Genomic DNA, 71727 nt, shown 5'->3' with positions numbered 1-71727 from the left:
CCATATTTTTTTTACATTTCTTATGCATTGGATTATGCTTAGCCCAAATCGTTTGAAGCTTACAATTGTTTAGTCCAAAGCATTTGAAGCTTATTGGCAATGAAATCCCTTAAAATACAAAAAGCCTGATGGACAAGCCAATGAAGGGATCGATTGATGACCACGGTGGGAGGAGTTGATTCACGATCCACGATAAACGATCGTGGAAGATGGCTAAACTGCTATGTGGAATGAAACAAAAGCTGAAAGAAAGAATCAGAAAAGAGACTTGACAAAAATCAACAAAAAATCTACAGCAAAACCTCTTCAAATTCTCTCAGTAATTTGTCTGTGTATTTTCAATTTCGAGCTGTCTAGTTCCTTGAACTCTTTTGACGCTTACAATTGTTTAGCCCAAAGCCTTTGAAGCCCAATAGCAATGGAAGCCCTTAAAATATGAAAAACCTAATGGGCAAGCCCATGAAAGATCAGTTGATGATCATGATGGGAGGAGTTGATTCACGATCGTCGTGAAAAATATCCAAAACTGCTCGGTGGAGTGGAAGAAAAGTTGAAAGGAAGAATCAAAAAAAGGGACTCGACAAAAATCAACAAAAAATCTTCTTCAAATTCTCTCAATAATTTGTCTGTGTATTTTTAATTTCCAGCATTTTAGTTTCTTTAATTTTTGACATATTCCTTCAACTTTCTTATAAAAATGTCGTTTAAGCTCATAACAACATAATTAAATTCGATGTTATTCATGGATTCACTTTATAATTTCATCATATTCCTCAGTTTATATTTTAGATTTGAAGTCATACCGATGGAATTATAACGAACGGTCGAATCGGGACAAACAACGTTTGATAAAAAATTCAGTTCATTTCACATTTGGCACAATCACGTGCATGGCACGCCCGCAAGTTCTTGTGATAAACATATTTAAACTCATTATTAACATTTTTTATGTAATCGATTCAAATTCAAAACTCGTGACATATTCTTTCTCTATTCTTCTTCGTAAATTTCTATTACATCTTCAACATTTGTTTCAACATCTTAATATCCACCATCAATGCTTCATCCTTGTGTCATTATTGATTCACTAGCAAGTGACATATCTTTTCTTTTGTCTTCTTTTTTCTTGTTGATTTGAATTGAACACAGGCGGATTCCGAGCCGCTTAGGCGACAGCCGATTAATGCGACAACTCCAAGAGGCGTCCTTTATGTAAAAATTGGGACGGTATCAATACCTTTTTTTTCATCAACTCTATAACAGACCTACAAAATATTAATATGGCTAAATGTAAATATACAATCCATTTTTCAATCATAAGGAATATGTGGAGCATACCAGTCAGGGATTAAAATGAGGTGTTTAATCTACAGACATGGCTATTACTGGCCATCGATGCTAAAGGACTGTATAAGGTATTCAAGAGGGTGTCAACACTGCCAAAAGCATGGGAATATTCAAAGGATATAAGCTGGTGAAATGCATCCTATCATAAAGCCATGGTCATTTCAGGGGTGGTCTATGGATTTAATATGTAAAATCTATCCTCCTTCATCTAAAGGTCATTCCTTTATAATTGTGGCTACTGATTTTTTCACCAAGTGTGTTGAAGCCGTCATTATGAAAAAGGAGAGTAGAAAGATATTATTTTTTTGAAAGAGTATATTATTCACAGATTCTGAATCCCACAATCGATCACTACCGACGAGGGAACTATGTTTGTAGGTCAGAAATGAAAGATTTTGCTGAAGAATTTGGAATCCAGATTATTAATTCTTCACCACACTATTCACAATCAAATGACCAAGCTGAAGCTTCAAACCAATTGTTGATTAAAATGTTGAAAAATATGGTGGAGGATAACCCCTGAGATTGACATCGACTTCTATCATAAACCTTGTGGACTTATTGAACATCGAAGAGAGGTGGTACTGGTTTAAGTCCTTTTACCTTGACTTACAGACATGATGTAGTATTGCCTATGGAAGTGGTGATTCCTTCTTTGGGAGTAATAAAACAAAATGAGTTGGAGCTAGAGCTTTATACAGTGGCAGTGATCATGCATGCACAACCTGAAGATTTGGATGAGTTAAGAATGAAAACGTGTAATACTTTGATGCTTTAGAAAACCAAGGTGGTCAGAAGTTACAATAAGCGCATAAATAAGAAAAGATTTGAGGAGGGGGTAGTTTGGAAGGTGATTTTGCCCCTCGGGTCCAAAGACATGGAATTCAGTAAATGGTCGCCCAATTGGGAAGGACCATTCAAAGTTCATCGAGTATGAGGTGGAAACATATATTGGTTGGCAAGTCTATATGAAGAGCCAAACAAGAGATGCATTAATGTCATGTACTTGAAACATTATTATCCCAATAGTTGGGTAGAAATGCAGGAGACATGTGGTTCATGAAACTGGTATAGAAGAAAAGCACTATAATAAGTTTTTGTAAATATAGGAGGAATAGGGTTTTAATTCATTCCGTATTGAACTTATTTGTAAATAATGATGGAGCACTAGTGAATAAATAAAAAAAATTGCTCATGAATCCGATGTAGGTGATGTATTTTAAGAGGAATATTTGTTGTGTTGGTTGGTCAAACTGATGACAGAGTGAAGTTTGTTAGTTGCATATCTTGAAACATTGGGGAATATTATTAGAAAATTGTATTTTAACTATTGGTTGGTAACAAGCAAGGTTGACCTCAGCGATCAGTGTCTATTCGACCGTCTAGTGGTAACTCTTTTGTCTTTGAGGCGGCGAGAAACAAGCAAATGCCGCACATTATCTCTTGTCTATGTGCGAGGAAGCTTATTAAACTTGGATGCCAAGCTTTTCTAGCATGTGTCACTACCGCACATGTTCCGATCAGTCAAAAATTGGAAGATGTTGATATTTTTCCTAGTGTCTTTCCCAAAGACGTTTCTGGCATTCCGCCCGATCATGAGGTGGGATTTTCTATTGAGTTAATTCCGGGCACTATTTCTATATCTAAAGCACCTTATCGTTGAGCACCCGCCGAAATAAAATAACTAAAAGATCAAATCCAAGAATTGCTAGACAAGGGTTTTATTCGCCCTAGTTATTCTCCATGGGGAGCACCGGTGTTATTTGTGAAGAAGAAAGATGGTAGTATGCGACTCTGCATTGATTATCGAGAGCTGAATATGGCCACTATCAAGAATAAGTATCCACTGCCAAGAATTGAAGATTTATTTGATCAGTTACAAGGAGTATCGATAATTTCTAAGATTGACCTTCGTTCTGAATACCATCAATTGAAGGTGAAAGAGTCGGATGTTCACAAGAAAGCGTTTCGTACTAGATATGGGCACTACGAGTTTATGGTCATGCCATTTGGGTTGACCAATGCGCCAACAATCTTCATGGATCTCATGAATCGCATATTTCAGCCGTATCTGGATCAGTTATAGTCTTCAATGATGATATATTAATATATTCCAAGAGCAAAGAGGAGCATAGTCGTCATTTGAGGACAGCACTGCAAGTACTGCAAGATAGGAAGTTATATGCAAAGTTCAGCAAGTGTGAGTTTTGGCTTGATAGAGTGGCTTTCTCAAGCCACATTATCTCTAGTGATGGCGTCAAAGTTGATCCAAGTAAAGTTGAGGCAGTGAAAGAGTGGCCAGTACCGAAGAGTGTTACCGAGATTTGTAGTTTCTTGAGACTAGATGGCTTTTATCGCAAGTTTATTCAGGGATTCTCATCTATTGCGGTATCCATGACCGCCTTGACAAAGAAGAATGCAAAGTTTGTATGGGGACCCGAGTGTCAAGACAATTTTTATAAGTTAAAGCAAGCTTTGATTTCAGAATCAGTGTTATCTATGCCATCGGGGCAAGGAGAGTATGTTCTATATACCGACGCTTCTAAACTTGGTTTGGGCGCAGTTCTGATGCAAAATAACCGAGTTATAGCTTATGTGATGTGAACGTGGCCGGGCATGGTGTTCAAATGATTGATAAGCAAGGGAGAAGGGCTCGTGATGCATGGGAGCACGTTGGAAAGCCGAAGGAACATTATTCAAGCATTATTTTGAAGAACCGAGGCTGCACGGACCCAAGCACGGACCCGTACACGGGGTCCGTGTCCATTACACTTGAGGAAGAGAAATCCCGAGCCTACACGGACCCGAGCACGGACCTGTACACGGGGTCCGTGTCTACTACTTTCGAGACATGAAAATTACAGTGCCTACACGGACCCCCTTCCGGACCTCTACACGGGGTCCGTGTCCTTTACGTTTGGACGAGATTTATTTTCCTATTTTAGTGTTTTAATTATTTTAGCAAGTAGATTTGATATCTTTTATATTTAGGGTTTTGTTACCTATATATAGGCTAGAATACCACAAACAATTGATTATTATTCATCTTTTATGATATTGAGAATTCTCTCAACACAAGCTTAAGTTTCGTTATAACTTTTGCGTTGTATCAAATCAAACTTATCAAAAGATTAATCTTTTGTGGCGTTTGTCGATCGATTTTCACGAGGGTTGCCAAGGGCGGGTTCTTTGGAAGTTCTCTTGAAACGCGATTGTTTCTCTCGTGATTATTTGTTGCTAAACTCTTGCTAGTTTAGAGGTGAATATCACACCTATCCATTACTTGTTTCAAAGATCGGGAAAACACACGAGTCTTGTTATCGTAATTGAATAGAGGGTGCGATTGTTTAATCGTGTTTGCTATTTATTCGTATCGAGATTCACGTCATTTGGTATCAGAGCTCAAGGTTTTTGATTCAAGTAAGAGTATCCATTCAATTCTTCGTAGGATTTTCAATACCGATTTTCGTGTAGCGGTTTCTACGGATTTGTTGAAAAAAAAAAAAATAAAAAATAAAATCACGATTTACTATTCATCGCCGGAAGTACTGTTGACGGAGGAATTTACTGTTCACGATCGGGTACTGTTTTCGTCAAAATTTACTGTTCACGATCGGGTACTGTTCACGTCTGGTACTGTTCATCTGCCGTTTTTACTGTTCATCGACGGAACTATTCATCCGACAGGGTACTATTCATTACCGGAGTTGCTATTCATTACCGGAGTTACTATTCATGCCGGAATTACTGTTCACGGTACTATTCACCCGAAAAAAAAAAAAAAGAGAGAAAAAAAAAAAAAAAATTGGGATCGGGTGTTTGTTGGGATTTTAGCGCTTATATTTCAGCGTTAAGTTTGTCCTTGTCATTTAGTCGCATTCTAGTCAGTTTTCAAAGTTGCTTATCCTTGTGTGATCTAAGTGAGTCGAATTTCAGGCGTCACAGGATTGATCTCATAAGTTTGATACGTGGAAGCCACGAGACTTAAGCGCCCCTTGAGAATTCTCACTTGAGTGAAAATATTTGAGTGGAGTGAATTTTTCATTGGAGTGAATTGTGAGGTTTTGTGGTGATGGAAAAAGACGAGTGCGAGTGAATTTTCATTGGAGTGACTAGTGAGAATTTGTGGTGAGGAAACTTTATTCTTTATTGTTTTATACTAACCTTTTTCTTGCAGGTATAATGATTGACGGACGTCAATTTAAAACGATGTTAGGAGGGTTGGATAGAAGGTGGGAGAAGGAGTTTAAGCCTCAACAAAAAAAATATCGGAGGTGTGAAGAAGAGGAGATGTATGATGTGCATATTGATGAGAATAGGCGAGGTAGTAGAGTTGGAGGAGATACGTTGTTGAACATGGATCGTTATAGGAGATTTGATGAGGATAAGGGGTATAGAAGCCGAGAAGGGTATAGACTGAGTGGTACGAAGATGACAATTCCATTTTTCAGTGGGGAAGCCGATCCAAAGGTGTACCTTGAGTGGGAAGAGAGAATGGAGTGTGTATTTGAGAGACGGAAGGATTATATCGAAGCAATGAAGGTAAGACGAGCTTGCAGTGAGTTTACCGACTATGCTAGTACTTGGTGGGATAAGTCAGTAACACGTAGGAGACGATGTGGGGATGACCCTATAGTTACGTGGGATGAGATGAAAAGGGTGATGAGGAAATAATTTGTTCCAAATCACAATAATAGGAGAGGTGGTAGGAGAGATGAGCATGGCTTGTATGATGATTCATGGGCATCCACTTGGAGGGCGAGTTTGGAAGAGAACCACTGCGGTAGGCCAAAGAAGGAGTCAAGACGTGAAGCTAGCAAATATGAATATCAAGGTACATTTAAAAATTCAAATTCTAGTACTTGTGATATTATATGTTGTTGGTGTTTAGAGTTTGGGCATTATATCACCCAATGTCCAAAAGAGGAGATGACTGTAGTAAAACCGCCAATTGATGTCAAATCTAAAGTGGGGGTTGAGAGAATTGAGAAGGTTGGTACTCCACTAACTTCTGACTTGAGTATTGAGTGTTGTGCTGTGGAGGGTGAGTTATTAGATAATGTGCAAGTTGTTTCTTTTGCTCAACTGCCTACGAATGAAATTTGTATTGATGAATCAATTTGTCATGAGTTGAAAGAGAAAAAAAATGAAATGGCCGAAAGAATGAGTGATCAAAAGAGTGAGGTGGCCATAGAAAGAAAAGAAAAAGAAAAAGAGGCCAAAGAAAAAGAAACAGAAAAAGAAAAGAAAAATGATTTTAAGGCCCAAGAGAGTGAAAAGAGTGAGTATGAGTGTGATTTAATTTTTTATAAATCTCTTCAAGTACCTTTGTACAAAGATGAGATTTATATACCTAGTGACGATATAGCCGGTTCAATCCCGAGCATTGTTATTTCTCATTTGCAGGGTTATGATGAAGTTGTGATGAGGAGACGAGCAAATGTGGGAGGTGTAAAAATGCAATGGGATGATCCATTTGGTGTTGAGAGCAATCACCGTGAGGTAAGCATAGTTGCCAACGCAACAACCTTGAGGTATGACTTTCGTTCTTATCTTATTTCATTGTTGTGTTGTATTCAAGAGTTTGGTGAGAGAGTTGAGAGTGAGATGTCTAAATGGTCTAACGGTGAATTAACCTTTGTCCCTAGGAGTCATAGATTGGAGAATGATGAAATATTGAATAGATCAAATCTAAATGTTAGTGATTGTGATTTTTCAAAAGTTGTCAAATTGATGAGTTTTTGTTATGACAATGAATTGTATGCATTATGTTCAAATCTTTGTGATGAGTTAAATGTTTACATGGGTAGTACGCCTAGTGTGTTCTATTTGCATAATTCCTACTTGTTTGGTGAAGACTTTGGGAAGAGCATGAATGAATGTAAGAATTTTTATGTGCATAATGAGTACAATTTTAAGGAGAATAAATTCTTCATTCTATATTCATTGCATGGGTTATGTACTAGTGATGCATATAGTGGTGTTTTTATCTTTGATAAAATGCATGGTTATATGTGTTGGTTGCATATGAAGAGGTATGTTGAGTGGGATTGTGAGGCATGCATTGCATATAAGAGATTGACATTTTGCCTAGATTCTTATATCGTGCATGAACTATGTCTTATTCCTAGTGAGCTATGGTCGTACACGTGTATGGATATCATTTGTGTGTTGACTAGGTCTAAGAAGGGGAGAAATCTGATTTTTGTGATACTTAATAATATCTTGTTGATGTTATTTGGTGTCATTTGTTATTTAATGTTTGGTAAAGCTGACGAGTTTATAGGAAAGACAACGCTGATGTTGGAGTTTCCAGTGTTAATGGAGCGAGCTAACCATAGCGCCTACGAACTTAAATTGAAAGGTAAACATGTTGATAATTTGATTAATTTTATTACTAACTTGCTTCGTTTTTGTGCAGTGGGGCAAGATTTGAGGACAAATCTTTTTGAAGAAGGGGAGTATGATGTGAACGTGGCCGGGCATGGTGTTCAAATGATTGATAAGCAAGGGAGAAGGGCTCGTGATGCATGGGAGCACGTTGGAAAGCCGAAGGAACATTATTCAAGCATTATTTTGAAGAACCGAGGCTGCACGGACCCAAGCACGGACCCGTACACGGGGTCCGTGTCCATTACACTTGAGGAAGAGAAATCCCAAGCCTACACGGACCCGAGCACGGACCTGTACACGGGGTCCGTGTCTACTACTTTCGAGACATGAAAATTACAGTGCCTACACGGACCCCCTTCCGGACCTCTACACGGGGTCCGTGTCCTTTACGTTTGGACGAGATTTATTTTCCTATTTTAGTGTTTTAATTATTTTAGCAAGTAGATTTGATATCTTTTATATTTAGGGTTTTGTTACCTATATATAGGCTAGAATACCACAAACAATTGATTATTATTCATCTTTTATGATATTGAGAATTCTCTCAACACAAGCTTAAGTTTCGTTATAACTTTTGCGTTGTATCAAATCAAACTTATCAAAAGATTAATCTTTTGTGGCGTTTGTCGATCGATTTTCACGAGGGTTGCCAAGGGCGGGTTCTTTGGAGGTTCTCTTGAAACGCGATTGTTTCTCTCGTGATTATTTGTTGCTAAACTCTTGCTAGTTTAGAGGTGAATATCACACCTATCCATTACTTGTTTCAAAGATCGGGAAAACACACGAGTCTTGTTATCGTAATTGAATAGAGGGTGCGATTGTTTAATCGTGTTTGCTATTTATTCGTATCGAGATTCACGTCATTATGAGTCGAGAGAGTTGAAAATTCACGAGAAAAACTACCCTACTTATGATCTTGAGCTGGCAGCGGTAGTTTTTGCATTGAAGATTTGGAGACAGTTACCTATATGGGGAGAAGTGCAAAATTTTCACCGATCATAAAAGTTTGAAATACTTCTTCACCCAAAAGGAATTTAATATGAGACAACGAAGATTGCTTGAATTAGTGAAGGACTACCACTGTGAGATTAGCTATCATCTGGGGAAAACTAATGTTGTGGCAGACGCATTAAATCGAAAAGCAGCAGTTATCACTCAATTATCACTTCAAAGACCGTTGCAGTCTGAGATAGAACGGTTTGAGCTTACAGTTTATGCTAGGGGCGAGGCCCCTAATCTTGACACTTTATCAATACGTACAGTCGACTTTGAGAGATAGAATTCGTGATGGGCAGTCTACTGATGAGCAGTTGGAAAATTGGAGAGCAAGAGATGAAGCCAAGGGACGGAAGTTATATTCAGATTTGGATGGTATAGTTAGTTATCGAGATCGTTTATGGGTTCCTAGTGACGATTCATTGAGAGATCTCATTGTGAAGGAAGCTCATGAGACACCATATTCCATTCATTCGGGAAGCACGAAGATGTACAAATATCTGCAGTAATTATATTGGTGGCTGGGTATGAAGAGAGATATCCTGCGATTTGTGACCGAATGTTTGACATGCCAGCAAGTTAAAGCAGATCATCAGAGGCCAGCGGGAAAACTTAAGCCACTTCCTATTCCCGAGTGGAAATAGGAAAATATTACTATGAACTTTGTTATGGGATTGCCAAGAACTATCAAGGGATTTAATGTTATGTGAGTGATAGTGGATCGTCTTACGAAATCAGCGTATTTTATACCTATCAAGACGACCTTCACTATAATGCATTATGCAGAGTTATATATTCGAGAGATAGTTCGTCTGCATGGGATTCCTGTATCTATTGTTTCTGATAGAGATCCGATACTTACGTAATATTTTTGGAAGAGTCTGCATGCAGCGACGGGGACCAAGTTATTATTCAGTACAACATTCCATCTTCAAACCAATGGTCAGTTCGAAAGAGTTATACAAATTCTTGAAGATCTACTGCGAGCTTGTGTTATTGATTTCCAAGGCAGTTGGGAACAAAAATTACCTCTAATGGAGTTCACCTACAACAATAGCTATCAATCATCAATCGGGATGGCTCCTTTTGAGGCACTTTATGGAAGCAAATATAGATCTCCTATTCATTGGGACGAGGTTGGTGAAAGAAGAGAGATTGGTCTGGATGTGATTGAAGAGATTGCCGAGCTTGTAGTCAAAATTCGTGAGAGAATGAAGACTGCACAAAGCCGACAAAAGATTTATGCTGACAAGAGATGAAGAGACTTAGAGTTTGCAGTGGGAGACCATGTCTTTGTGAAAATAGCACATATGATAGGTGTTATGCGATTTGGTAAGAAAGGCAAGCTTAGTCCAAGATTTATAGGTTCGTTCGAGATTTTAGAGAGGATTGAGAAACTAGCTTATAGAGTGGCATTGCCACCGATGCTTTCTGGAGTTCACAATGTGTTCCATATTTCGATGTTGTGAAAATAGATGTCGAATCCATCATATGTGCTTAATTATAAACCTCTACAATTAATCCAAATATGACTTATGAAGAAAGACCTGTCCAAATCTTGGCAAGAAAGAAGGCTCCGAAACAAAGTCATTCCAATGGTCTTTGTCAAGTGGCTGAATCACTCGGAAGAAAAAGCTACTTGAGAATCCGAGAGTAACTTGATCGGGGGAGGGGAGATTGTAAGGTCTAAAATTAAGACGATGTAATCCAACTGCATGCAAATTTAGGAAATTTGAAAAATGAGTAATTAAATGATTTTATTTCCTTAATTGATTATGTGACATGTTTATATAATGTTTTAGTAGTTTTCGACTTACATGAAATTTAAAATATATTGTTAGGGGTTATTCGAGTTGCGATTGAAGAACAGATACCGATGAGTGAAAAATAGAAACTGTTTTTGTTAAATAATTGTTTTTAATTATTTAAAATATGATTGATGCTTTTGCATATTTTTGAAAATAGGGGTTTTTGAGGTGATTTTATACGTCGAGACATAAATTTTATCGGTATTGGTTTTTCAACAAAAAAACGAACGTTTTGGCAACCCGCCTAACAAATTCACAAACTTATTTAAAGAAAATTATTTTTAATATGTTAATTAAGCACTAATGGGCATGATTAACATGGTTAATGGGCCTAAGTTTGGTTAGTACTTTATTAACTATTTAATATGTAATTTTAACCCCATAACCTACACATCACACGCCCCACACCCCAACTCACTCAAAGTTCTCTATAAACCACACGACACACACATACTTTGAAGGAAGAAGCATCAAAATCTTCTAGTGTTCCAAGCCAACGTTTGACGCCGTTCTTCGCAACCCTCAACGAGAATTTGTGCGTTAAATACGCAAAGGCACACATAATTCTTTCCTTTAAACATCATCACACCATAATATGTGTTCATGTATGAATTGTATGGAAAAACAAGTGACACTTTTGTTATTTTTGTTTTTGAACATAACATGAAATTTCAAGCATGATTGTTTATCCAAATTGTGTTGTTTACGTGCATAAAGGGGGCTGCCATGATAAGGACTTGATCAAACTTTGTTTTACATGACTAGAGTCTTAGGAACACACAAAAAACGTTGCACATCAAGGAAAGATCAAGCCGGAACCAATTTCTGTCAAGGGGAAGGGCTCGTTTTTGTGGCTTGATGCTTGGCTTGGGTTTGGTTGGACCAGGGCTGGGCTAGAGTCTCAGGAGGGGTCAGAGAAAGGGTCCTAGCAACGTTAGGGCTCGATTCAAGGGCTAGGGGAGGATTCCTAGCAAGCTAGGACTCCCACCGAGAAGCCATGCAGGTCTCACTTGGTGCAGTAGCCACGCAAAGTTCCAAAGGCTCGGCCAGGGAGCTCGGGCTGGGCTAGGTCAGGTGGTCAGGATCCTAGGATGGTGTTAGGAGTCAGGGCCAGGGGCTGGCTCAGTTGGCTAACATACAAGAGTCTTTGTCTTGAGTAGAGTCCTCGGCCGTGAGTGCAACAGGGTTTGTGGCTTGCTGTTGGGGCTAGGGTCGGGTTCCTTGGGTGCTTAGGGGCCAGTAGGGTTCGAGGGAGGGCTGGCTTGATGTTGGCTTAGGCTGGCTCGAGCTTGGCTCGTGAAAACGTGAGTGTGGCTCGAGGGTAGGCTCGTCGGAGAGCTTAGGGTTTCTTCTTTGTTAAATAAATCGAAACACGGCTCACAGAGGTTGAGTCATGGTTCACGAGGGCTAAAATAATATAAAAAGTCTAAGGTTTGAATTTAGAAATTTTATATTAAAGTTTGGAATTTTTCGGGATCAAAACGCATAAAAAACGATTAATTATAGAATAATTTAAAAGCCTAGTATTTAAGCTAAATGAAATTATGGAAATTATAATTTAGGTTTAAATAATTATTTGTGACATATTAGAGTCAATGAAATTAAGAAAATATCGAAAATGTGAAATTTTACATCTAGGGGCAAAACGGTAATTTTACACCCGAGAATTAGTGCACGTCATGACAGTGTCCTGAATGTTGTTTTATATGCTAATATGATTATTTTAAATGTTTATGAAATTTTATATGTTAAATCATGATTTTTTTTAAATTTTTATGGATTTTTATGATTTAACATTGACATTTAAAAGATATGTATGTTCCATGCTTAGTTTAAAAGAAAAAAAAAACGATATTATATGCATGTTTTTATTAAGTGATGGAATTACAAAATGTTGAAGGACGTGAAGGGATTGTGACTAATACGATGATATGTTGGAGATATCGTGAGGATTATGGTCCCAGTGGGAGCCTGACGATCGTGTTTCCTTGGATACGAATACGAATACGTTAATATGTTAATACATTGGCTAAGACCCAGTTGACGGGTGTACTGTGGTTTTCTATAGATGGATACATCGCCCAATACGGATACGAATACGAGTCACAATCACAGTCTGAATTCAACAAACACGAATATGAATATGAATATGTTAATATGAATATGAATATTTTAATATGAAAATGTTTATGTTTAAATTTTATGCATTATTATGAAAATGTTATTTTAAGTACAAGTAATTGTTACTATTGTATGTGATCTGTATATGTATTATGTTGTTATCAAGAATATGATATGTCTTTAGACTCATTAGGTGTAATTGATGCATGTGATATTGATAATTATGATGTGAGAGGTCTTGATGGTTGACTTTGCTGGACTGTCGATGCACATAACCTGAGGACCAACGCTTCTATTTTCCGCACTTATGATTTATGTCTAAGACTTTCGTTAAAAGATTTTACGACTTTCATTTATGTTTCGAGTGGTTTTTGAGAGGTTTAGTATGAGCTATACTTTTTAAGTTTATTGTTTTTTCGGTTGGTAAAACGTTTAACGATTTCATGTTTTGACTATCCCTTTGATTTTCAAATACTAGTTGGTTGTTTTATTTTAAAATGATGCAAAAAATATTTTATATGTTTGGTAAAAGGTTCGGCCGATTCAATGGTGAGGTTATAAAAAAAATTCTATTACTTTTTAAGTTAAACGAATAGCAGACGTTTCAAGGACAACTAATGGAGATTGAAAAATACAATCCACATGTATGAAGTTCATCTATGAGGCTTAGGAATTTCTAGTATTTATGCAGACACTTAGAGACACAAACATTATCAAAGCGAAAGATATTAAAGGACTAAATGTCAATTATAATTTTATCTCCAAAGATTTCTAGAGAATCCACATCAATATAACAACAGAAGAAGTGCACCCCATATCTTTAAACATGATTTTAGATTAGGCACTTGGCTGCATTATCTAATTAAGTCCAACACTTTCCGGACTAAAAAAGGAATTCAAGGGTTACCTGTCCCTGGAATTTTTGCGAGTGATAGATGGAAAGCCGAAACTAGAGCCCTAGAGAAGAAGAACATACGCCACTCGTAGAGTGAAATTCACCGAGGCTCGAGCAAGATCCAGCAAAACTCTGAAGAGAGTCGCCACGTGAAGGTGTCGTCCACTGTAGCTACGGTTGATATTGATGCACTAGCCAGAGCAGGGAAAACTGTTGGCCTCAAACGCTGAAAGCCATTAAGAAGATGAGAGAAATCAAGAAATGAGGGGTAGCGATGGTGTGAGGCATTTTCTTCAGGCACAACAGTAGGCGCCGATGGGGGTTTGGGTCATGGAGCAGATGAGGGAAGGAAGAATGAAGAGTTTAAAAATTGTGATAGAAATATCATCTGGAAAGAGGAATTTGAAAAGGAGATATAGGTTTCTCACTGCAAATAGATTACACTGATGAACTTTAGGTTAAGAAACATTAAAGGAATTAGGGGTTCAGGGAACACACACTCAAATTTAATTTGTTGGAGGAAGAACATACGTCCCAGCTGTCAATTCATCATCAAGTCTATAGAACCATTCCTCCCAAACATCAAATTTTACTCTGGGCTCATTTCTGAATTTTTGAAGAATTGAACACAACAAACAAGTTCAAATATAGCCAAATTGACCCAATGGGTCAAATTAGCCAAATTGTCCAATAACCCAAATTGGTTAGGGGTAATTATTTAACCCAAATCCTTTGAAGCTTACCATTGTTTAGCTCAAATTTTTTGAAGCCCACTAGCAATGAAAGCCCTTAAAATATGAAGAGTCAAGTGGGCAAGCCCATGAAAGGATCGGTTCATGACCACAATGGGAGGAGTTGATTCACGATCCACGATTAATGATCGTGAAAGATGACTAAACTGCTCGGTGAGTAGAACAAAAGCTGGAAAGAAGAATCAAAAATTTGTCTGTGTAATCATAAAAAAACTACAACAAAGTTTCTTCAAATTCTCTCAGTAATTTGTCTGTGTATATTCAATTTCCGGCAGTCTAGTTTCCTTAATTTTTTCAACTTTCTTGTAAAAATGTCATTCAATCTCATAACAACATAATTAAACTTGATGTTGTTCATATATTCTCTCTATAACTTCATCATATTCCTCACTTTATATTTTAACTTTGAAGTCAAACCGAGTGAATTATCACGAATGGTCGAATCGGGACACACAACGCTTATAAAAGAAGTCAGGTCATTTCACATTTGACATGATCACGTGTCTGGCACGTCCGCAAATTTTCGTGATAAACAGATTCAAACTCGTGATTAGATTTTTTATGTATCAGATTCAAATTCAAAACTCATAACATATTCTTTCTCTATTCTTCTTCATTTTATTACATCTTCAACATTTGTTTCAACATCTTCATATCGGCCATCAATGCTTTATCCTTGTGTCATTATTGCTTCAGTAGCAAGTGACACGTCTTTTCCTTTTTCTTGTTGATTTGAATTGAATATAGGCGGATTCCGAGCCGCTTAGGCGGCAACCGATTAATGCAGCAACTCCTAGAGGCGTCCTCTATAAGAAACCTACTATTTATTTAATATGGCTAAACGCTAAAATTTATTCCATTTTTCAATCATAAGGTTCAATCTTAATTTAACTCCATTAAAATAAATACTTTATTATCAATCTGTGAATATTCCACATCACATCTCATCGTTTAACCATCACAAATTATCTATATATGGAAAAGGTATCATGTAGAATAATTTGGAAAAAGAAATTCGTGGTGTTTTAAAAACCAAAGTTGTTACGATAGTCTATTATGTAACAATAAATTGACAATATCAATTTACATATTTTAAAATCTATGAGACCAATATTCCTAGAAACTTTTTCTAATCTGTTCAATATAGACACCCTCTGTAGACAATAATCACGCTTTTATGTTAAGACATGTATCAAGGATCAAAATCTTCGACCAAACATAATCTATGAAAAATATAATATTTTTATGTCAAAAATATTACTTTTCACTTAAAAAATGAACCAGATCGACATGTCTTACATGTGCATATATATACGTGAAACGTTTCACAGAGACCTACTTCCAATTAAATAATGAATACTGGCTAATAAAAAATAAAATTTATTTCGTTACCTAGAAAATAGAAGAAAGAAGACCCACCAGAATATTCTTTCGATAGAAAAGAAAAAAGAAAGAAACAAATTTAAGAAGTATAATTGCAACAGGAGGAATATCAATCTATTATTCCATGAAAAAACAATTCTAAAAGAAAATTAGGTAAGTGTAAGATAATTTTTCATATGTTAAGTTTATCTAGGAGAAAAAATTATGCAAATCAAGATTGTGAGCTTCCACCTAACACCAAGCTCTTCAATGCTGGCATTGAGTCTTCAAGGAGCTCCTTCTTGCTCAAAATTCTATCTGATGAACAATCATCCTCCTAAAGAACAATTAATCCAATAACATTATATTCGAGGATTTAGGGTCCAGTTGACTGAACATAAAGTCAATCTTATATGAATATATGATATTAAAGTAAGTTCACCTAAATTAGCTCTTCATATTATGGTGCACAAGCCGTTAATTGTAATACGAGGATTTCATAACATAATAGCACATCCTTAGTATCTTGTAGAACATTTCTACATTTTTATCATTAACTGGATTCTAAAAAGTTTTATGGGGAATAAACTCACGTTGCCAGTTCCTGCAGATATTAGAGCCAAAAGGGCTACTGCGGCACTTTGGTAATCTGATAAAGTCTTGAACGCGGAATCATCCAATTTACCCTACAAGCTAATCCATGTAAGATCCAGAATTGGGGAGACCCCCAATAATAAAGTTCAAAAGTCAGAGCAAATAATCATTCTACTCACACATCAGTTAGAGACATAATTAGATACCTTCATTCTAAATGTGAAACCACAAATCGAGTTACTTTTGACCGACAAGCTTACATCAAGTTATGCGCAACAGTTGAATATCCCATTTTCAGCAATAACCGGAGAAGGTGAACTCAAGCTACACCTAGTATTCTAAAGCAATTCTTGAGGCTAACAAGCTATAACATGCCAAAGCGAGGAAAAAATATTCTGATAACATTTTCAGATGTGGATGTGAACTACGACATTTTCAGATGTGGATGTGAACTACGATATCATTGGGATGTGCACCAAGGGCTCTCTTGCAAAGAAAAGTATTAGCATGAATATGTATGATAAAAGCTTCACTAGCATGAACTTGTTTGGGTGTGAAGAGGTAATGAAAAAGCATTTTATAATGAAAGGGCAACATCCATGTTCAATATCATTCAGTCGCCGCTGCCATCCTGAAGCCTCACATTCTCGACCTCCTATGACTATTTGAAAGCACAACTATAATCAATAAAGACTAAAAGTTATATAGAATGTTTTCATGAGAAATTAAATCTCACACCTTCAATCGAGAAACAGCAACAGAAATAGCCCTTCCTGGAGCTTGAAGAGCTTTTCCATGTACCTGCCGTAAGTAAACAAAAATCTAAATTAAGAACGAAAAAAATGTCAATTGTTAACAGTCTGTGAACAGGTTATGTGATATATTACAAAACAAAAACTGACCTGGATGTATAGTACAGAAACAACTTTAGGTAGAAGAGAAACAGGATCAGTTTCTGTCGAAACTTGAGATGTCAAATCCTGTAAATTTCAAGAGGATTGTTCCAAAATTTAGCACATCTGTATCTCAAAGATATTTATCTGCATGTTCAACAGAAGCATAAAATGCAAACATCCAAACATGTTGTTGAAATTAATGGACGGGAGTCTAAGTAATTCCAAACCTATATATCTACGCCTGTATATGTTATATACCTGAACCATCAGCTAGTGATTTGCTATGTCCTAGACTAGCGTTATGGAATTACCTAATTACCTTCCAAAAGCCCACAGATGTACCCTGCCTGCCTATCAACTCACAACACCACCAACATGAAATAGAGCTAGTGTTTATACTTAAGTTTGTGTCATCATTCATATAAATTAATTTTTGATCTATCTGATTGTTATTAACATGAGCAACTGACATCACTGAATAACCGAGTGTGTGCACACATACATTATGTGTGCTATGACTAGATAACTTGATACAGGGAGTGGGTAGAGTCCAATATCTGAAAAAGCAAAAGCTACTGAAAACAACAAGAGACCCGAAAAAGGACAAAGATGTTACCGAGACAAAAAGGACAAAGATGCTACCAAAAACAAAAAAGATTATTCAAATAGCTCCCCAGCTAAAACTATTAACTGAGTGATATTCTGAAAAATGTGTGAGGTAGAATCCCTTCTAAAAGATCACCTACGTACAGCATCATTCCAAATAAATAGCCTAGATTAACACACCAATTGAAATATTTTGCCACAACACTAACGAATATAATAATCATCCTGAAATGCTCATGCAATGTTAAACAACTCTCATTTGGAAATGATAACATCTCGGAGAACAATGAACAAAATCGATGACCAGGAACAACAAACCTTACGATATGAATGCAAAAGAGTCCTCTCCAACTTCTTATCAAGTTTTTTGAGAATTATCCCACTGCAAACATCGGGGCGGGGGGAAGAACTTTAGATCTATATGTATGAGCACTTGAAATACAGACCACAAAGGCATCTTCTTTACCTTTCCTCTGTCAATTCTCTCATTGCACTCATAAATAACTCAACCCGCTGCGTTACAAAATCACAATCCAAGTCATTAGAAAACTTAAATACCTAGACTCCAGGCTATATAGAGAGAGGATCATGTGTGATGTATGGCTTATATGAAGGACTTACTTTTCCCTCCAAAGTTTCAACTAGCCCAATAGCTTTGGTTGACAAAGATCCAGGTAAGCCTTTTGCCTGTGAATACAGAATTCGGAGTCATAATTCATGGTTTGAATAAGGATCAAATGCTGGAGAAGTATCCGTGTCACGAAATTCACCAGTGCCATTCTAGTGGAAGAGCTAAGTGACTCAGTTTTGGGATCCTGAGATTCCTCAACTTGAATTCCATTGGTTAATTTGCTGTGCATGTCCTACATAGAAAGATATTAGATTATTAGAGCAGAAAGACAATCATTTAGCGTTCAAAAAATTCAAATAAATGTAAAATCAGCATAAGTTACCAGGTTAACTAAGAGAGAATCCACCATTGGGGTAGCTGCAGTTCGTAACAAATGTTTGTGCAAAAGAACCTATCAGAAAAAGGAAACCGTGTCATTGAGCACTACGAAGGATGAATCACAGAGCAAATCAAAATTCAACCAAGGCCTTACAGAAATTGACTGGTCATCTTCGAATAAATCCAGAGCCTTTTCATATAGTTGAATGTTCAAAAAAGCCTGAAGATCAAGATGGTAAGGTCATTAGAAAACTGGTTTGTACAATAACTCCATTATGGAGAAAATACAAGTTCAGCTGCAGAAAATCAAAATGAATAAGAAGAGACATGAGAAGACTACTGTATATATCATGGGACGTTGAGTGATTCATAAGAACATAACAAATGCTTGTGCTGGATGCGATGCCAACTAATTAAGAGGAACTACTCAGTTATTCACAGACCATCCTCCAAATACTTCATAAAACAACATAAAAAGGGAGAATAAGCTAAGAAAATTTTCATTTAATTTTTTTTGAAACAAATAAAAAACGTAATGTCTGTCATTACCTCATCAAGCTTGCGCTGCAAATTATCGATTACTCGTTTCATTTTCTGAGAATTTTCTGTAAAAGCAGCATTTCTTCTTTCCATCCATGAATTTATAAGCATGGGCCTCAAATAGTTTGCCAACGGTGCAAGAATCGACTCGGGATCGTCAAAACCTTTGTAATACGAGTCTTTGTCAAGTCACATGAAAACAAAGGACTCCAAATTAGTAGACCTGTCAGGAGCTTCATAAAACACGCACCTTGCTCTTCTAAATCGGGGATCAGCTCTTTTATTTTCTGGATTAGTGATTCTTCTGATAGAAAGATAGGATTGTCCACTCTATTAGACTTTTTAGAACCTGATTTAGAATCTGGTACTTGTAAAGCAGAGATAACTTTTCCCTTTTTCTGGTTTTTCTTGGATTTAGTCACAGCAGATTCTTGGAAGTCTGGCACAATTTCAGAACCCCCCGCTTTAACATTCCCCATTGATTTTCCTTTTTTCTTCTTGGATCCTTTCTCTGGCATTGATTTACTGATACCACTTTGACTATCAAAGTCATCTGGATCAGCTTGACTGATAACATCATCACGCCCTTGTTTGGAATCTTTGGCAGGTTGTGAATCTTCAGGCAGTCCAGACACATGAAAGGTTTCCATATCTTTCTCAATGCGATTGAACAAATCCTATCAGATGTCATAAAATATAACTGCTAAGGTATGATCACAATTAGCATCTGATTCAACCATCAATACGCTTAGAGCTAGAAAAAGGTACAATAAATACTGGAGAAAATATAAAAATTGCCAATTACGTTTATCAACAATCATTATAAAGAATATGGAAATGAAAATTTTCGTAAGCATTTCATAAACAACACGTGCTCACGTCAAAAAAGTTATGGATGTAACAAGACTAAAACGGGGAAACTTTGATATAGGTCGGCCTTCTAGTTTTTCAAGAGAACAATTAGTTTGCCTAACAAACACGAATTTTAAAAATCTGACCATGTAAAAATAACAAGATATAACAGATAAGGACACGTAAATATTTATTAACATATTATTGACCATATACAGCAAATGAATTTTTCTTAACAAGTATTGAAATAACATCAGTTCAAATATAAAGTAGGAGAGATTTCAATTTAAGTAAAAGTATATCATTATACATAGACCAAACACAAGCCTTTTATTTAAGTAAAGCATATAAATCATCACATTATGACCTGTGAAACCTTTTTTTCACTAAGACAAGGAATTGAACATTTCACCACATCATCAGATTCAAGCAATTTTTTTATTACCAATAATCCAAGAAATTTTAACGAGTCTGTGTACCTTTTATTTAAGTAAAGCATATAAATCATCACATTATGACCTGTGAAACCTTGTTTTTTCGCTAAGACAAGGAATTGAACATTTCACCACATCATCAGATTCAAGCAATTTTTTTTACCAATAATCCAAGAAATTTTAATGAGTTTGCTTATTGTAATTTCTAATTTAAACACAAGCATAAAACCATCTCAACCACCAGTTATGTTTGTCATGGAAAACAGAATTCTCACTGAAAGGGGAAACAGACTTTTCTGGTACATCATTGTACATTGCACCTTTTGGACCACATGGTTAGAGCGCAATAACAGAATTTTCAGCGACAAAGAAGATTCGTTGGAGAAATTATGAGAGAAGATAAGATTCAGAGTAGCAAAATGGACGACTAGTGTGCTGGTGTTTCAACATTTACTTTTATCCGACCTAGTTAGGGATTGGTGTTTTATTTACTTATGATCTTGTTCTAGTTCGTTGATCAGTGGATAGACTGTGGATTGCTCATCCACTGGCTTTGTATTATCAATTATTACTACTATAATAAAATTCTAGTTTCCGATCAAAAAAAAAATTGAGAACTCAAACTTAGTCAAACATATTCCTAGAAATTCAAGACACTTACCATGACAAAAGATTCACTGAAAAGGTAGGAGTCCCCCAATATAAGTGTTTTCCCAGACTGAAACAGAAGACAAGGTCATATAAATGGAACAGAGAGAGTAATCGTTAGGCGAATAGCATAAAAAGGTAGCAAACAAATGAATCACCTTCAGAGTTCTTTGAACAGATGGACAGAGTGACAGGATCTTGGATGCATCTTCAGGCACAAAGGATGGAGGTAATACGGAAAGTGAATTGAACCTGCATTTCACAGGGAAAAAATCTCATAACAAGAACGTACAAATAAACAGAATCTTTTATGTACCACGGACAACATAGGATGTTACAGTTGACGTAATTCTATCGGACCATCCTGCATTTTGCTGGACCTCAGAACATATATATATTTTGTCAGGTAATGATATGCCAATATCATATATTATTGAACAGACGTGTAACTTGTCAAGTCAATGTTAATAATTTGTTTAAGTCATTACCTATCAATGCCGTGGATTGTGGTAAAAACTAAAAAAGAAATTTAAAGATGCCCAATCGTCCACAATAGACTGAGGAATTGCACAAATTTTTTTTTTTTGATAGAAAACTAATTTTATTATAATATTTTGAGTTTACACCAAATGCTTGGATGAGTAATCCGCAACATCGTTACAAGAAGACTAACTTAAAACACAACTCTATGACATCATCATACAAATCTCACGACCATACAAATTTTCAGTCCCTAACTAAATCCGAAATACATAAATGATTGTACTCTTGCAAGTTTGTCGCCCAAGATGCGACTCTGAATTTTATTTTCTCCCAGACTTGATCGACGGACTCCGAAACATCTTCAAATATTCTGCTATTCCTTTCCAATCATAGGGACCAAAATATGTAATGTATTATCAAATACCAGAAGTTGCTGTATTTTTTCTCTATGGGACCCCCGGAGTCCGAATAAAAAAGATCTTTAGCTTGCCTCGGAAAAGCCCATTGAAATCCCATTTCTTTTATAGCTCTCATCCAAATATCTCTAGAAAAAGAACAATGCAGAAGTAAATGATCTTGATTCTCCTCGTGCTTTCGACATAAGCAACACCACTGTGGGCTTAAAACGCCATCCTTCCACCGTCATTGCACCGAATCGCACGTAGGCAACTTCCCCAAGGCCATGATCCACGAGAAAATCTTAATCTTTTTGTGGAACTTGTACTTTCCAGATATTATGAAAAAAACCGAATAATGGGAAATTTGAAGTTGGGAAGACAGAGTTATAAAAAGAATTAACAGAGAACAACCCTGACGGGTCCCCCTAACCAAACTCTAAAATCCTCAATACCCATCTGCAATCTGACACTCTCTAAGACTCCTAACAGGAAAGTGAACTCACCTAATTCACCCTCAGTAAGATCTCTTCTAAACCTCACATCTCAAAAGATAGAAGAACCGCCCCCACTATTGTCAATGTCTACGAAATGACGGATCGGTTTGTTGGTTGAAATTCAAATACGAAACAAAGACGGAAATCTGATTTTAAACGAGACCCCTCCCTCCCAAACATCCTCCCAAAAATGAATGATATTTCCCTGTTTTGGCACCCCCCTAATAAGATGGTGGAAAGCCTGGTAAGACCGAGAGATAAACTTCCAAGGACTTCTAAATGTCGTTTTCTCTGCCAACCCCAAGTCCCACCCATTTTCCTGTAGCCCATAGACGCTCTTAATAACTTTTTTCCACAACGACCCCCTTAACACTGAACATCTCCACCACCATTTACCAATAAGAGCCTTATTCCTTCCACTGAACATCTCCACCACCATTTACCAAGAAGAGCCTTATTCCTGAGACAAATATTCCCCAAACCCAGACCTCCTTTTTCCTTTGGTTTACACACCTGCTTCCATCCGACCACATGGCAATGGTTCTCCCCGTCATCACCATCCCACAAAAAATACCTCATCAGTTTTTCCATTCTTGTAGCCACCCTAATTGGCACTTTGAAAAGGGACATGAAATAAGATGATATCGCGCAAAGCACGGCCTTAATCAAAGTAAGCCGAACCCCTCTCGAAAGGAACGACTTCTTCCAACTTGCTAATTTCTTGGATATTTTTGAAAGCACATGTTCCCAGAATTCTATTTTGTGGGATTACCTCCCAACGGTACTCCAAGATACTTAATAGGCCACCTCTCTTTTTTGCATCCAAAAGTTAACGTCATATCATCGACTTCCTCTTCCGAACAATTCAATCCCAGCACAACACTTTTGCCCAGATTAATTTTCAACCCTAAAATGGTGCCAAACTGTTTGAGTATGTCCACTATTGCCAACACATCCTTTTGTGATTTTGCGAAGAACGGAGTATCATCCGCAAACTGTAAATGAGAAATTTCGATTTTATCTTTCCCTACTTCGAGCCCCCTTACTTAATTAACTGACCTTGCCTTGTCCATCATTCTCCCCAACCCATCGACGACTAAATTGAATAGGAACGGTGATAATGGATCCCCTTGTCTTAATCCTCTCTCCCCTTTTATTTTCCCGCACGGTCTTCCATTAATAAAGATTGAGAAAGATACATTAAAAACACATCCCCCGATCCACCTCCTCCATCTCTCACCGAATCCTTTATTGCTTAACACAAAGTCTAGAAATAGCCAGTCGACATTGTCAGATGCCTTTTCCAAGTCAATTTTGAGCACCCATCCTTTTATTTTCTTTCGTTGATATTCTTCCACAACGCGAGGAGGCAACAATCCAGTATTTGTCTTCTTTAAATAAAAGCACACTGGTTCTCCGCAATGGTATTACACAAGACTTTCTTCATTCTACATTTCTACTTGTCAAGACCTTAGCCAATACCTTATACAAACTCGTAATCAAACTGATGGGTCTGAAGTCGTTGATCTTTCGCGCATCATTTTTCTTTGGGATAAGACAGATGTAAGTTTCATTTGTGATTCCATCAACAATCCCATCTCCAAAAAATTCAGCAAACACCTTTAACAGATCCACTCTCACTGTATCCCAGTTGCTTTGAAAGAAAGCCAGTGTGAACCCATCCAGCCCTGGAGCTTTGGTACCATCGCTATCAAACACCGTCCTTTTTAATCTCCTCCTCCTCGAATGGTTTTTCCAATTCCTCTGCATCGACACTCCGTAGAGGCCTCCAATCCAGCCCATTGAGACCCCTCCCTACCTCATCAAAACTCCCCCTTCACCTTCCGATTTCCTAAACAAATTCCTATAAAACTTTAAAATCATTTGTTCTATTTGTTTTTCCTCAGTAATCACACCACCATCCTCCAATTCCACTTTGTCTATCAATGCTCTGTTCCTCTGTTATTGAGTAAGGAGTGAAAAAATTTTGAGTTCTGGTCCCCTTCTTTGAGCCATTTAACTTTTGGCTTTGAATCTGGAAGTTTCTAAATGACACATTTTCCAACTCACACCTTACTACCTTTCTTTCTTCGTTTAATGCTTCCGACCATATTCCACCGGCCTCAATCCCATCCAACTGCTTAATCTTGTTGCTCAACTCTTTGAATCTGACACCCACATCTCCAAACACTTCTTTGTTCCATTTTGAAACCTCTTTTATTTTTGCATAAATTTGTAACCTTCCCACCCCCAAATACCCCCATTGATCCACCATGTCCTCACCAACTCTTTGAAATTACAATGTGACAACCAAGCATGCTCAAATCTAAATGGAGTTGGGCCCCATCTCAACTTAGCGATATCAAGCAAGACAGGGCAATGGTCCGAAGTAATTCTTGGTAGCACCGTTTGTCTAAAAGTTGGGAATAAGTTCCTCCAACCCACCGAGAAGAGGAATCTGTCCAAACGACAGCAAATCGGCACCGATCTAAAATTTGACCACGTGAACTTGGCATTCATAAGCGAGGGGTCATGGAGCTCTAACTCTTCTATCAAAACATCGAAACAGGACATGCTTGTAGTTAAAGAATGACTATTCAATTTTTCTCCCGAATTCCTTACAACATTAAAATCACCTCCGAGACACCAATTATCCCCGCAAATCGATTTCAAACCAAATATGAGAAAGCTAAAGAAAAAAAGAGAGAAAAATGGAGGTCAACACTAACTTGTTCCTTGAATGATTTGGGATTTCTATTCCGTTAATACTTCTTGGTGTTATAAAACTGAATAATGAACTTGTTTGATTACCTTTAAGGCCCACTGAAAATTCGGTATGGATGTGTCATGTGCACTTCGAACCATGACACGACAGACGCAAACCTAGGCCCAACCAATATCGTGCGGCACACATGGGAAGCATCATGCAACAACATAGATTAGGATCAGTTTTCATTTTTATTTAGGTGGTTATTTTAAATAAAACGTGATAGGATCAGCATCCGATCACTGGTCTAATAGATTAGAATTTGGTTTTAACCTATCTTTCAAAGGTTTGAATTGATATAGCTTATCTAAAAATGGTTGTATTTACGTATTATGATGATCAATAAAAACAACTTACATTCATTTAAAAAAAATCACGAATTTGTGGAGATCGAGAGAACACTCCTTGTTTACAATTCAAATCATAGCTTGAAACGGCAGAAAATCTCACAAACACAAACACACTGATCTGGCCGACTTCACAGTAAACCGGCCCATAACTCTATACCGGCCCATAACTCGATCTATATCCCGTGCTTGTGACAAACTGGCATTAGAGACAGGGGCTATGGACGATTTACATACTGTCCAGAAGCAACTAGAGGCCCACCTGAAGATGTACAAGGAGGACAAGCTGGCAGCGGAACAACGACATAACACTTCAGAAGAAAAATCCGAGTCACACCACAAAAATCACCGACAAACAGAGGATAGGGAAAAAGGCTTTGTGCCCAAGTTTTCTATATTAAATTTTCCAGTCTATGATGGAAAATAAGGCTCTTTAGGGTGGCTCAACCGCTGCAAATATTTCTTTCGTCATCAACACACATCCGAGGGTGAGAAGGTAGGGTCGGCATCATTTCATCTTGAGGGCGAAGGACAATTATGGTTCTTGCGAGTTGCAACTAGACAAATCAAACTTAACATGGGAGGAGATTAAAGATCAGTGCCACCTGAGATTCGGACCAACCACGGATGACAAACATCTAGGCGACTTGGTGAAGCTCCAACAGATAGGTACTGTGGCAACATATCAACTTAGGTTCTCCAAACTATTGGCCCGAGTAGGGGCATTGACACGCACGCAGGAGATCAAAATTTTCTCGGTGGACTACAGGAACATATTACCATCGACATGGCGATATAAAAGCCCGTGATCTTACATGTGCCATGAATCTAGCCTGATTATACGAGCGACGCACAGGCCTTCAGATCCCACCACATCGCCGCCTTACTTCGCCACAACAACGCATTCCGTTTGTCAAACAATTAAGCAGAACCGAAATGGAAGCACGGCGAGCAAAAAGGCTATGCTATAACTGTGACGAAATCTACACTCAGGGTCATAGTTGCAGAAAATTATTTCTATTCGAAAGGGTTGAGGATGCCATAAAAGAAATACAGGCAAAGGTAGAGAGGAAAAGAACATGGAGGTATCTATTCATGCCATCTCAGGAAAACGAGGTGCACAAACCATGCAGGTGGTAGGCTATGTTCAAGATCAACCATTGAAGGTACAAATAGACTCCGGTAGCACACACTGTTTCAAACATCAAACAGTGGCAGCAGCGCTCAACTTACCCACCAAGGAGACCCCGTAAGTCCGGATCACATAGCCAACAGAAAACAGTTGCAATGCTCAGGATTTTGTGTGCAGGTCTTGCTGATGCTGAACCAGTCAGAATTCTTGGTAGAATTCTTCATCATTCCACTAGGAAGTTTCGGTGCAATGCTAGGCGTGAATTGGCTAAGTACGTTGGGAATAATCACTTGGGATTTCTAGAACATGTTAATGCAGTTCACATATGGTGACATCCAGGTCATGCTCCAGGGGGTAGCCGAATCTGACTCCCTTAATTATTCGATCCAAGGCGACAATAAATGGAAGAACTCACATTGGGACAATTATTGGAGGAGTTAGAACAATCTTTGCGGAACCTAGTGGGCTCCCTCCTACACGAAGCCACAACCATAAAATCGTATTGCTACAAGGAATCGATCCAGCAGTGGTGCGCCCTCACCATTACCCTCATGCTCAGAAGGATCATATCGAAAAGCAATGCGCAAAGATTCTAGCCAAGGGGATTGTTAGGCCAAACACCTCTCCCTTCTCAGCACCAGTCTTTTGGTGAAGAAGACATATGGTTATTGGCGCTTTTGCGTGGATCATTGCACTCTTAATTTGAAAACTACTAAGGATAAATTGCCAATTTCAGGTAATTGATGAACTCTTGGATGAACTCAACGGGGCTCGGTAATTTTCTAAGCTCGACTCACGGGTTGGGTACCACCAGGTTCTAACGGACCCAGCAAGGGTACTAAATGAGCACTTCTAATTCCTAGTCATGCCTTTTAGCTTGACCAAGTAACCAACGCCCCATTGACATTTTAGGCCATTATGAATTCTATTTTCGACTGGTTCTTGCATTTTTTTGTGCTAGTTTTCTTTGACGACATTTTTATCTATAGTGGTTCTTGGAAGAAACACCTACATCACTTGCATGTGATATTTTCGACTATGAGGTAGCATCAAGTGCCAATTGGCCAAAACAGAGGTTGCGTATTTGGGACATGTAATCAATCAATTGGGCATTAAAGTGAACGAAGACAAGATCCAAGCAATCTCCTTGTGGCCACAACCAACCACGATACGTGCCCTCTGGGGATTTTTGGGGCTCGCGAGCTATTAGCGAAAGTTTTGTTAAGGATTTTGAGATCATCGTTGTTCCCATGACTAAGATCCTTCAGAATAGTTCCATCTATTGGGACACCACAAATGCATTAAAAAGGGCAATGGCTTCAACGTCGTTCTTGACACATGCCAATTTTTCTTAATGCTTCTGAATCATGGTTAGGGGTTGTTTTACATCAGAATAATCACCCTATTGCGTTCTTTAGTCAAAACCTTTCAACTCACTACGGGAAATTGCCTGTTTATGAAAAGGAGCTAATCGAACTAATTAAAGCGGTTCATCATTGTCTGCTTATTTTTGGGGGTAACGACTTCGTAGTCTGGACGGATCATTATAACCTAAAATATTTACTAGAACATTGTATTACAACGGCCCCACAACAATGGATCAGTAAGTTATTGAGGTTAGACTTTACGTAGGATACAAGTCGGGAAAATCAAACATAGTGGTTGATGCTCTCTCTCGCCGCGATGAAGACGACTCTATCTCCCTCTCTGCAATCTTTATTCCTTGACTAACATGGGAATCTTAAATGAAGGTTGTCATTGCGCCAGATCCAATATTGTAAGCCATTATTCAGAAGATAAATGAGGGCGAGGCACTGGGGCCTTAAGAATATGCGGATGGACTCTTGTTGCATAAGAAAGAACTATTTATTCTTTCCAATACCAGCCCTCGCGACAGCCATAATCACGTTCATCCACGGACACATGCCATGAGGGCTACCAGAAGAGTCTTCATCGTATTGTTCGTGACTTTTATTGGCCTGGTATGAGAGGCCATATTCGTGACTACATGGCTGCCTACCACATCTGCCAACGCAACAAGGTTGACAATTTGAAGCCAACCTCTTTTTGTCCCTCATTATATTTGGGCAGGCATATATATGGATTTTATCTGGGGTCTTCCTTCGTCTCAAGGTAAAAATGTCATCATCGCTGTAGTAGACAATTTCTCAAAATACTCTCATTTTATCGCATTGTCGCACCCGCACAAGGCTGTTCAGGTTGCCCGAGATTTCTTCGACAATTTTTTAAAAATACATGGCCTTCCAGAGTCTATCGTAAGTGATCGGGATGTTACGTTCACTAGCTCTCTTTGGACGGAGCCGTTCCGACTGAGTGGCACTCGCATTTGCTTCACTCCCGCTTATCATCAGCAGTCCGATGGCCAATCCGAGGCAGTTAACCGCATTATCGAAATGTACCTTGGTTGTTTCTCGGGTGACTTCCCGAACAAATGGCTTCAGTGGCTTTCTTGGGCTGAATTTTGTTACAACATGGGCGTTCAGTCTTCTCTGCAGGCTACACCTTTTGAGGTGGTGTATGGAAGACCACCACCACGCCTACTGTCATACTGCGCAGGGGCTTCAAGAATTGATACAGTAGATCACATCCTTCTCTCCCGTGATCAGGTCTTGCTCCAACTTAAGGAACGCCTGCACTCCACCCAAGCTCGCTTGAAGACTCAATACGACAGGCCATCTCGATGTCCACTTATAGGTGGGCGACCAAGTTCTGGTGCGTATCCGTCCGCACCACCAAGTCAGTGTCTGCTGCCGCAGCAACAAGAAGCTTTCCTCTCGACATTATGGCCCTTTTGGTGTCCTCGAATGCATTGGTCAAGTGGCCTAGATTGACCTCCCTACATCCGCCAAAATACACCCGGTGTTCTACGTTGCATGCTTGAAGCCATTCAAAAGCAATACCGCTTATGAGACAACCCTGCCAGCGTTTGCAACAACTGACCCACTACCAAGTCCGTAAGCTATCTTCGACGCCTGTACCCACCACAGCAATCGTGAGTTCTTGGTTCGGTGAGAGGGTTTGCCTTCCACAAAGGCTTCTTGGATGGATGCCGAGTCCTTACCTAGGCAGTTTCCTTCATTAGTGCTCGTGGACAATCAAGGTTCTTTGGGGGGGAGTTCTGTCATGTGCACTTCGAATCATGACTCGACACACGCAAACCTAGGCTCAACCGATATCGTATATGAGCGTGGCACACATGGGAAGCATCGGGCAGTAACATAGATTAGGATCAATTTTCATTTTTATTTAGGTAGTTGTTGTTTTGAGTAAAACATGATAGGATCAATATCCGATCATTGGTCTAATAGATTAGGATTTGGTTTGGGTTTATCTTTCAAACGTTTGAATTGATATAGCTTATCTAAGAATGGTTGTATATATTCGTATGATGATGATCAATAAAAACAGCTTACATTCATTTAAAAAAATCACGTATTCGTGGAGATCGAGAGATTCTCTCTAACGAGCCTCTACACTTATTGTTTACAATTCAAATCATAGCTCGAAACGGCAGAAAATCTCACAAACAAAAACACATTGATCTGACTGACTTCACATTAAATCGGTCCATAACTCATTCTGTATCCCATGCTCGTGACAAGATGACTGCAATGTATCAGCTCTTTCAAAAAAAAAGAGGAGTTGATCGTCAATGATAGTTGAGAAGTATTTTAACTAAAGTCTTCATCCTAGGCACAGCCAATAAATTGCTTCTAACGCTGAATAATTATACAATGTATCTCACTTTTTCAAAATAAATAGGCCGATTACTGGCAAAGCAAACAATATTTAGAAGGATGAAAAAATATATAAGTGTGATTGTCTCAACTCCTCGATCAATACCGAACCGGATTTTGGTCGGTAAAACTCAACCCTAGCCAATCAACAGGAACAAACACATAGAAATATTAATATGACGTCAATCTTTGACCCAAGTCATTGCAACATTCTTCGACTCATTTATACCCCTAAAATTTTACAAGTAGTGGAAATCAAATGACAAAAGGAACATATGAATTCGCAACTCACCAGCTACCATGTTCAATAGTGTCCTCCACTGAAGCATCCAACATTTCAATAAGTGAACCATGAGCAAAGACAGTGACCAGAGCAATACCTTCAGGATATCGGGACTACATTGATGATTTTATTCACATATCAATGAGATGCTGACTAAAAAATATAATTATTATATTTATTCTTTTGTATATTTAATTTTTGATGATGAAAGGTGTATTTGATGACGAAACCTGCAAAAATTGAATAGGTTGTGGAATTCCAAGTTTCTGGAGGGCTTCATAACTTATGAAGGAATTCTGCAGTACAAGAAGGAAAGTGAAAACTACTTCATGTTCAAATTTATACTCCACATATGGTTAATAAAAAGCACAAGCAAACATGGTTCAGATTGGCAACCTCTATTGATTAGTACTAACCACTTTCTTTCTTTTTTTTTTTATAGAAAACTAAGCTTTATTATAATAGTAGAATATTTTACAATAGACGCGGATAAGTAATCCGCAAAAAGCGTTACAAGAAAACTTTCTATGGCACTATCACACTATGATCATAACCATGCAAATTTACAATCCCTAACTATGTCTGAGTTACATAAATGGTTATACTCTGGCAACTTAGTTGTCCAATTGGCGACTCTGAATTTTATTTCTCCCAGACTTTGTCCACGGACTCCGACACATCTTCAAATGTTATGTTATTTCTTTCCAACCATATCGACCTAAATATGCACTGAGTTATCATATACCAGAATCTCGAGAATCTTTTCGCTATGGGACACCTTGACTCCATAGTAAATAGGTAATGCTAATCATGTATCCACAATACAACCTTATTTCAGACTTATGATTTGATTGAAAATTTAAACTAATATGCATTCTAACATTTGAAAGTGGACATTGACATCATAGAAAAAAGCTCGCTATATAATACTGGATTTGTGTTCTCATCCATTTTCTCAAGATTTCAGAAATTGCATAAGTTCTTGGGGGAATAATATTTTAATGTTTTTCGACATTGCAACTCGGTTTCTAAGTTCTTTCAAACCAGTCTATCATTAAGATATATCGAGTCCTTCAAATTAGCCTTTTTACGCACTTCTACCAGGGCTACAACAATGTGACCATCTGCAATCCCTGAAAAGTAATATATTCTTGCCTGTATCAGTATTTTATCATCCAAGGTAAGAGCTTGGGGGTTTGGCATGAGTAAAGAAGTTAAAATTTATAGCATCGCAGCATGATGGCAACGACGCTGAAAATCTATAGACAGACAATTCAAACTTCACAACCTCCATCAGGATGTTAGTCAAGAGGTGGCGGGAAAAGAAAGTTTTACTGTTGGACCTCTTTCTTTTTAGGTTAATCCCAGTTTACACTTCTGTCAATCTTTGACATGTGAATAAAAAAATTAAGAAAATGCACCATGATAGGTACTAGGTAGTGAATCAAACCTTCTGTGGCTCCTCAGTTTTGGGTGGTATATACTTTATTATGTTTAGATCATGTTGTAAAAGAAAGTTAAATGATCGTTTTCGAGAACTAATAAGCATTTAGTACATCATTTCAATCTCGATACAATTTGAAATAATTATAAGGAAATTGCCTAGAGTATTCATTTGCTCAAGCACCATAATTCTCAATAAGTATCTCAACTTTGAAATGTGCACTCAATCAATTCAAAAAAGCAGAGAGAAACGAAACAGTGCTGTATGATGTATGATGGGTAATGGAACAACAAAACCAACGATCTCAGTTCTGAAACTGACAGTTTTTCAGTTTCAATTGAAGGTGGAACCAGAACTGAACGACTTGAATAAGATATTGGTTTTGGTTCCTAACAGTTTTGGTTCTAAAAAGAAGCACTGCCAAATAATTTTGGTTTTCTTAATGTAGAAAATAAGTTTTAAAAGTGGCTTAACAATTGTTCTAAGAAGGGAATGACTTCCCTTTTCAAGACATACAGACTACAAATGATTATCAAAATCATATGCAATAGAAGAAGAAAGCAAGAAAAAAGGAGAGAAAATCACTTGCCTGTGAAAAGAAAGCATCCACGTACTCTTTCTGAGCTGTGGCAAAGACCTGCAGAATGATACAACAAGCCACAACCACTTGATTCCAATACTACTAAACACAAAATTAGCTCCCAAGTCAAGTATCACTTGCAGGAGCATATATTCCTCTAATGACGCCAGCAAGTAACATTCAAAGAATACAGTTTTAAAAAAGATCAGAACTTGTCGTAAGAAAATGTCATCTTACGTACAGAAGGAGTCCAGTTTACTCCAGCTCGAAGCGAGCCAAGTATCTCTCCTTCCTTCACCACACTATTAAAGAGTGACTGGAAAAACGAACTCTCAACTGCCACGCCACTCGACCCATCCATACCATGCAACAACACCTGCAATGAGCTCCACAACCCTGACAAATTCATTGGAACAGCAATACCCCTCGCTGCACCTCTTACCATTGCATTCACACGCGCAACATACGCTGGCGTGTACAATTGACCGCCTTCAAGCCTACCTTTTACCTATATACACAACAACAAAGTAACTATAGATCACATAACCTGAAAAAACAACATGTGTAACAAAATCACTAATTCTAACAAAAGAAATCTCAAAACTTATACGTACCAGAGTCCCGAGGCGGGTTTCTAACACAGAGACTATTAATTCGGAGCCCACTTGCAGCTGGCCCGCGATCTCTGCAAGAGAAATTTGGCTACATTCCTGAAGCCTTTCGTTAATTTCTTCAGAAACTGTGTCCCAATAACCGCTTGAAAAAAATTCTCCGTTGATCAACATAAGCGAAGAGTCGTTCGACACGACATGCTGAGCTTGTTTCTCGACATGGTATAAATCCACCGCTGTTGTATCTGCCAAATCAATCAACGATACGCGGCCCCTTTTATCAATTTCTGACAATATTTCATTCCTCAATTGCTCCTGAAAACATCTGACACGCTTAAGAAAAGGAAAAAAATTCAAACTGGAGGAAAACTAGCTGATCATGAATACCGACGGGAGTGATGTATTCTTTCCCGGAAGTGGTGTGGAGAAGATCAAAATCGATTATTTGAAGTAGTTGTAGTTTCTGGACCAATTCCACGACGTTTCGATCCGACAAGCGAATGCTGGATTTTGCCTGTTGGGCGAATTCGAATTGCTTCTGCAGTTCCAACAGCTCCTCGTCCATGACGGTGACGGTGTGGGAAAATACCGAAGCAAGAGTGTTAGACCGAAATGCAGACGTGACTCACATACACATATATTTAGGGGTTCCGAAGCGCACCAAACCATTTTTTCTAATATTTTATAAAAATCGTGATTAAAAATAATAATTATAAATCACACCGTATTCGCAGTTCGGTTATTTTTTTGTCAATAAGCCACACCAAACCGCATCGTCCAAACCGTTTACCATAATATTTGGTCTAAGACTATAATAATTTGTAAACAACGTATTCAATTAAAAAAGTCGTCCTTCATTGTATCTCAACTCTCTTCAAAATATTATTCCTACAAAATAAACTTATCTTCATCTTAATTTATTAGATTATTTATTTCTTTTACAACAATATTTTGTTTGAAGTTTGAAAAAAAAAAAAATAAAATAGTATAAATGTCATTTTTGTTGTGAGTGTATTGTGTTGTTAAATTATTAACTTAGTTTTGAAATCTTGGTTATTGTTTTATCTTTGTGTGATTTGAACTATATTTTATATTTGAAGACACTACATTGTTGTTGTTTTAAAATAAATTAGAATATAAGTTTTAATATTGTTCATTAAAAAACCGTAAATCGACCGTAACCGCCTGAAACCTACTCAAAACCGTAAAATTAATTCTACATGTAAAACCGCGATTATTTGTTTAAAATACTAACCGACCGCATATGACAATTCGATTTTAATTTTTTTTTAAAAAAAACCGCAAAACCGCGCCGTAATCACCCCTACATATATGAATCAACAATTTCCAAAATCGAACTTTTTTAACAAAAAAAAAAAAACACTTTCCCTGAATTCTATTTACAAATTTTACCAATTTTAGAATTCAATTTGTCAAAATCCTCACAATAATTCCTTTTGTCAATGTAACTTTTTAATTGGTATGTACTCCGAGCCTAAATTGGTCATTCAGTTTTGCTCCTGGTCAACTGATCAACTGGTTCAATTCTGATATGCTCAACTGGTTCAGTTCTGCTCAATCAGTAAACTGAACCTGCTCATCTGAACTTGCTTAACTGAAATTGCTCAACTGTATCTAGTTAACTGTTCAATTGAATCTGCTCAACTGAATCAAACTGATGAGGTATGCTGGAACCAGTAGATTCGTTATCATTTATCAGTATCTTAAACTCTGATTCAGACTTTAACGTGTGAATATGATTTGTAGATCACCGTATTAACTTCGTAACTCATACTGAATTGTTCCATTTGGATAACCGAGCGGATCAAACTGACCAAATTATCGCAACTGCACATGTCCAAGTGATTGCTGTTTTCGTATAATCAGTTTGGTTTTTAAACTTTCAATTTAGCCTAGATAACATCTGATTGAGCCCAACTGACGTGAAATACGGCATATTCCAAATTGAGTTTTCTATTCAGTCGTTTTAACGATTTGTTATTTGGATTATCAAAAGATGTGAGATATCATCCAAATGCTGAAGGTTGCTAGATTTTCATTTTGGCTAAATTCGAGTTTCAGCTTTCATATTGAGTTAACAACTTTACACTTGAGTAAATATGTTAGAAACACAATAACAATTTTTTATATACAAAATCAATATTTTTAGAGTTTCTAAACCTACCATTGTTCCAACAGTTTTATGATAAATCTGATAAACGATATCGATTATCTATTGTTTCTTGTCTTCACTCTTTTTGTCAGATTTCTTTGCAGTAGATTCAGCTTTAAACTTTTATTCCCTTTTTTGACAACACCAGGAACAACCACGTATCTTTTAAAAATATGCACAAATGAAGTCATCTTGGCTGACATAGTGTCTAACTTGGCTAAAAGTTGAGTGTGAACTAAATCAATATTTGAATTCAAATTTTCATGAACTAGATCCATCTTATGAGTGATAGCATCATGAAAACTTGATAGTTGTGATGTTGAAGCACAGTTCTTTCTCGTGGAATATATTTGGATGAACAGGTAGTTGACATCTTTGGATAGATTCTAGAGAATCTTGCCCACTTTGTCTTTGAGGTTTTCAACATCAATAGCAGTCAGTTTCTGACATGTCTTGACTTGTGACAAAAGACTATTTATACGAGTCACATTGAGTATATTCGTCCATTGGAAGATCATCTCCTATCTCCAAATGTGATTATTCAGTAATGATCTGTGCTTTGGGATAAGGAAATATGATCAACTGATTACTCTGTCCATCAACATCAACTAACTCAACTACTTCAATAATTCAGTTTCAGTTTCTTGAATTACCATTTGGTTTGATACTACAACTGACTCTTCAACTACTGGAGAGTTCGGAGCCAACTGGTTACTCACAAATTCAAACATGAAAAATGTTTCAGGAAATTCAACCGAAGGAATTTGAACTTCTACTAACTTAAATCACTTTTGTTACATCTGCAATCTGTTAATAAGTTGTCAAAAAATCAGATACTCCCACTGGTGGAGTAGAAACAGTTTCAGCAACAGAATGCTATGATCTCATCCATAGTCTCTTCTTGAATCTGAACTAGTTCTTCCAATGTTGGTTCCTCAGCTTCTATTCTTGATGAAACAGTCATATCAATCTCTTCAACATGGACTTCTTCAATGGCCTGGGTTACTGTCTTCAAAATTTCAACAACATTCACCAGAGATATCTCCTCAACTGGTTCAGTTGATTTCTGACCTTCTGGTGCTTGAGTGATTGAAGGTTCAGTTTGGTCCAAAATTTGCTCAGCTGAACTGGTCTCAATTCCTTCAACACTTGATCTGAAGAGTCTTTCTCGTGTTGTTCCTCTTCATGTTTTTCCGCTTGAGTTGATTTTTTTGGGTGAAGTCCTTGGTTTATTTCTTGCTTTTGTGATCCACTTTAATATATAATTGTTGACCCATTTCATAGAACTCCACCTTGATTTGAAGAGAACTCAAATATGTATCCAATTGAGTAAAATTTTCTCTATCATCATGGGCATTTGGAAATGTAAGATCATAATTTTTTTTTCAGTTCTTCATAGATCGACGTCAGCTTTTTAATCATCATAAGATCAAAAATATATTCCTTCCTCTCCATAGCGTGTGTAAGGTCCAAAATGCGATAACGTAACCTAACTACATGCGAATATAGGGAAAATAGAAAATGACTAATTAAATGGTTTTAACCGCGTGAATTAAATATAGTGTGCATGCTTACATATTTAAAATACACTTTTCTACATGAATGCAGAACGGAGACATGGGGGCCATATGAAGGAAAATATTTTATTACATAATTATTTTTAATTTTTTAATATATAGGTATATCTTGTGTGGTATTTTCGAAAATAAGGTGTTTTAAGCAATGTTTTTATAACCGGACCGTTAATCAAACCGGTCAAGCCATAAAAAATGGTTCAACCGGTTCAACCGGTTGAACCGAACGGTCGAACCGGATCAATAAAATTAATATTTTATTTATTTTATATAATAAATAAAATAGTAAAATATTGATTATTTATGTTTTTATAGTTTTTACTTAATTTTTAAGATGAAAATTACACAAATATCCAAATAACCGGTTCAACCGGTTCAACCGGTTCAAAATGGTTCAACCGGTTTTTCCTGTTTAACCGGGTTTTAACCGGTTTTTTCCGGTTAAACGGTTTTCCGGGTTTTTACGTATCTTCGGACCGGTCTGGAGGCCGGTTCGCGGTTGAACCGGTCCGACCGGCCGGTCCGGTCCGGTTTTGAAAACATTGGTTTTAAGGTGCTTTTACACGCCGAGTCGTATTTTTAAACGGTATTAGATTTTCGACGAAAATATGAACTTTTTGAGAACTCGGCTAATATTTTCACAACCATTCTTAAACAAAATATTTTAAAAATTAATTAATAGGCCTAATGAGCCTAGTATATCATGTTAACGGGCCTAAGCTTATACTAAGAGTTTTAATGATTAAATAAAATCCTAAACCCTACCCCCACTCCTCAAAACTCACGCTCCACCCCTCACAAACACACTAGGACTCTTCCTAACAGCACCATACGCACACACCAAGACGTTTCAAGGAAGAACCTCACAAAAATTTGAAGAAAATCCAGTAAAGACCTCTCCGTCGACGCCCCTCGAATCGCCAAAATGTTTTATGCGTAATAAACTCAAAGACACACCTTAAACTCTTTTTTCTCATCTATCACACCGTATTATATGTTTAATGCATGTTTGCATGAAATTAGTTTATCCTTTGGGTTATTTTAGTTTTTATGTCATGGCTTGCCTAAAACCCATGTTTTTATGTTCTAAAACTTGGGTTAATTATGCATAAAGGGGCTGCCATCATAGGGCTATGGGAAGAGATGTTTTTCCATATGTCGAAGGGTTCTTAAGTGTATGTTTAAGGCCTGGACAAGATAGATAAGGAATAAGAACGAAAATAGACTCCTTAAGGGCTAGGGTTCTTCAGCTAGGTGTCCTCAATGGCCAGGGTCCCTAGCTGCTGTTATGGTGTTTCCATGAGACCTAAATGGGTTGTATGATGGTTCAAGGGTGGTCGCATATGGCTCGGCTCGAGGGCTGGTGTGATCGCATGAAGGTAGGGGACGCGCATGCATTTGTGATCGGGTTTGAGGGGCTGGACTTCTAGGTCCTTTAGTCTTGGTCCAGTAGAGTCCGTATAAGTCCAGTAGGTTCCTAGGGTGGCTGGTGCAAAGGCCTTGGGCTATACACAAGCTGGACAACATGCATGGCTCCTAGGGCGCGGTTTGAAGGGCTGAGCATGTTTGAGCTGAAAGGTTCAGTCCAGTAGCTTATCTAGGGCACAGTCATGCTCCTAGGGTTGATGGTTAGGGTCTAGTCATGATGGTTGGGGCCTAGGAGTGAAGGGATGCATGACTTGATCCAACTAGGGTTTTCGAGAATTTAAGGACAAGGTTCAGTAGCTAATCTAGGCTTGATCGAGGGTCCTAATTAGCTCGAATTGGGTTTAATATGTTTTAGTTAGGTGTTAATAAGATTTTTTTTAAATTTGGTAAGTTTTGGTTAAGTTTCAAATTAATACGATTCAAAACTAGGATGTACATCTAAATTTAAAAACAAATCGAGGAATTATCGAAAAGCTAAATTTTAAGCCTAAGGAATATTTAAGTGAGTGTTTTAAGGTAATAAGTTAGGTTTGGAATGATTTGGGACATCGTTTCGAGGTCTATGGATATTATGAAAAATTATGTGTCTAGGGGTCAAACGGTCATTTTACACTCTAAAATTGTTAGACGTCTCCCTCAATGCTGTAAATAATGTTAATATGTTTATTTTAAATGTTTATGAAATTATATGATGAAACGTTAATGCTAAAAGACATGTTACATGCTTGATTTAAAAGGAAAATGATTTATATATGCTTGAATTTTTATAAGTGATGAAAATATGAAAAGTTGAAGGAGGTGAAGTGATTGTGATTAATACGATAATACGATGGTTATGATAATACAATGATATGTAAGGCCAAAGCTCAGTTGACAGATGAGAGTGTCGCTGATGTCTCCACCGCCCAGTAATGTGGTTACACGTAGATAGATCCATCGACCTTCAGCTGATACGAAAGTCACAATTTATGATCCGAATTCAACAAAAAGAAAACATATATATATATTATGAAAGGAAATATGATATGATATGATGTTTAAGTTTATGCATGTTCATGAAAAGCTATTTTAAATAAAAGTATTTTAACTATTGCATGTGTATGTATATTGATGGATCGGTTCGGGCACCTTTGAAGGTGCTTCAAACACAATATTCACAATTAGTTGCAATAGCTCGTGTTATAAGAATGTAAACACCGATGAATTAGATCGAGTTTGGTTTTAAACCAAGCGAAAAATACTCGAAATAATCCTCCCTTAAGAAATCTAATCAGTTTAAATCTTTTAACTTGTGTAAACTGAAAAATTGAAATAAAGGGGACCAGTTCTTATATATATCAGTTCAATTATGGTGAGAACTGAACTGATAACAGCTTGAACTATACAAATCAGTTTTAAAACGAAAGTTAAGCATTTAAATACACAATATATGTTTATGGATGTTCGGATACTTCAACTGCTCCTACGTCACCCCTTTTACCACCTCGGGTAGGTTCTACTAGAAGACTTTGATTTATACAACACCTTATATAAATACACTCAGTTTAGGACTTACCCTACTGCCTAACTGAACTCATAGCCTAGATTGAAGGCAGCACCTTCCAGCCAACACTTGTTTAATGTCTATATATCAAAAACCACATACACAAGTTTTACGTCTTTGTGCGAGACTCACTCAGCTATTCAATAAGCTCAACTCTCTGTATGTGTGAGTGATTGTGTGTGTGCATGTGTGAGAACTGAACCATGAATATAACACGAAAGTGTTCTCACACAGTGAGAATACTGCTTCTATACTAAGCAGTTGGTATGTCCTTTTTCTCTTTTGATCTTCACACACTTCTTGTTCTTGTCTTCACTAATCTTCATCTTCTATTTATAGGCGCGGAGCTTGATCGTACAGTGAGACTCATAATTATTGTATACGTTGCATTTTGAATCCGTTCCTCGATATTTGTCTTGTACTTTCGAACAGCCATTCTGGAACATTTTGGCTTTAAGCATTGTTGCAACGTTGTTGGAACATTTCATGTTCGCTATCTTGATTTTGATGTTAACAAAAATTGTTATTTTTGTTTCTAATGATTTACCTCAGTGCGCAGGTAGCTGAAACTGATCAGTTAAGCGAGGTAAAACTGCTATCGAGACGTAAATTGAAAACACCAACTGATTGACCAAACTGAATCAATTCTACTAACATATTAAAGAACAGTTCAACTTATTGTCTAGCTGATAGGTGGTTCAGCAGAAGACCTTCATAAGCCCGGCCAACTGATGAAGAGTTCAACTGATAAAGAACCCAGCTGATCAGTTCAACTGAAAGAGTGAAATTAATTCAAATGACGAGTCAACTGATTTCACCAGCCCAACTGAAGATCAGTTCAGATGACCAGTTAGGAACCATTCAGTTGCAGATCAAGACAATCTTATCTTAGTGGACTCCAGCTAAGTACAAATATACAAACATCTGTACGATCAAAGGTACAATAACGGACGTTGCAGCAAAGATTAAAGCCGAGACATTCCTGAAGGCATATCAGAAAGTCAAGACACATATACCAAGGAATGCATTCAAAGCTGCAACGATCATATGTGATGAGTCTTGAAGTACGATCTCAATGCCTCTATTTATACAAGCTCAAGACCATCATCAAAGATAAAAAGAAGAGATAGCACATACTAGAGTGTGTGAACAGAATGGGCACGTATATTGCATATCAGCTGACAAGAAGAAATCAGCCCAGAGGGAACACTTCATCGTGTTATCAGCTTAGTTTAGAAGTATATTTCCTCAGTGTGTGAGAACACTTTTGGGTAGTTTTAAGAGATAATTTCTCTCACACACACACACCGACCACTCAAATACCGTTTACCACAAAGACATAAAACTTGTGTATGAAGTCTTTCTCACATAGACATTAAAGAATTGTTGGCTGGAAGGTGATGTCTTCAGTCTAGTCTATGAGTTCAGTTATGCAGTAGTGTAAGTCCTAAGCTGAGTGGGTTTGTACAAAGAGTTGTATAAATCAAAGCTTCTAGTGAATCCTATATGAGGTGGTAGAAGGGGTGACGTAGGAGTAGCTGAAGTATCCGAACATCCATAAACATATCTTGTGTATTTAACTGATTAACTGTTGTTTTCAAACTGTTTGGATCAGTTAGAGTATTCGCCAGTTCAGCTGTCACCATAACTCAACTGATGAATGCAAAAACTAATCTATTTCTTTTCATTTATTCAATTACACAGGATATACAAAATATATCAGTATTTCTTAACGAAGGATTATTTAGAGTGTTTTCAGCTTGGTTTTAAAATCAAACTCGAATTAATTCATCGCTGTATACATTCTTAGAACACGAGCTATTGCAGCTCTTGGAGAATATTTTGTTTGAATCACCTCAAGATGCTCCACAAACGATCTTTCAATTGGTGTCAGAGCTAGTTGTTCTAAGAAGGGTATTTGAAAACTGATATTTTAAAATATGTTTTAAAATGTTATTTAAAATGGATTTCAAAATCCTCTTAAATATTTTATGCGTTTGCCATGAGGAGAGAGAAGGTTCTTGGCTCAACAACGAACATTGTAGCCACTTCTCTCGATTCATTAACTTTGTTGTTTTAAGTAGCCTACAGGGTTTTGAGTTCAGCTGACAGCAATTCAACTAAACTGCTCATCGGACAAAATTTCAGAGTCCAGTCTACAGTCCAACTGATCAACAGACGAAACCCAACTACCAGCTGAAGCTGATGAGTTAAGTGGAACTTAATCATCAGAAGTGTCGCCGCTTCATTGCCATATCAGATCAAATATAGATTATCAATGTGGTTCAGCACCAGTTGAGTCAAGTTTGGGTCAGCTCGACCAGTTAGCCAGCACATAGATCAAGTCCAAAGGAAAATTAGCTGATCTTCTGGGAAAAGAAACTCGAAATCTTTGCATCATTCAAATCATTCAAGGCGACCAGTTGTTAGTATATTCAGTTCTATTATGTGTAAACTAACTGATGTTTGATGCTATTTAAAAGTCTGCCAGTAGAGAGGCAATTTCCCCTATACTTGTTGATGTGCGCAAAAGTATAATATAAGAGACACTTATTTGATTAAATAAATCTATTGTTCATCCAGTTAGCCGTCACATAACTAAACTGCTATCGTAAGATTTGTTGCCCAAAGTGCTTGATTGATACTAAATAATTATAATTTGATTTATTTATTTATGGTAAAATGCGTTTTACAAAAAATTAATTATTAATGAATTAATTGAAGTTAAATAAATATATTTATTTAACTTATTAATTTATTTCTAATTATAATGGTTATTGATAAATTTACAAGATACATGATTTGTTGATAATATTTGATATTATAGTATTTGATATTATCTGAAAAAGCATGATCGAGAGTCATGACCAATTTGCTACGTGATGTTCGGATATTTTACATATATTTTTAATTATTTGATAATTATAAAGTGAGACATGTTTATGGCCCGCTCTCACTTCTTTAATTTGTATCCCAATGTGTCATGAAAATTTAATTTAAGTATTCAATTTAATGGGAGATAAAGATTTGAAGATGTGGCGAACCCAAATTCTCAAAAGTTTTGTAGATCTAATACATGTGAAATATCGAAAGCTTATATGATATTGAATTTGCATCTCTACATTTACTTAGACTTTGGACATGAATCTATATGTGGTTCATATAGATCAATTAACTCTCAGTTATCGATCATCTTTTATTATTTATAATGCATGTGATATGTTATAAATAATTAGTATGTACGTTGTTAATATAATAACAAGAGTTGCATGAATCTAACAAACATACTAACAAACATGACACGAGATTTTAAAACTATTGATGAGACAAATTTTAAAAATTAAAATATTTCATTTTGGATAAGATCCAAAATTTAAATCAAGCTCATTAAAAAGAAATTTTAATATTTCATTGTCTTTCATTAACGGGAGTTGCATGATGAACGCTACCGACGGTCTGTGTCTGACTCATATTATTGGCAAGGCCTTAACGCCAGAAATATATGACTTCCACTGACATATTTGATGTGAACTATGTGGAACTCCAATGACTTCAGCGGGATCTCATGGTGACCGTTCACTAATATTCAACATTGATGGATCAAGCTCGACACGAAATGAGATCATATCATTGGGCCCTCATCAAACATGAGGCAAAAATACGTGAGTGTTACAAGGGGTTTTGGAGATTGTAACCGACTGATATCATTCGAGATCATAATTTAGAAAATGAGCCTTGCGTGTAATCACTAAGGAAATATTATTTCCTATTTTCATTAGAAGGTGGTGAAAATGTCAGAATAATGAGAGAAAATTTATAGAAACAAAATTCCATATTTTATGTCTTACAAAATATTTCAAAATAGTTGGTAAAATTTATTCTGTTTTCATTTTTGTATATTTATTATGTCATTGTAAAATCCTCAATCTGTTATACTCGATCAAAACAATATATGTAGTAGCCCGAATTCCAAATTGGGTAATTAACGGAGTAATGGTGATTAAGAAGGTTTAAGGTGTAATTTTGGCTATGGTCATGATCGGACGGACCGAAGAGGGTTCGGAAGCACCGAAGAGTTCGGACGATCCGAAGTGTAGTTCGGTGAATCCGATCATAGGTGTCAAGTGTTGATCGACACGTCATTTTCCATGCATGTTCGGACGGTCCGAAGTATATGATCGGAGGATCCGATCATGAGCTGTCAAGAGCCAATGGACACGTAGCGTTCGGACGTTCCGAAGTGTTGTTCGGAGGATCCGAACATGGCCTATAAATAGTGCTCGGATTTCCTCATTTTGACTTGCCAATTTCTTGAGTTTTCTCTCATTTTGGAGAGTTTGGAAGGTTTCTAGGGTTAGTTGTTGGTCGAGCGATAGCCAAGAGCTGCCAGGAGTAGTAGCGTAGCGGCGCCTGAGTTTCAAGGCAATCGACATCAAAGGGCTGTCGACGGACGAAGGTAAACCCTAAACCTTTGGTAGTACTAGGGAGTACTGGTTTTGCTAGTCGAGCATGGTAGTATTGATTGAGTATGCTTTTGATGCGTAGGCTTGTGCTAAACCTGATTAGCGGTGTTGCGTAAGGCTAGGCTTGCTGTGATAGAGGTACGAAAGTACTATCCGAGATATCCTGGTTGAGTATACATTCATATATGTGTTGCATGAGTATTTGCTGCATTGTTATATGTCATATGATGCATGCTATTATGTCACGAGTTATGATGCATATTGCATATCATGTTGAGCCGTATCTCCTTCGAGATAGCCTTTACTGTTGAGCTGTATCTCTTTCGAGATAAGCTATATCTTGGGGCCGCTCAGCCCTGTCTTGTGGACGCATGGACACCGAGAGTACACAGTGGCCGACGGGTCGGGAGGGCTTCGGTGGTCCGGGACATTTTAGGTCCACGTCTGTCTTGTAGTGGATGCAGTGACCCAGAGGTTGGACCGCGCGGCACTATCCACTTGGCGCCTCTAGACTGAGCATTTTGAGATCCTTTGTGATTCCTGTTTCTTGACTACCCTGGTATCATATCATAGCATGTGCATTTCATATAGGTTTGTATACTCATATTTTTATACTGGGCGTTCTTATCGCTCACGTCCTCGGTTTTGTTTATTCTTGGACACCCCATTCCCACGGGGCAGGCCTCAGGTTGGATGGCTCAGGAGGAGCAGGAGGAGGACGTTGAGTAGCTGGTTGGTTTAGTTTTCAGTGTTTTCCATTTGATTCGATATGGTTGTACTGGATATTTCATTTTGAGTTAGTCTAGACTTCGATTTCGATTGGGTTGTATAACTATTGTTGTTGGCCATATTTCCGCTGTTATCTCTGATTATAATTAATTAGGTTAATTGCATGCTTAGTTTTTGATTAGTAGGTGATTCTGGAACGGGTCACTACATTTATGGTATCAGAGCATGCGTATGATTTTGGGATATAGATTCTGTTTTGGGATTTTCGTGGATCATTTTACCATTTTCCCTATTCTATCTTGTAGCGATGGCTGACCATTTTGATGACGGGAGTAGTCAGGGGAGTGTAGGTCGATGGGGTGACCAGGACGATCATAGACGTCATCGTGAACATCGTCATCGTCGGGATGGTCCTAGGCGTTTTGATTTGCATCGTTTCATTCAGATGGGGCCTAAGCCTTTAGTTGGTGGTGAGACTCCCGATGATGCTGAGGACTGGTTAGAGCGCATGGAGAGTTGTTTCCGTGCATTTCAGTGCACCGAGGAGCAGAAGATAGAGACCCTTAGCTTTCTTCTCGAGGGCCGTGCGCGCAAGTGGTGGCGATCGACTTCTGCGCCGATAGTCCAGTCCCAGGGTAGGGTGACTTGGGTCGATTTCCGTGCAGCTTTCATGCAGCTGTACTTTCCTCCAGCTCTTCGCCAAGCCAAGACGATTGAGCTCCTGAACCTTAAGCAGGGGAGTATGTCTGTTGATGAATATCAGCAGAAATTCTTTGAGTTGTTACCCTTCGCTCCTCATATCAGTGGCAGTTCTGAGGCCAAGTATGATCATTTCCTCCAGGGCCTTAATCAGGAGATCTTTGATCGAGTCACTGTCTGTGATAATCCTACTTCTTATGATGGGTTAGTGAACCGGTGTCGCCAGGCAGAGATCAGTCTCCAGCGTGGTAGGGCTATTCTTTCTTCTTCTAGACCTCCGAGTACTTTGAGGCCTCGATCTCAGTCATTCAAGAAATCTGGTTCATCTTCTTCTGGATCTGGATCTCGATCTAGTGGTGTTTTCCGCTTTGGTAAGAAGAAGGAGTCTTGTGCGCATTGTGGGAAGAACCATCCATCGGAGCAATGCCGAGTAGCCGCAGGAGCTTGTTATCAGTGCGGAGAGATGGGGCATATTAAGAAGAATTGTCCTCAGTTGCGAGGTGGAGCAGGATCCGGTTCTGGATCTCAGACGACTGTTCAGCAGAGGAGGCAGGGTCAGGCAGTGGGTAGTTCGAATCTTCGACCTCGTGCCCAAGGTCAGGTTTTTGCGCTGAACCAGGATCAGGCTGCAGATGAGACGGAGAGAGTCATAGCAGGTACTTTTCATTTATGCGGTATTCCTGCTTTTGTTCTTATTGATACAGGAGCCTCTCATTCCTTCATTTCTGCACGATTTGTTAAGCGTCATAGGTTACCCTATGTTTCTCTAGACGTCATTCTTTCTGTTTCTACTCCGATGGGTCATTCGGTGTTAGCGAAGCGTCTAGTGATGGGTTGTCCCTTAGATTTTGAGGGTAACGAGTTGACTGCGAATCTTATGATCCTAGAGATGGAAGATTTTGATTGTATCTTGGGTATAGACTTATTGACTACCTACCGAGCTACTGTGGATTGTTACCAGAAGCTTGTTCAGTTTCGTACGACTGAAAGCTCTAGTTGGTTTTTCTATGGTGAGGGAGCGCGACCTCCGATGCCAGTGGTATCTGCTCTGAAAGCCTGTCGTGCTTTAGAGTCGGGCGGGGAAGGCTACCTCATCTATGCGATTGATTCATCCACAGGTAGTGTTGGTCTAGAGGATATTCCAGTGGTTTGTGAATTTCCTGATGTTTTCCCAGATGAGATTCCTGGTTTTCCTCCGGTTAGAGAGGTGGAATTTGGCATAGATTTAATGCCAGGGACTGCACCGATTTCTCGTGCCCCCTATCGTCTTGCTCCGTCAGAGATGAGAGAGCTGAAGCAGCAATTGCAGGATCTTCTTGATAAGGGTTATATTCGCCCGAGTGTTTCGCCTTGGGGAGCTCCAGTCTTGTTTGTCAAGAAGAAGGATGGATCGATGCGGTTGTGCATTGATTATCGCCAGCTGAATCGGGTGACGATAAAAAACAAGTACCCTTTACCCCGTATTGATGACTTGTTCGATCAGCTTCAGGGTACTTCTGTTTACTCCAAGATCGACTTGCGATCGGGTTATCATCAGATGAGAGTCAGAGATGATGATATTTCCAAGACTGCATTTCGTACTCGTTATGGGCATTACGAGTTTCTAGTTATGCCATTCGGATTGACGAATGCGCCAGCGGTGTTCATGGATCTGATGAACCGAGTCTTCCGAGATTTTCTGGATCAGTTTGTGGTGGTTTTCATTGACGATATCTTGATCTATTCCCACAGTGTGGAAGAGCATGCCCAACACTTGAGGATTGTGTTGCAGATTCTTCGCGAGAAGCAATTGTATGCTAAGCTGAGTAAGTGCGAGTTCTGGATTGATCATGTGGTATTCCTTGGTCATGTGATTTCCAAGGAAGGAGTTTCTGTGGATCCCAGCAAGATTGAAGCAGTGCTGAATTGGTCACGTCCGACGACGGTGGCTGAGATCCGTAGTTTTCTAGGTCTGGCAGGGTATTATCGTCGCTTCATCGTGAATTTCTCTCAGATAGCCAGACCATTGACGCAACTTACTCGGAAGGATGTTCCATTTGAGTGGTCATCCGAGTGCGAAGATAGTTTCAGAGAGCTTCGTCGACTTCTGACTTCCGCACCTGTTTTGGCGTTACCGTCAGGATCTGATAGTTTCAGTGTTTACACCGATGCCTCCACTCAAGGCTTAGGGTGTGTGTTGACGCAAAACGGTCATGTGATTGCTTATGCTTCCAGACAGCTGAAATCTCACGAGGAGAAGTATCCCACTCATGATCTGGAATTGGCAGCTATTGTGTTTGCGCTGAAGATTTGGCGTCATTATTTGTACGGTGTTCAGTTTGAAATCTTTACTGATCATAAGAGTCTGAAATATCTGTTCACTCAGGCTGAGTTGAACATGAGGCAACGTCGTTGGATGGATTTGCTGAAGGATTATGATTGCGAGATCAAGTACCATCCAGGTTCTGCGAATCTCACAGCTGATGCGCTTAGTCGCAAGGTGAGAGCCTCTGCACTTCAGACTTGTGCTATGACTAGTGCCATCCAGGATAGTTGCTCGTTGGGGTTTAACTTCAAGCATCGGAAAGGTATGGAGAGCATTCGTGTTGCTACCATTTTATCTGAGCCCAATTTGTTCACTCGGATTCGAGAAGCTCAGATGTCTGATCTCAAGACTCAGAGATTAGCTCGGTTAGTTGGTGGTGATAGTAATTTCCATTATCAGTCCAATGGTCTTCTGTGCTTATCTAATCGGGTTGTAGTACCAGAGGATGACACTTTGAGGGACGAGATATTGTCTCAGGCGCATCGAAGCAAGTTAAGTGTTCATCCAGGAAGCAACAAGATGTATAGAGACTTGAGGCTGCGGTTTTGGTGGAAAGGGATGAAGCGCAGCGTGTATCAGTTTGTCTCCAAGTGTCTAGTTTGCCAGCAGGTTAAGGCAGAGCACCGTCGACCGGGAGGATTGTTGTTGAACTTACCTATTCCAGAATGGAAGTGGGAGCATATTACGATGGATTTCATTACTCACTTGCCATTATCTTCGAGGAACAGCGATGCTATCTGGGTAGTGGTGGATCGACTCACCAAGTCTGCTCATTTTCTGCCGTATAATCGTGATTTCACTTTCGATCGTATGGCTCGATTGTACATTCAGGAGATTGTACGTTTGCATGGAGTGCCTGTCAGTATTGTTAGTGACAGAGTTCCTCGTTTTACCTCACGGTTTTGGGGTAGTTTCCAGTCAGCTTTGGGTACTACACTGAGTCTGAGTACTGCTTATCATCCGGAGACTGACGGTCAATCAGAGAGGACTATCCGTACGCTTGAGGATATGTTGCGAGCCTGTGTTATGGATTTCGGACCCGCTTGGCAGGATCATTTGCCTTTGATTGAGTTCGCGTACAACAACAGCTATCATCGTAGTATTGGTATGGCACCATTTGAGGCGTTGTACGGGCGACGTTGTCGTACTCCATTATTCTGGGATGAAGTCGGGGAACGACAGGTAGAGGGACCGGAGTTAGTCCAGCAGGCTATAGATAAGGTTGCAGTAATCAAGAAGCGGATTAAGACTGCTCAGGATCGACAGGCTAGTTATGCGAACACAAAGCGTCGACCTCTTCATTTTCAACCAGGTGAGAAGGTGTTTCTCCGAGTTTCGCCTTTTCGCAGGATTTTGAGATTTGGTCTCAAGGGTAAGCTGTCTCCGAGATTTATTGGTCCATTCGAGATACTGGAATGTGTGGGAGATTTAGCTTACAGACTTGCGTTGCCGCCGTACCTATCAAGTATTCATGATGTGTTCCACGTATCCTTGTTGAGACGTTATGTAGCAGATGAGTTGCACATCTTACATCCATCTGAAGTTCAACTTGATACGGATTTGTCTTACGTGGAGCGACCAGTTCAGATTCTAGATCGCAAAGATAAGGTGTTGCGGAATAAGATCATTCCTCTTGTCTTAGTGCAGTGGCAGCGTCGAGGCACTGAAGAAGCCACTTGGGAGTTAGAGAGTCGTATGCGTTCGGAGCATCCAGAGCTCTTTTGAGTTGTGCTTTGTATAAGTTTGTGTTTTCAGTTGTAATCATAGTATCAGTTGTATTCAACAACAATTGAGATGTATTAATGATGTTGTTATTTCGTTTTGTTCATTCTCTAAGCCTGATTTCGAGGACGAAATCTTTTAAGGGGGGGAGAATGTAGTAGCCCGAATTCCAAATTGGGTAATTAACGGAGTAATGGTGATTAAGAAGGTTTAAGGTGTAATTTTGGCTATGGTCATGATCGGACGGGCCGAAGAGGGTTCGGAAGCACCGAAGAGTTCGGACGATCCGAAGTGTAGTTCGGTGAATCCGATCATAGGTGTCAAGTGTTGATCGACACGTCATTTTCCATGCATGTTCGGACGGTCCGAAGTATATGATCGGAGGATCCGATCATGAGCTGTCAAGAGCCAATGGACACGTAGCGTTCGGACGTTCCGAAGTGTTGTTCGGAGGATCCGAACATGGCCTATAAATAGTGCTCGGATTTCCTCATTTTGACTTGCCAATTTCTTGAGTTTTCTCTCATTTTGGAGAGTTTGGAAGGTTTCTAGGGTTAGTTGTTGGTCGAGCGATAGCCAAGAGCTGCCAGGAGTAGTAGCGTAGCGGCGCCTGAGTTTCAAGGCAATCGACATCAAAGGGCTGTCGACGGACGAAGGTAAACCCTAAACCTTTGGTAGTACTAGGGAGTACTGGTTTTGCTAGTCGAGCATGGTAGTATTGATTGAGTATGCTTTTGATGCGTAGGCTTGTGCTAAACCTGATTAGCGGTGTTGCGTAAGGCTAGGCTTGCTGTGATAGAGGTACGAAAATACTATCCGAGATATCCTGGTTGAGTATACATTCATATATGTGTTGCATGAGTATTTGCTGCATTGTTATATGTCATATGATGCATGCTATTATGTCACGAGTTATGATGCATATTGCATATCATGTTGAGCCGTATCTCCTTCGAGATAGCCTTTACTGTTGAGCTGTATCTCTTTCGAGATAAGCTATATCTTGGGGCCGCTCAGCCCTGTCTTGTGGACGCATGGACACCGAGAGTACACAGTGGCCGACGGGTCGGGAGGGCTTCGGTGGTCCGGGACATTTTAGGTCCACGTCTGTCTTGTAGTGGATGCAGTGACCCAGAGGTTGGACCGCGCGGCACTATCCACTTGGCGCCTCTAGACTGAGCATTTTGAGATCCTTTGTGATTCCTGTTTCTTGACTACCCTGGTATCATATCATAGCATGTGCATTTCATATAGGTTTGTATACTCATATTTTTGTACTGGGCGTTCTTATCGCTCACGTCCTCGGTTTTGTTTATTCTTGGACACCCCATTCCCACGGGGCAGGCCTCAGGTTGGATGGCTCAGGAGGAGCAGGAGGAGGACGTTGAGTAGCTGGTTGGTTTAGTTTTCAGTGTTTTCCATTTGATTCGATATGGTTGTACTGGATATTTCATTTTGAGTTAGTCTAGACTTCGATTTCGATTGGGTTGTATAACTATTGTTGTTGGCCATATTTCCGCTGTTATCTCTGATTATAATTAATTAGGTTAATTGCATGCTTAGTTTTTGATTAGTAGGTGATTCTGGAACGGGTCACTACAATATAAGCATATCAAATTATCTAGATTGGTTGAGGAATTTAAAAATTGTTTAAAATTATGAGAAATAGCATATGTGCTCACAAAATTTCCTCAAAAAATGCTGCTGCCAATGCCCTGCTGAGGATTGGATAAGCTTGAGAAATGGTGGGATCGTGATTTGCAATCTAAGAGCTATATGATAGCTTTTATGTCGAGCGAGTTACAAAGGCGGTTTGAGGAAGATGTAAATACTACTAACATTTACGATCACCTACAAGAATTTTATGGTGAAAAAACACGTCTATTAAGGCATGCTACCGCCAAGGAAATCATGACGTCACACCTGCGAGAAGGGCCTCGGTCCATGAGCATGGTGTGAGGATGCTGGGTTCATTGAGAAACTTGTGGGGTCTAGACCTTGTTATTCCAAATGAATTGTCTATGGACATTCTACTGATGTCATTAACATCGTCGTTTTATGGATTTGTGTGAACTTCAATATGAGAAAGCTGGAGAACAGCCTTGAAGAGTTGTTCAACATGCTTACTAGCTATGAAGCCACCATTTATCAAAAAGAAAAAAAAATTGTTTCCCTAGCGAGCTTTTCATCTGAGATGAAGGAAAGCCCAAAAGGGAAGGGATATAAACGTTGATTTTCCAAGAAAAACAAACCAAGAAATAAGCAAACTTCAAACACTTCTAAAGCGCCCACAAAGCCCGATAAAGTATAAGATATTTGTTTCCACTGCAAGAAACTGGAACATTGGAAGGGAAATTGCAATGCATATCTGCGCATAAGAGTTTTCGAAATGATTTGTTTTATATTGAAGTAAGTGTCCAAATTAATTCAATTTTTTGGATATTAGATACTGGATGTGGATCTCATGTATGCAATGATTTGCAAGTGATGACAAGAAGTAGAAGGTTAAGAAATGATGAGACCTTCTCGAGGATGGGCAATGGATCAAGAGTTGTAGCGAGGACCGTAGGAGACATTTACTTCCTATCTGTATGGAGTTCTTTCCTCTCTTTGTGGTCCGGCCCCCGGAGTGTACCAGGAAAACAAAGATTTAATTGAGCTAAACCAACATCCGCATGGTTCTCTGGAGAGAGCTCGAGCGATAAAAGTGCCGGTTAACTAAGCCATTTATAAGTAGGAAAAAAGAAAATAGATCCATCAAAAAAAGAAACCCTACCTTAGGAATCCCACGTTCCCACCGTATGGAGCCAACTTCTTCACCTCGGCAGCCTTCTCCTACAATCAGCAAGGAATAGGGACCACCACCTCCTATGTATTTAACACTAATTTTATGTTACTTTTAAGAGATGTTTTATATGATGACGGCTCACTTAAAAACATTGTTTTTATTTCTATGCTTGACATAGATATGTTTTCTTGTTTATTTGCTAAAGATTTTTTACAATATTTATAAGAATGAATGTTTAATTGAAACATGTGAATTACAAAACGATGTATACAACTTAAAAATAAATGATATTCCAATTAACGATGTCTAAGTAAACATGATATCAACAACAAACAAAAGAAAAGAAGGTAGAATAAATCAAGCACACTTGTGGTACGCTAGACTATGACATATTTCCCAAAAACTGATGCACAAGCTTGTGAGAGAAGACCTTTTTGACATGTCAAAGATCAACTCTCTTGAAATATAGAGTACTGTCTGAAAAGAAATATGACTACATCCCTTTCCTAGGCAAGGGAAAGTAATGCATGCACAAAATCTACTAGATTTGATCCATACCGATGTATGTGACTCGCTAAGTGTTAGCACGAAATATGGCCAATCTTCGTTACCTTTACTGATGACTTCTCGAGGTATGTGTATGTGTTTTTAATGAAACACAAGTCCAAAACCTTTTAAAAGTTCAAAGAATTCAGAGCTGAAGTAGATAAAAAATTAGAAAAGAGTATTATAACGCTTTGATCTGATTGAGGTAGAGAATAATTAAAAGTACTGAATTTCAAGAGTACCTTAAACAGATTGAGATTCTCTCATAGCGTACCACACTTACCACACCCTAGTTGAATCATGCGTCAGACCGACACAATCGAATATTGATGGATATAGTTCGATATATGATGAGATTCACTAAATTGTTATCATCCTTTGGGGATTCGCTTGAAACTACGGGAATGCTATTGATCTAAGTTCATAAAAAAGTAGTAGATTCATATGAGATATGGACAGGAAATCTACACAAATATTATTTTTTAAGAATATAGGAATGTCCTGCTTATGTGAAACATACATTGGAAGGACCAATTTATGCTATTTTGTGGATATCCAAAGAATTCCATTGTATATTATTTCTATAATCCAATCCCAATGAAAGAAACATGTTTGTTTCAAGGAATGTGATCTTCTTGGAGAAAAAGTTTCTATTAGATAGAAAGGGCGAAATGATAGAACTCGAAGAGATTTAGGAACCACTCACATATGAAATAGTAGAACCCACACCCCAACAACCACTTGAAGAAACACAAGCTTCTAAAGATCCGAAAAGCTCTCAAGGCAATTAAAGAGGACGAGTCTACTTTTTGAAGAAGGCCATGATGAGCTCATTCTTAGATGTGATCCAAGAAGCTTCAAACAAGAATTTTCTGATGCCGATTCATTTAAATGGCATAAAGCCATGCAGTCCAAAATGGACTCTATATATTCAAACAAGTATGGACCTTAGTAGATCCTCATGAGAGAATTGTTCCCATAGGTACCAAATGGATTTACAAAAGAAAATTGGGGCAGATGAGAAAGTAATGACCTTCAAAGAAAGTTTGGTAGCAAAATGATATACTCAAAGGCAAGTTATTGATTATGAGAAAACTTTTTCTGCAATCGCAACGTTCAATTTCATTAGGGTATTGTTGGCAGTAGCCACATAATATAACTATGAAATATGGTTGATGGATGTGAAGAAAACATTCCATAATAGTGACATGAAGAAATAGATTTATATGTCTCAACCTGAAGGATTCGCGTCAGTAGGAATTGAGCATAAAGTATGAAAACTTCAGAGATCCATCTATAGACTCAAACATGAATGAATCAAGGAGCTAGAACCTCCGATTTGACAATACTATCAAAGAGTTTGATTTTGTTAAGAACCCTGACGAACCACGTATATACAAGAAGGTTAATGAGAATGTAGTGACATTCCTAGTACTTTATGTCGATGACATACTAATCATTAGGAATGATGTAGGGATGCTGCAGTCAATTAAAGTATGGTTAGCTCATAAATTCTCCATGAAAGATATGGGTGAAGCATCCTATGTATTAGGAATAAAAATCTATAGAGATAGATCAAAGAGGATGCCAGGGCTCACCCAATACCCTTATGTCGATACCAAACTGGGGATATTCTCTTTGGAGGAGTCAAATAAAATGTATTTCCAAATGTGTCATGGTGTGACTCTATCTAAGTATGTGCCTAAGATTGATGATGAGATAAAAATCGTGAGTCACATCCCATATGTGTTAGTTGTAGGCAGTATAATGTATGGTATGATATCTACTCGACTTGATATTGAATTTGTGCTGAGTGTTGTAAGCCAATATTGATTGAATCCCGATCCACTGCATTGGAAAGTCGTAAAAGACATTCTTAAGTACTTAAGAAGAATTAAGAATTTATTCTTGGTTTACGGGAGTTGAAAATTAAATTAGAAGGTTGTACTGATTCTAACTTCGCATAAGATGTGGATGATTTGAAATCAACATATAGATTTTTATTCAAGTTCAATGGTGGTATTATCTCTTGAAAGAGTTCAAAGCAAGACACTACATCAGACTCAAACACTGAGACCGAATATATAGTTGCATCAGCTGTAACAAAAGAAATTTAATTTAAATATTGAAAATACACATGTGAAAACTTTCTGGAAAAATAAAATCGAATCTAAACATGGGAAGACTATATTTTTGAGATGGTAGGCTTTGTGGAAAAATTATATTTTTATGTTATTATTATTATTAATCTCATGAAAATATTCTTGCACATTTCTTAATTTCTTGCAAATTTCTTAACAAGAGATTGACAATGCTAATGTTGATTCCATCATGAAAATGCAAGGGACATTCGAGGAAACACCTTGAAATGCTTCAAACCGAGTTCAATAAGCTTGTCCTAAACGCAGAAGCTACGGGTAGACTACAACAAGTAGATAAGAAAACTGTCTCTGATCGAATTACATGTTGTTTACAGGATTATACTTAACTAGAGTTTGTATTGAAAAATTCAATCCTCCAGGCTATTGAGAAGCCAATGGTTTCCCAATTGGAGAGTTTTCAAGCACATTGATGTATAACTAGATCAGGGGATTCAAGTACCCCTAAAACAAGTACTAAGTCGGGATCATCTTTAGATGAGTCGGCCAAAGAAAAAATTGAAGTTCTGGATCCTTATCTCAAGCCTTCAAATCAATCATTCACCTTAAGGATCGAAGAGGGAGAGATCAACCTTAGACCTCAAAATGACATAGGAAAATCTAAGTTGATACTAACGAATTTATAGTTTATCCATTTCAAGTATATCAAGAGAACTGAGAGAAATTGAAAATAAGAATATGTATCAACTCAGCCTACAACAAGAAAATATCATAGGATATGGATGTAACCAAATTCATATGTCAATGAGGTAAAACATGATATGAATTTGAGGCCATTGCCTCAGTTTATATATCATCACCCAGCTTCCCAGAAATCCCAGCACCATCAAAATGGATTTAGGAAGTTGTTCATGAAACATGAACAAATATTGATTATTTGTCAAGCAGACATATTCTAGAACTTTACTTTTTTAATGTAGCACCAGAACCAGCCGAAAAAAGCGCATGAAGTCTTTCACTTCATCAAGTTGAGAAGACCAGACATGAACATTCAGAATTTATCAAGGATCCTCTGGAGAAAGAAACATTTCTTGTTTCATTACTCACTGAAGACGAAATCTCCACTAGACGAGCATGAGGATAATGGATCTATCTCATTGAGATAGACAAATCGAGTTTCCATTTAATTTTTATTAAAATTCTGTAAATATATCTTTTCTGTTAAATATCATGACGTAAAAACCTACAAGCTTTTTAGAATTGGTATTTGAAAAGAAAATAAATCTTTTGTGGAACATCAAGCTGTTGGAGAATAAAGAAGCTCGTCGGAAATTCTGCAATATGGCTTATATGGGAAAATGATTAGAAAGAATCTGCCCAAACTAGAAAGAGCCAGAATTTGGGAAAGGTTTTCGGCCGAGATCTGACCAAAAAAACAATGTGGAGCCAATTCTAAGTAGGGAAGGTTCATACAAGTCACGCTTTCCAAAGGGACCATACAAAAAGAAAAGATTCTCCGACAACATTTGATTCACCACTCCTTTAGTGGAGGATGAACCACTCAACTAACGCAATAGTACATATCACTAACTAGTGGTACACCAACTATATGATGTCAGCCACAACTGGCAAAGCAATTCACAAGTTTGAAGTATAGATTTCAAATCAACCAAGACTTCTTTATATATCATGATATAAAGAAGATGAAAGCATCATTCAACATCTTAATTTTTTTTTCAAAATAAATTTTTTAATATTTTCAGTTTATATGTGTTGTAATTCCAGCTATGATAAATAGCTAAAAAAATTTCTCCTCTTCATCCTCTACAAGAGGTTTATATATAATAATATGTTGTATGTTTGAATAAAAGAGCCAAGGTTTACTATCACTCTCATGTATTATTTTAAAAATTAAACTTCTTTAATATACACCCTGAGTTTGGAAACGATAAAGGGTTGTTTCTGTTGAAGGAATCTATGTCAGGAACCATCTGTTACAACTGTGTGGTTAGGCTGTGAGGAGCAGTCTGTACAACTCGATGACATTCTAGTTAAAGAGGTTAAATGTTTAATTTATTTTATATATATATATATAATTTTGTATATATAGGCCAAAAACTTTGTGAAACTGTATGTCTTTAGGCTATATGTCTTTAAATAACATGCACGACAGATATAACAATACCACGTATCAAAAGCTCATTGTTATTTTAGGAAATTTTAAATAATTAGGGAGTTCAAACAAACTTGTAAGAGAATAAGGATAAAGTGAGTTATAAGTTTAGATAGTTGTTGATAATTTGTTCTTGATTTAATTGTGACTTGATGAGTAGGCGACAAAGTTTTTCTCATGAGACATATAATAAAGATAGCGAGCTACTATTGACTACCGAACAAAATAACTAAGGCTGAAGTTGGGTTAAAAAAAAATTCGAACATGTTTAAATTCGATTCTTATTCGTAAATCAAATATTTTTCAAACCGAGTTCCTTCCTTCTTGATCTACATCTATTCATCTCTTTCACTCTATGGTTTAAAATTTTTCGAGCCCACTCCATCGCCCCCTTGGACTATGCTATTTATCTCTTCGTCTCGTCACTCTCTGGTTTCGACTATTTCAAATCCCTCCACTCCAATCTAGTGGTCTTGTTATTATTTCTTTATTATTGGAAGTTGAATTTCACTGGAACGAGCCAAACAATGCAATCACTTTACTACACCCACGTCAAATTGATGGCTTTCGATTTCCTTGCTCTCACGCCGTGCCCCACGGTCCCAATCTCTTTTACCCGAAAAGGTATGCCTGTTTTACATGTCGAGTCTCTCGGAATCGTGGTGACCCGGGAACAAAAACCAGGGAAGTTCCTAAAATTCACCATTGATGATGGCACTGGTTGCATCCCTTGTATCCTCTGGCTCAATCAACTCGTCTCTCCTTACTTCTCAAGGCGCGATCCGTCAGCTGTTCGATTCAATGCCGATGTGGCAACCAAACTTGCCTCACAGATTCAGCTGGGTGCTGTCGCAAGGGTCCGCGGGAAGGTGAAGGGCTACAGAGGGACGCTCCAAATAACAGTTTCTGATGTTGTTTTGGAAGCAGACCCGAATGCACAAGTACTCCACTGGTTGGATTGTGTGAGGTTGGCTAGGAATTACGACAAGTTTCCAAAGAACAGAGCTAGTGCAGGTGAGAAGGGTTCGATTTGATATTTTACATTGATCTGATTTTCTCGTTTTATGGATCCCTCCTCTTCCCAATATGTATTCTTGATTTATTTTTGGGAAGAACAAATTCAGGGTCGATCTGGTGTTCGCTGATGATTATTGCAATCAGATTTGTGTATGATCGATCATATCATGGTTCGCCGGAACGGCCGTTCCAAAGTTCCGGGGTGGGTCGGTAGATAACTTGTAGCGGCGTTTCGTAAGCGATATAACGGTGGAAAACGGAGATGGAACGGTTGAACGGAACGGGAACGCAATTAGCGACGGTTTTAGCTTTAACCGTCTCTAATAGCGACGGTTTTCTGTATTTAGCGACAGTTTATTTAACCGTCGCGAATATAGCGACGGTTTTATTAAAACCGTCGCTAATCCTGGTCTATATCTCCCAACTGAATCTCAAAGAAGAATACACTAATGATTTTGTTCCTCCATGTCATTCTTTATGATATAAGTCTCGATTATATAGCATTTACAGGAATCTTTCTATATAAATGTTTGTTTTCATCATCTATATGACATGGTGTTGGAGGTCATGGTCCCGAGTATAGATCTTCAAGTACAGTTGATAGTTCTACTGTGTATCGTGGATTCGAATACTATAATCGTCGTGACGAAATACTATTATAAAATCAGTCATTCCATTCTAATGATCTTTCGTCATCTCAATCTAATCAATATCCATATGAACAATCACGTCAATATCCAAATGTTCGAAATCAATTTAATCTACGAGATAGTGATGAAGAATATAACAATAATCTCGCTCATCCGCGTCACTCTAACAATGATCTCGCTCATCTGCGTCACTCTTCATGGTATTAGCTTTGGTATGTTATAATTTTTATTGTGTATTTCTTATTGTGCTATTATTGTAAAATAGTTTTGTATTGATATATTAATTTGTAATAACTTCATATATTTTATTTTTTTGGATGATGTAATTTATATTTAATTTTTTTTACTAATTTTTTGAATTTATTAATTTTTTTATACAACCGTTCCGCAACCGTTCCGCAACATAACATTGGAACTGGAACGGTCGTTGCCGTTCCAAGCACCGCAACCGTTCCGGCGAACCATGGATCATATGGTGACGATATATGTGATTGTTTTGGGTCCCCACCATTTCCTATTTAATTTCTGCAGTTTTTTTGGGTGATATATGTGCGGACAAAAACTTGTATGAGACGGTTTCAAAGGTCATATTTGTGAGACGAATCTCTTATTTAGGTCATCCATGAAAAAATATTACTTTTTATGCTAAGAATATTACTTTTTATTGTGAACATGGATAGGGTTGACCCGTCTCACAGATTAAGATCCGTGAAACGGTCTCACACATAAGACTAACTCATTTGTACATTGGTGAAGTCATTGATTTTTGTTTATTGATGGCTAATTAGAGCTTCGAATCTCACTAGCACTATTATTCCCAATATACTTTTTACTGATTAAAATTTTCCAATATTCATACATAAAACTCATAAAATATATTTAAATAATGATAATAATAGCTTAAAGAGCAGGTCTTGTTTGAGATGATCTTACAAATTTATTTCCTTAAGATATGTAAACTCGATCCATAATTAAAGTGAAAAGTAATATTTTTAACATAAAAATTATATATTTTCATAAATCGGGCTAGATTCAAGATATCTCTCACAAACTTGACATGTGTTATCGTCTTACATAAGTTTTTGTGTAATTTAAAATGCTGAATAAAATACAACAAAATGGTCAATATGATATACAATTATTTTTACTTTATTTTATTATATAAACTTCAAGCTTGGCATTTGGCTATTTTAGCCAAAATCAAGTGTCAAACCTTTAAGATAACTACCCAATTGATTTGCTTAGGGGTGATCTAATTTTTTTATTAACCGCTCGAACCGAATTGCATCGTACCGTTTTTCATAATATTTTATAAAAATCGCGATTAAAAATATTAATCATAACCCGCACCGCATATGCGGTACAATTATTTTTTTTTTCCAAGAACCGCACCAAACAGCACCGCCTAAACCTCTTGTTATAATATTGAGCCTATAATTATAATAATTTATTAAAAAAAAACATATTCAAATAAGAAGTTATCATTCATTATATCCCAACTCTCTTCAAAATTATTATTCTTACAAATAAAACTTATCTTTTGCTACAATATTTTGTTTGAAGTTTGAAAGTAAAAAAAATAAAATAAAATAATGTAAGTGTCATTTTTGTTGTAAATGTGTTGTGTTGTTAAATTATTAACTTAGTTTTGAATTTTGATTATTGTTTTATATATTTGATCTTTATATGCTTTGAACTATATTTTATATTTGAAGACAATATATTGTTGTTTTTTTCAAATAAATTAGAATATATGTTCTAATATTTTTCATTAAAAAACCATAAACTGACCGCAACCGCTTGAAACCGCTCAAAACTACAAGAATAATTTTTCATGTAAAACCGCGATAAATTTTTCAAAATACTAACCGACCGCATATGATAATTTGGTTGAATTTTTTTTAAAAAAAGCCGCAAAACCACACCGTGATTACCCCTATATATTCCTATAAAAAGGACCCATTTCCATCGGCTTTAACTGATCGAGCAAAACTTGCACTATGGAATCCTCAATAAAATATGATTTTGTATGCTCAAAATTAATCGCAAGTGCACGATGTCAAGTAATAGTATAATGTATATGAGTACGAGTATCGTTCCACTGAGGACTGTGTTTAACAATTATTCTTTTCAGTTATGAGATCTTTAGCAACGAAACTTTGATTGAGTGATTAATACTACTATGCTCAAAGAAAGATGCAAATAAAATGATTTAATAAGTAATGAATGAGAATTAATATCTAAAATGTTGAGTAAAATTCAATGAGAAATGAATTTGTTGGGAATTTCGGTTCACCTACCCCTCGTTAATTAATTAATTCGTTCGATAGTGATTATATGCTTCCGACAGGATTTCCTATTCAACTGAACACACTCTCTCGAGTTATGCCAAACTAATTCGACTCAATGAAGTAATTAAATGTCTTTAATTATTTATCAAGAGTGAATCGCATTTCGATTTATGAAATCCCCTAATTTTCGACCCTAAGGACTATGACTATCGGTGCTTATCCAATTTCATATATCTATGTAAATTGTAGATCCACGGATTATACTACTCGTCCCTATCACAAGTTATTCTCTCGAACTCACTTGCAATATAAAAACGTTGTTAAAATTAGCTACGCTCTAACAACACGAAGAAAAACAATAGTATAATCAAGAATTACGCAACAATCGAATATAAATTAATTCAAATCAAAGTTTGGGGTAGGCTCTCCTTAAATCCCAACAAATATTCGAGTTTAGCTACTAAAATTCATGATTGAAATCAACAAAACTAAGTTCAAATGCTAAAAACTAAATAAGAAATACTAGAAGTGACGAAAAACACGAAGAACGATGCCCGGAAATCTTCAAATCTTCAATCCGAGCGTGAATTCCTCTCCAAGGCTTGTGGTGGCTGAAGAATGGAGTCTCAATAATGTCTGAATCACCTCCAAAACGTCCAGCATCTTTCCCATATCAGCCACCCCTCCAAAATAAGGTAAAGATTCGGCTGCAAAATCTTGCCAAAATTAGGTGGCGCTCGAGCAGTAAAGAATTTCCGCTCGAGCGCCACACTCTCTGTAGAATACCTGGAGCATGCGGCTTCTGGCGCTCGGGCGGTAGAAAAGTACCGCTCGAGCGCCACATCTTCTGTACTTTTTGTTTGTGGATTACTTTTCGCGCTCGGGCGGAAGAATTTCACCGCCCGAGCGCCAGACTTTCTGTAAGTCTCTTCAGCAACTTGCTTCTCGCGCCCGGGCGGTAGAAAATCACCGCTCGGACGCCAACTTTTCTGTACACAATCTTGTTGGCTTAGCACTTGGCTCCGATTTTCGTTTTTCCGACCATTTTTCCTGCAAATTCGTCACGTCCGAGTGAGATATGATCACATGCAAATGTTTACTCTAAAATGAATGAGAATGTAAATGAAATGGATGCATGCACAATGCAAACACACACAAACTAATGCAATAAAACACGTAAAAATCACACATATCATTAACCCACAATTTCGATAACAAATTTTCCTAGGATAGGAAATATGGTGATGTAAGGTATATGGTAGAAAAATAAGGAAAATTGAGGGAAAATTCTGGAAAAAAATCACATTATACTCCTCTCCTACCCATAATTATCAAGATTGGGAGGTGTATCAAGACTACCAACCAAGTTTTTGAAAATGATCAAAGCCATAAATAATATTTCTCGAAATTTTCCATAAACCTCCATTCCAGGTAGCTATAGTCCATCTATTATTTATCCTCTTTCATGAACGAATTTTTTCGATCATAATATAAAAAATGTTCAAAATATTTTCTAATTTACATATATGTTGACTAATCATCCCCACAGTCGAAAACCAAAGTAAGTCGAAGCATCATTTGAGACCGACCAACGGAAAAATCACCAGCCGCGCACGGTGGTCACAACTCGGTCAAATGCTGTCAAAGTTTTTCATTTTCTCGATAACCCAATACATATGATTTTAGATATTTCTAGAAATTTTGGTAATTTTTGGATGTGTTTTTAATGGATATTATTTTTTAAAGGTTTTACAAATCACTACATGTCTTAACGATTGTAACACAACTAAAATCATATTTGTAAAAAATTATCTTGGCAAGTGGTTCATCAATTGAGACACGACGATAATAAGTTATTGAGGTGATGATTATTACCGGGTTTTTTTTTTCAACTATGGTTATTTTGGCACTTGACCTATAATTACAATAAACTTTCATCAATTAATGATTTATCTATATATATTGCATCATATTATGCATTGTACATTTTATTGTTCTGGAAACCGCGACTTCGACCTGCAAAGTGAATCTAATGAACAACAACTGAACCCGAGTATATAGTTCATCTGAACAACGCTTCGGTTTGGAAATGTGAGTTCATATCGTCTTGCAAATGATCGATCGTACGGATCCTATTTGATTACTTGGGGAAAATTGCTACACTAAATGTTGGTAGGAGCCACTTCTTCAGCTCACGATTTTTACTTCAAAATCCTGAATAGTTACCACATTATATTCGATATGATATTTTGTGACGGTATGTTACCATGGATACATGTCATTATTTCGAAATATTACATTCATATATTGTTGTTTCTTATTGTAAGAAATTGCTCAATTTATTCTCTCACTCCCAAAAGACTTAACCCCTATTTATTATAAATTTCATATACATGATTTCAGGTAGAGCTGTCAAAACGGGTTGGCGGGATGGACCAACCCACAACCCACTAGTTGGTGGGGCAAGGCTAACAAAACTTCACTCAGCTCGTCCAGCCATTTTGGCAGATTAAGAAATTGTCAACTTAATCTGTCTATTTGACAGAATAGACTAATGCACTTTGATATCTCTAATTTCAGGATTGTGGATAGGAAGAAAGTAATGAAAATTGTAATATTGGCCTAACAAGTACGTGTAGGGCTGTGTTAAGCATGAGTCCAGTTTAAAATATGAGGCCTTTCCTTATAACGATGAAGTATAGTTAATCTTTTCTATAACGGAAAATTTTTTAAAACAAAATTGTAATAATTAAATTAGCTTCTTTTTTTTTTTTTGAAAAGAAAGTTCCATTTAATCAAAAGTGAATCCCACAATCGTGGTTAATGGCATTACAAATAATATCAGGAGGATGATACGTAATATAAGGATTTGCTAAGGATATTGCCGCTCGTGCCAGTGTGTGAGCCGCCACATTTGCTTGTCTTCGGACATGTTGAATTTTGAAATAAGGATGAGCGTCTAGCAACTGACAGCAGCCACCAATAATCGATCCAAACTCTGTGTAGTCTTCATTTTTTGATGTTATTGCGTTCACCACCGTCTGTGAGTCATATTCAAATATAACATCCTGGAGTTCTAAAGACAAGGTCCATTGAATAGCTAGCATCAAGGAGGACGAGTGCTTCGGCCTCTTTTACTTCCACCAAGCCATTTCTCCTGCATGATTTGCTCACCATAAAGGTTCCTGTCGAGTCTCTTATCACGGTTCCAAAACCAACTGCTCGTTGTTCTTTAAACAGTGCTGCATCGACGTTGCACTTCATAGATGGATCGGGTGGTTTCTTCCATCGACCATCCTCATATTGACAAGAGTTGGGCACGGGCTTTTGTGGAGATTTCATTTGCGCTCGAGCCCAGCTCAGTGCCATTTCACAGCCGAGTGCCACTGTGACTTGAGGTGGTCTAGATACCCCGTTCCATAGTTTCTCGTTCCTGTACCGCCATATACTCCACAAAACAGCCGAGAAGTTTGGTTGAAGGGCAGTGGGGCACATTTTTAGGCTCTCAAAAAATTAGCTTTGAATTAATGTTTTTCTCTGCCTTTGAATCAATGCATTTTTATCTTTGTTTATTTCTCTTTCGAGAGCCATATAAACGTTTAAAATTCATTTTTTACCGATAATTTTAACAAAATATTTAAAATATATTAGAATATACTGATTTTAAAAACATTGAGAAAATATAAAATTTAAGATTTTAATTGATCATTAGAATTCCTCAGGAGGTCCTCAACCAGTGAGATATCACATTTCGTCTACAAAAATCCCTCACTATCATCCCATGCAACCCCTGCTATGTGACAGAGATCTGCGATGGTCGAATAATGTGACATGCTAGCTGTGAAGGTGCCCCAAGAAGCCTGCAAGATCGAAGTCATGATCATTCGGCTTGCATCCACTGTCTTTCCGGTGATGATACAGTAAACCAATGCTGCCTTTGTCACATCCAACACATGCCGAGATGGCATCAACCGGGATGCTACAAAATGTTACCTATTATATGCCTATCTTTTCATGGATGTTGCTGGAAATGTGATCGGGGCTCGTTGATTATTTAGCTTCCAAACCATGCCCGGCTCACAAAGTGTGGTGATGATCGCCTCATAGGGGTAGACCTCTCTCATAAACATCGTGTACTCGTCGGGGTCATAGTTCGGCATTGAGTACAACGAGTTGATCGTCTTACTGTCGAAAGCAACCATTCGCCCCCTGATTTTCACATGATAATCCTCATATTTTACCTTCAAATTTGCGTAGAATTCCCTAACAAGGGACATCACAACATCTGCATGGGGTTTCACTAATTCATCCCAATGTATCCCTGAGCACGAACCAATGTATCACAATTTGGGTAGCTCTGATCCAGACCTATCTCCCGCTACATATTTTTTTCTAGCAATTTATTATAATCCTCGGAGGCAACAACATCTCAAAACCTTCGTCTATCAAAACCATCAGCAGACGACTCACCATCTCCTGACTGACCACGCTCACTCTTCTTTTTCGATAGCATGATTCAACTCAAATATAAACCTCGCTCGATAACAATTTTCCCACAACAACGCCTCACAAAATGGCAATCCCAACAATATAGCTATCAATAAAAAAAATATATTTCGAGCACTAGTTCCACTAAAACATGCAATATCTCAAATCCAACAATCCTCAAGAACAAACTCACTCGGGCAATTTATCGAACACCTTGTGTGCACAAACTCAAGAACTCTATTTTTTCAAATTTGAACATGAAATTGCATATTCACAACACCAAGAACGATTGCCTTGTGATAGGACCGAATTTTTTCTTACATTCCATCTGATATCGACTCGTTTTGAAGACTTCTCGTCGAGAACCTGGAGCCAAGAAGACCTAGGAAGTGAGATGTGAAGATGAATTCAGCTTGAGAGTTATTTGTGTTGTGTATTGTAGTGTTTCAAAGAAGAATTCGTGGTGGATTTGCGATTTTTGGTGGTGGTTTAGGAGGAGAGGCGCGCGGCTGCTGTTAGGGTTGAGGTAGAATGAATATATCAAGAGGCCTCTTTTTTTTCTTGTAGCACGAACTAGCGCTGTGGCACTGCTTCTTCGGCCCTTAGGCACAGCGGCGCTGAGTGTGTAGCACCTAGACACTAATCTTTCGAAAGTCTGGAGCAACGGAGTTGGATTTTTAGTGCCTAGGCGCTAATTCTTCGCATCAATTGACGCTGCAGTGCTGATTGGTGGTGCCTAGGTGCTTGTCCTTCGAATAATTTGGCGCTGGGGCGCTATGTCCGATATTAGGAATATTTGAACTCTGTGCATACCTCGTTTCAACTTTTACCTACATAATAGCATACGTATCAATGTCTAATCTTCACATGCATAATGTAGTAAAACAAAAACACAAAAACAATCATACTACTGGAAATAAATAAAATAACGAAAGAATTAAAAGATACTGATTGGGTTGCCTCCCAGTAAGCGCTTGGTTTAACGTAGTCAGCCTGATTGTCTATCCTGTTCAGTTCAGTTCAGTTCGCTCAAAATAAAATTGTCAATATTCCTCACTTTGGTCCCGTAGTACAGCTTAACCTATTGTCCGTTCACTTTGAAGGTTCTTCCATCACTGCACCTTAACTCGATAGCCCCATGAGAACACACTGTTTCTACAACAAATGACCCTGAACAACGTGATTTCAGCTTACCAGGAAACAACTTCAGACGAGAATTGAATAATAGTACTTGTTGTCCAGGTTCCAGCTCCCTTCGTACAATGAGTTTGTCATGCAACTTTTTGGTTTGCTCTTTGTAGATTTTTGTAGTCTCATATGTGTCATTGCGGAACTCCTCCATTTCATTAAGGTGCAATTTTTTGACATCGCCCGAAGCTTTCAAATCAAAGCCCGGCTTCTTTACTGCCTAGAATGCTCGGCACTCCAGTTCAAGCGGCAAGTGGCATGCCTTCCCAAAGACTAGCCTATAGGGAAAAATCCCAATAGGGGTCTTAAATGCAGTTCGGTATGCCCACAGCGCATCATCCAACTTGAGTGCCCAATCATTCCGATTAATGTTGACAGCCTTCTCTAGAATTGGTTAGTTTCACGGTTGGATATTTCAGCTTGTCCATTCGAATGAGGATGATATGCTAGTGCCACTTAGTGCTTCACACTGTATTTAGCCAAAAGTGAGTTGAAAATTTTATTGCAAAAATGCATACCTTCGTCACTTATGATGGCCCTCGGTGTTCCAAACCTGGTGAAGATATTCTTATGAACGAATTTAGCTACAACATGAGTTTCATTAGTATTGGTGAAAATTGCTTCCACCCATTTCAAGACATAATCCACAGCTAATACAATATAAGAATGACCAAAAGAAGGGGGAAATGATCCCATGAAATCTATGTCCTAGACGTCAAAAAATTCCAATTCCAAAATATTTGTCAGTGGTAATTCGTGACGCCTAGAGATGTTTCTTTTGATATTTATCACATGATTTCAATAAGGTGTAGCTATCTTTAAATAAACTAGGCAATAAAAACTAGATTGCAATAACTTAGCTGTTGTTTGTGATGCTCCAAAGTGTCCACCATACGGTGAAGAATGACATTGCTTTAGTATTTCATATGCTTCGACACCATCTACACATCTCATAATTACTTGGTCAACGCACCTTTTGTACACAAATGAATCATCCCACAAATGAATCCACCTTATCAAGCGTGGTTTTGCATCCTTCTTGGTGAATAGGTAGCGAATAGCGGCATGGTAAGTGAAAAAAAACTACCTTTGTGCTGATAAGATAGGGCCTGAATTTGTCGAAGGCAAATACTACTGCAGGAATCTCCTTTTTAGTCGTAGTGTAATTTTGCTGTGCAGCATCCATGGTGTGACTTGCATAGTAAATTTCCCTAAACATCTTTTCTCTTCTTTGGCTCAGGACAGTGCCAACTGCATAGTCACTCACATCACACATTAATTCAAATGGTTCCTTCTAGTCCGACACTATCATAATCGGCATTGTCACCAATGTTTTGTTGATCTTCTCGAATGCCTACAAACAATCATCATCAAAGTTAAAAGTAGACTCTTTTTCAAGCAAATTACATAGGGGTTTAGTGACTTTAGAGAAATTTTTAATAAATCTACGATAAAACCATGCATGTCATATAAAGCTCCTTATTCCTTTGGATCCAATCCCATAGAAGACATTTTATGTCCAAGAACAATACCCTCTTGGACCATAAAATGACATTTCTCCAAATTAAGAACTAGATTCTTTTCTTGACATCTTTGCAAAACAAGGGATATGTTATGTAAACAATGATCAAACAAAGAGCCAAATAACGAGAAGTCGTCCATGAAGACTTCCATGATGTCCTCCACCATATATGTAAATATGGCCATCATGCAGATCTGGAAATTAGCAGACGCATTACATAGCCCAAAATGCATCCTCCTAAAAGCGAACGTGCCATAGGGACACGTGAAAGCAGTTTTTACATGATCTTCTGGCGCTATAGCAATCTGGTTATAACCTGAATAACCATCTAAGCAATAAAGACAACAACCGGCAAGTCTATCAAGGCATCTGATCAATAAAAGGCAACGAAAAATGATCTTTATGTGTGGAATTGTTCAACTTCCTATAGTCAATACATACTCGCCAACCAGTTACAGTACGAGTATACACTAGTTCGTCATTTTCATTTCTCACCACAGTAATCCCACCCTTGTTAGGTACAACTTGTACAGGAGACACCCAACTACTGTCAGAAATATCATAAATCACGCCAACATTTAACAATTTCAGCATCTCATTTTTTACAACTTCCTTCATCGCTAGATTCAACCTTCTTGATGATCCACGTAAGGAGTATACGACTCCTCCATCAAAATTTTATGCATGCATATAGTGGGGCTAATCCCTTAATATTAGAAATCGACCATCCTAATTCAGTTTAAATTTCCTCAATACTCTCAATAATTTATCTTTTTCATCACAATTAAAGGAGAAAGAGATGATTACCGGATATGTCGACATATCACCTAAGAATGCATAGCAAAGATGGCTTGGCAATTCCTTCAAATCAGGGGAATATGGTATTACTTCTGTTTGTTCATCTACGTTCAACTCCTCAAGCGGCGCATATGTTTTTCTTTTTTTCTGCAATCCATCAATGGCCACAAGTTGCTCTTTCACTTCCCAATCATCTTCATCATCAGTTCCAGCGGCACCAACCAAACAACTTTCCAAGAGTTCCCTAGTTCCTGCACAATCAAGAGATACACATGAGTCTATAACATCAATACTTTTACAAGTACTTACCTAACTTGACCCTTTCATGGCATGATAGATATTAAATATGAGTGCTTCTCCACCAACTCTCAAGATGAGTTCTCCCTTATGTACATCTATAAATGATCTTCCAATCGCTAGGAAATTTCTCCGAAAGATTAATAGAGCATCATGATCTTCCTCCATATCAAGAATTACAAAATCAGCAGGGAAAATAATTTATCCAATTTTACCAGTACATCTTCGACGACCCCACGTGGATACGTGAGACTTCTGTCTGCAAGCTGCAAGGTAATAGTGTTTGGTTTAACTTCTCCAGGCTCCAATTACCTGTAAATAGAAAATAACATCAGATTAATGATTGCTCCTAGATGACATAAAGCTCTACTACATTGAGAACCACTAATAAAGGAAGGAATATTAAAACTCCATGGATCTTTTAAATTTTGTGGTAGGTTCTTTTACAGTATGGCGCTACACTCCTTAGTCAGCTTCACTTCTCATACTTCTGCAGCTTCCTCTTCTTAGACATCACATCTTTAATGAATTTTGCATAGTTTGGCATTTGATCTAAAGCATCAACAAATGGTATGTTGATGTGAATGTTCTCTAATAATTTTGCAAACTGATCATCCAGATTCTTCTTCTTGAACCTTTGAGGGTATGGAAGGGTCGGCTTCAATATACGAGTCCATTCAACTTCAACTTTGGACTCCTCAATTTTCTTCTCCTTTCTCTCATCAGATTCACCTTCTTGAACTATCTTCTCACTTTCCAATTTATTTTTGAATGTTTAAACTTCAAGTTCTTTTCCACTTCTCAAAGTAACTTCCTTGCACTGCTCCTTTGGGTTAACTTCAGTATTACTTAGGAAATGACCTCTATTCTGACCTCTTAATGCAGTAGCCAACTATCCAATTTGTGTCTCCAAGGATTTTATCGTGGCACCATATTTCCTATGTGAGTTTCCATACTGTCAAGACAAGACTCAGTCCTCACCATCCTTTTACCAGATTTAGCAACAACCATCCCTACCAAATCCTCAAACGAAGGCTTTCCTTCCCTTTGATGCATTGAACCCCGATAGAGGATTCAACACATTCTTATTATTTTCATATAAAAAATTCTCATGATTTCTCAAAACAGGATGATAAGTATTAGGGGGGCTACCTAGATATCCTCCATAGCCACAAAAATTCATGTTTTTGATGTACTGTGCTTCTTCACGAAGATGTGGTTTTTCAGCAAGAATCGATGGTCCCTCAGTCTCTGTTGTGCTCACCTTATTCATAGCTGCTATTTGTGTGGTCAGTGCAGATACTCGAGCAGTGATTTACGTAATAGGGTCCATAGCATAAACTCCAGATGTCCTCTTTACTCCTGACATCTCAGACGGCCACTGATAGTTATTTATAGTCATCTGCTCAGGAAAGTCATAAGCTTGATCAGGAGATTTGGTAAAGATCGTGCAACTAGCCACAACATCCATTGTTCCTCATGTTTTCCCATTTAGACCGTTGTATAATAATTCAATTTGCACCCAGCCTTAAAAACCATGGTTCGGGCACCTCCTTAGCAACTTCTTCTATCTTTCCCATGCCTCATACAACTGCTCAAAATCAGTCTGCCTGAAAGTGAAAATCTCGATCTTCAACCGTGCAGACTTCGCAGGGGAAAATATTTAGCAAGAAACTTCATTTCTAACTCCTGCCATGTCGTGATGCTCCCCAGTGCAATTATTGGAGCCATCCTCTTGCTTGGT

At 37.9% G+C, this 71727-nt stretch overlaps 3 protein-coding genes and 1 long non-coding RNA gene across 4 annotated transcripts; 1 reads left to right on the top strand and 3 right to left on the bottom strand.

Moving 5' to 3' along the window:
- Positions 1–15784: 15784 nt before the first annotated feature.
- LOC140803035 (E3 UFM1-protein ligase 1 homolog) lies at positions 15785–34126 on the bottom strand. Its single transcript, XM_073158714.1, has 20 exons — positions 33882–34126; positions 33494–33805; positions 33121–33387; positions 32889–32936; positions 31086–31151; positions 30865–30968; positions 21352–21445; positions 21207–21263; positions 19510–19936; positions 19269–19423; positions 18874–18939; positions 18724–18792; positions 18541–18633; positions 18392–18457; positions 18237–18283; positions 18089–18152; positions 17171–17248; positions 17007–17069; positions 16268–16360; positions 15785–16011 (listed from the first exon to the last, which is right to left on the bottom strand). The coding sequence occupies exons 1-20, from the start codon at positions 34053–34055 to the stop codon at positions 15907–15909; spliced, it is 2448 nt and encodes an 815-aa protein (XP_073014815.1). The 5' UTR covers positions 34056–34126; the 3' UTR covers positions 15785–15906.
- LOC140803036 (uncharacterized) lies at positions 25662–30858 on the bottom strand. The gene is made up of 2 exons (XR_012111736.1): positions 27453–30858; positions 25662–27362 (listed from the first exon to the last, which is right to left on the bottom strand). It is a non-coding gene; the product is annotated as an uncharacterized lncRNA (long non-coding RNA).
- A 23928-nt stretch (positions 34127–58054) lies between the features above and the next one.
- LOC140803726 (CST complex subunit STN1) lies at positions 58055–58933 on the top strand. Its single transcript, XM_073159617.1, has one exon. It carries the CDS (start codon positions 58260–58262, stop codon positions 58764–58766), a length of 507 nt encoding a protein of 168 aa, XP_073015718.1. The 5' UTR covers positions 58055–58259; the 3' UTR covers positions 58767–58933.
- Positions 58934–64744: 5811 nt separating this feature from the next.
- LOC140842860 (uncharacterized) lies at positions 64745–65185 on the bottom strand. Its single transcript, XM_073211060.1, has one exon. The coding sequence runs from the start codon at positions 65183–65185 to the stop codon at positions 64745–64747; it is 441 nt and encodes a 146-aa protein (XP_073067161.1).
- Positions 65186–71727: the final 6542 nt, after the last annotated feature.

This window comes from Primulina eburnea, chromosome 10 (genome assembly GCF_022965805.1).
Source record: "Primulina eburnea isolate SZY01 chromosome 10, ASM2296580v1, whole genome shotgun sequence".
NCBI lineage: Eukaryota > Viridiplantae > Streptophyta > Magnoliopsida > Lamiales > Gesneriaceae > Primulina > Primulina eburnea.
This window is presented reverse-complemented; position numbering and strand designations above follow the sequence as displayed.

Excerpts from the sequence above, each read along its gene's own strand:
- LOC140803035 (XM_073158714.1), bottom strand. The coding sequence starts at position 34,055 with ATGGACGAGGAGCTGTTGGAACTGCAGAAGCAATTCGAATTCGCCCAA. Across the intron at positions 33,388-33,493 it reads AAACCCGCCTCGGGACTCTG|GTAAAAGGTAGGCTTGAAGG; the intron begins GTACGTATAAGT and ends TTGTGTATATAG. Across the intron at positions 18,634-18,723 it reads ATTCTCTCTTAGTTAACCTG|GACATGCACAGCAAATTAAC; the intron begins GTAACTTATGCT and ends CTTTCTATGTAG.
- LOC140803726 (XM_073159617.1), top strand. The coding sequence starts at position 58,260 with ATGCAATCACTTTACTACACCCACGTCAAATTGATGGCTTTCGATTTC.
- LOC140842860 (XM_073211060.1), bottom strand. The coding sequence starts at position 65,185 with ATGTGCCCCACTGCCCTTCAACCAAACTTCTCGGCTGTTTTGTGGAGT.